This window comes from Epinephelus moara, chromosome 5, assembly GCF_006386435.1.
Source record: "Epinephelus moara isolate mb chromosome 5, YSFRI_EMoa_1.0, whole genome shotgun sequence".
Lineage (NCBI taxonomy): Eukaryota > Metazoa > Chordata > Actinopteri > Perciformes > Serranidae > Epinephelus > Epinephelus moara.
In genome coordinates this window covers 21778261-21833727 of record NC_065510.1, presented here as the reverse complement: position 1 = coordinate 21833727, position 55467 = coordinate 21778261, and the positions used below count along the sequence as shown (strand labels likewise).

The 55467-nt window shown below is 40.9% G+C and overlaps 2 protein-coding genes across 3 annotated transcripts; both read left to right on the top strand.

The window, feature by feature from the left end:
* Positions 1-687: 687 nt before the first annotated feature.
* LOC126390292 (nephronectin) lies at positions 688-11406 on the top strand. Of its 2 annotated transcripts, XM_050044529.1 has the most exons (7): positions 692-903; positions 2528-2652; positions 4204-4296; positions 4408-4530; positions 5040-5159; positions 8685-8813; positions 10467-11406. In XM_050044529.1, the coding sequence occupies exons 1-7, from the start codon at positions 827-829 to the stop codon at positions 10673-10675; spliced, it is 876 nt and encodes a 291-aa protein (XP_049900486.1). In that variant the 5' UTR covers positions 692-826; the 3' UTR covers positions 10676-11406. The 2 variants fall into 2 exon arrangements, with proteins under 2 accessions (XP_049900487.1, XP_049900486.1); XM_050044530.1 differs by lacking the exon at positions 8685-8813 and having other exon boundaries at positions 688-903.
* A 21895-nt stretch (positions 11407-33301) lies between these two features.
* On the top strand, positions 33302-55184 carry smad1 (SMAD family member 1). The gene is made up of 7 exons (XM_050045037.1): positions 33302-33415; positions 45093-45677; positions 48705-48977; positions 49082-49198; positions 51722-51943; positions 52178-52434; positions 53556-55184. Exons 2-7 carry the CDS (start codon positions 45278-45280, stop codon positions 53697-53699), a joined length of 1413 nt encoding a protein of 470 aa, XP_049900994.1. The 5' UTR covers positions 33302-33415; positions 45093-45277; the 3' UTR covers positions 53700-55184.
* Positions 55185-55467: the final 283 nt, after the last annotated feature.

Sequence of the window (55467 nt, the reverse complement as noted above, 5' to 3'; positions counted from 1 at the left end):
AACAATGTCAGTGACACAGTGACTTGCTGGAGTTTTGCTGTCAGTGTGAAGTTTTTCGGCAACCAAGCCCCCATTTTCAAAACTTTGAACAGAGCCAGGCTAGCCATGTCCTCTTGCTTGTAATTTTATGATAAGCTAAGTTAAATGATATGTAGCATATGGACATGTGACTGGTGTCAATCTTCTCATCTAATAGCAAATTTTTGTAACAAAAAAATCCTTTAAATTTGAGTTTGATAGTCTTGCCCAGGGAGATGACAAAACAGTCTGCATTACTTTGTCCTGCTGATGACGACCATGTGATAAGGTAGAAGAAAACAGAATAAGTGGACCTTGAGTGGAAGTTGCATAATCAGCTGCTGTTTCTAATGTCAAGACTGAACTGTCAAGCTGACCTGAACGAGAAGTCCTAAAAGTGCTCAGAGTAATGACACCTGAGCATCTAATAATGACGACTGTGTGATATGGCCCAAAACAAGCGAGTAAGTAAACATTGAATGACAATTGTTTTGTCACATTTTTCAGGTCTTTGCATTCCTGTACCTCCATACCTCCTCTTTTCTCCCTGCGTCTTTGTCCCTCTTTCTGCATCTGCACACAGGTGAGCTGTCATACCTGCACCCTATAATTACACCGTGTGACTTCCCCCTCCACTCTTCAAACAAACACACACACACTTAAATGCCTGGAGGACACCTCTAGAATTGCCTTTTAAACACACACACACATCACAAAACGAGTCTCGTTTGACGAAGAGAGGGTTTCTGAGGATAGATGTCGCTAATATGAACTTAAAAAGTTATTATATAAACTCTGGAGGAAGAAAATGATTAGAATAAGCCGACGGATCTTTGTGGTGATGCTGCATTTTATTACACTCTCCGTGGCTCATCATCAGGACAGGTAAGAAAGAGTTAATGAAACTATCAGGACAAAAAGAATCTGTGTAATTTAGTCAGCTCCTTTAAAAAAAGGAAGGGGTGTGGGTCTTTCTCACATAGGCTGTTGGGGGGCTTTTACAGTGTGAGCATGTGAAATGAACCTACTTGGCCTGTGTCTAATCATTTAATAGCCTCTTACTGCAGTGTGGGTGTGAGGAGATTTAACAGCAGCTATGAATGAAGGTTGTTCAGTGGTTCTGTAGGCCATGTAGTTTATTGCACTTTTGTTTATGACAGCAGATTTTAATGAGGGAGGAATTATTACTGCTCAGAATTTAAGGACTTTTCTTGTGAATTCTTGGGAGTGAGGAAGGTGTTTCATAAGTAGTTACGGTATACAGCTGCAGTAAACAGTGCTCAAAAGATCTGGTAAGCTGTAAAATGTATGAGATATTTATCTGAATATGGGACTGTAACTTGGTGACATTTCGTTGTAGACATTTGCTGCGTTCAATGCTCCTTGGATGGTCATATTTCCCAAAGTGATAAGTTATTCGTCCAACTTTGGTGTGTTAATGAGCTTTAAGTTGTATTCTGGAAATAACATGGACGCTACAAAAAAAAAAATTGTTGTATCTTATTGCCCAGGGCATTTGAACAACCCATTAATAACAGTTTAAAGCTTAATATTGCTAAGTGATTTTGTCCTAGACAGCTACTACAAATTACATGTGAGCAAAAAATTGACATGCAAAATGTGAATTAATAAACGTTTATTGGCATCAACCTAACATTTACTTCCATCTGCCATGTTTCTGCATATATGACGTCAAATTTGACTTGAGGGGGCATTGACGTGAATTTTCCCAGTCGTGAACTAATTTTCCGATTATTACCACACCACATGAATGCAGGGTAGACACATTATTTTCCTAATCCCATTTTCTACCTCTCATATGTTTTGCCTATTAGTACCTTTATTATTTCCTTAAAAAGTTGTGTCCATGGCTTGTACTTTAAGCTAACACTCCCACAGTGCATCATATTGTATAGTTGTGAAAATGACCATTGTGTGACTATGGACATATTTTAAGAACCTATCGGTAATGACGCAAAATGATGGTGACTGATATTGTTCTCAATTTTCACTGCTCACTACAGAGTAAACTTCTAAGTGTTGGTTATATGGGAGGTGGTGAATGAGTACATGAGGGAGTAATTTGGGGCTTTAGGTGTATCTATGCTAGATTAGTCTGCATTGTACTTCCTTCCTTTGTTAATCTCTCTGGCACGAGGGACAATTCAAGAAGCTTGACAGTCTCTACTGTTGGGATATCGTTGGTCTAACTATTGTTTACGGTGTTTCTGTTGTTTGTTTTTACTGTCATTGAATTTTTTTGTCCAATACAGTTTTCAGTTTCAGTAAAAATGAAGGTTGCTGTCTTCAACCTTAATCGAAGTGTGTTCATTTAGCTCGCTACATACTTACATGCACAGTGAGGTCAGACAAACAGCCTAACTCTGTGCTGTTCTAATACCGGAGTGTTTCACTTTCTTTCAGGGCATCAGTCTGTGTGAGATCTGTGCTGAAACTGAAGCCCCGAGGGCTGGACGCCGCTTAATGATCTGATAACCTTTTGTCCCAGCCTCCGCAGGTCAGCGGAGGATGCGCTGGAGCACACTGGGGGTCAAGCACGGCCAGGACTCTGCAGCTATGGTCAAACTACTTCCTGTTGTTTGGGATGGAGGAATGTTAATGGCATTTGTCAGCGTAAGTCATTCTGCGATTCAGTGACAGCACAAGTACAATGACACATTACCCACAGTTCACAGGTTATCTGTTCAGCATCTCAGCAAAACAACAAATACTGGGACATAAGTGTGAGGAAGAGTCTTGCATTTCTGCTTCTTTTCTTTTTATTTGTCCTCATGTTTTTATGATAACATAATAATATGTCTTTTACTTTTAATACTCAAGTACATTGTGCTGTTTCTACTTCATGTAACTCTGCATAAGTACTATAAATGCAAGATTTTTAAAGCTGCAGTAATCACTATACTTCATAGGCACTGTATCAAATGACCACATGTAATGTGAAAGGTGTCGCTCGTATGTATTAAGTAAGAAAGTAAAATTCATTTAAACAGCACTTATCGCAGACATAGGTCACAAAGTGTTTCACAAGGGCAATGTAAAACAAGACAGAAAACACAGAAGACAAAGCCACGTAGTTAAAAGTGCAAAATTATTTGGACAACACACTAAAATAAATAAATAAATAAATTAACATAGACAACAAGAATACAGAAAATACAGAGCTACTCAAGTTACCCAAATGTCTGTCTCAACAGGTGCAACTTTAGCAGGCTTTTAAAAGAAACTACAGGGTCGGTAGACCGTACGTGAGCAGGCATTATAGCTTCAAAAGCTCAATCATTGCGAGTTTTAACATGAGTGCAAGGGACAGACAACAAATTTACCATATTTGATTGAAGAGAGCGAGCTGAAGAATACGGGTGAAGTAATTCAGCTACATAAGAGGAAGTCAGACGGTGTAATGCTCTGTAAATGAAATTGAGAATTTTGAACTGGATCCTATTATTAGCAGGGAGCCAGTGAAGGGATCTCGTAGTGTTAATAAACACAGAGAATCAACATGCAACTCTGTAGTTCCTCTCAGCTCTACAGAGCGTTTTAGCATCTTTAAGCTCATTGTTTTGATTCTTTGACCCACAACTTGTTTTCCTTCACTCTTGCCGCTCTCATCGACATCATTTCAAACACCAGCAGTGGAAAATGCTCTGATAAACCCACTGTGCGCTACCTGATCAGCAACGAACGACAGATAAGGTTAGCTGGTGAACATAGTAGAGCATTTAGCAGTTACACTCAGGAGCTGGTGGAGACCAAAACAGAGGTAAAAGGAGAGTTAATACGGGACTTAAATTGTATGGTAAAGCGGAGAAAATATTCCAAATATAGCATAAACTTCAACTGATATTGAGTGGGGTGAGGTTGTGTTTAACTATAAATCTTTAAACGTTACAGTTTCAACTGAAACTTGACGACAGAAATAAACAAGTTTGCTGTTTTCACATGTCTCCAAAATTCGAATCATTTGCCAGTTGCCTATCCAAAAGTGACATGATTCAGTCTACGGCTTTTTCTGTCGCCTTCAAGCTGACAAAAAGTTCTGTAGTGCTGTTTTAATTTTCATGGATAATCATGGATAATCATGGATCTTATCATATAGCCTACCAGTGTACAGAAGTTAATGATGTTAGCATGATTCGTTTTATATTATGTCTACATCCTCTGCAGCTGTGTGCAAGAAGCCCTGTGTTAATGGAAAATGTGTGGGACCAGACAAGTGTTTATGCTCCACGGGGTATAAAGGCCCTCAGTGTGATGAAGGTAGAGTATAATGCACAAAATCATTGTCAGTCTTATGTTTCTAATTTCTTAACCCATTCTCCTGCTTCATTTACCGCAAGGACTTCGAATAATGTTTCATATTGACTCCAGATGTAAACGAGTGCGGTTTCCTGGAGAGACCATGTTCCCAGCGCTGCATGAATACACACGGTAGCTATCGCTGTTACTGTGAACCTGGATACACACTCAGTGCAGATGGATACACCTGCACCAGTGAGTAATTTTCTGTTTAAATGAAAAATTTGAAACTTCTGTATCTAAAAACCCAAATGATGAAAATCTGTTTATTCGCAGATTATATTTCCGATGTTGGATCAGTTTTACACAAAAAGCCATCTGCCATCTTTAAACCATAATGGGAGGTTAAGGTAGCCGAGTACCTGGTGCTCAGTTTACGCACCTTTTTTGGCTAATGTAAATGTTTATGACAGAAATTCACAGTTTATATTAAAGAAAGTGATATCATAAGAAAGTTTATGTGATAGGGGATTTAACAGGAACAACATATAAGTATGTGATACATGTAAGATACTGATTTTAGTTTTTAAGCAGTGTTTGGTCACCATTTTTTGTTTATGATTTCATTACCAGTCCCAGTTTTGAAGAGACTGTACTGTACTGTGTGTATGTGTGTGTATGAGAGTGTGTGTGTTCTCTCGGTGGTGATCCAGTGGCCCATTTCTCTGACCGATCCTCAGCCAGTTTCCCTGTCTGTCTTCCAGGAGAGGCCGCATGTTTCTCCCTGCGCTGCCAGTTTGGTTGCCAGATGGAGAGAGGGGGAGCGGTGCGCTGTCTGTGTCCCCCCGGCCTCCACCTGGCCGCTGACAACAAGACCTGTGAAGGTAATGCTCCCTCAGAAACACCCCTCAGCCTATCGCTGCGGTGAATCACCGCACAAACACACCTTGTTTATATTTAGTGCTTTTCATGGTTCTCGTTAGCCTGAGCTGCCATTTCTGCTCACTTCATTACTCAGTCTGACATCATCTTCGTCTTTAGGAGGGGTTGTTGTTTAGTCCTAACTAATCTTTGGTGTATCTGCTGACATCATTTTCAGCTTGTCGTGATGAACCCACAGAGAATTATCACCCCTCAGCTCCAGGGGCATTTCAGCTTGTTGTTGTGGTTTTGTAGACCGCAACTTTACTGTTTTGGTTCACTCTCACCAGCAATGAGCTCCAAAAAACCCTCTGTGTACTTCCTACCCCTGACTGAATGGCAGGACGGACAAAGTTAGCAAATGGCTTGTGAACATAGTGGAGCATTTAGCAGCTAAATAGTCAGATATAATCAGGAGTTGGGAACACACAACAATACACAGCAATTTAGGTCACTGAAAACAGAGTTTTTGTAACACTATGCACAAGGTGAAGATGCTCAGAGACTCCATTTTTATTTTTTTCCCTTGTAACATCAGAGTGTGTGCCGTTTGATCTGGTCAAAATATCAGAATCAGAAATACTTTATTGATCCCCGAGGGGAAATTGTTTGCGTTACAAAATAGTGCTGCTGGCTCTAACCTTGCTAACAAGACTTTTTACATGTTTACACATAAGCATTACTAATAATGTAACTCCACTATATTAAGAAACATTCATTCATTCATTTTCTGTAAAAGCTTATCCTGTTAGGGGTCGCGGGGGGCTGGAGCCTATCCCAGCTGACACTGGGCGAGAGGCGGGGTACACCCTGGACAGGTCACCAGACTATCACAGGAGCTGACACATAGAGACAGATTCATGCTCTACAGCCAATTTAGAGTCAACAGTTGACCTAGCCTGCGTGTCTTTGGACTGTGGGAGGAAGCCGGAGTACCCAGGAAAAACATGCAAACTCTGCACAGAAGGGCTGGCCCGTACTGGGTTCAAACCAGGCACCCTCTTGCTGGGAGGCAACAATGCTAACCACTGCCCCACTGGCTGCTCCATTTGGGCTACAAAATGTGCTACGACAGTCATTGCTTAAGGTAGTCTGTCTTTAATAGCTTTTTCCAGCATTTGATTGGCTAATATCTTCTTCTTCTTTGCATAGCTTTAGGGTTAGGGTTTGGCATGCTGTTTACAGCACTTCAGTTGTGTTCTGCATTTTCATTTGGATGGGGACGTATTTTATTGCAGTGCTTGTGTGGAAAACCCTGTTTTCAAACATATCCATGTCCCTGTGGACCAGGCCTGAATTACACCCATCAGGGGAAATGAATGGTAAAGTTGCTACTAGGTCTGCCCCCGACTAAGAATTTTCCTAGTCGACCAATAGTCGTCATTTAGGGCCATTAGTCGACTAATCACCCACATGTAATTATCAAATTACATATTGTGGGCGGGGCAACACAAGGGTTTGAGTTGAAGGTGTGAGAAAGAATAGTATCAGTAACATTGTTAACACTGTGCTACATTACAGAGAAATACCAAACCGTACTAATGAACCGTCATTAATATAGGTCTATATTTTATCTACAAGTGCACGTCACACACTGAGCGAGCCGCCTGTTAATGACGCTGTCGGCAAAGCAGTAATGATTGTGCTAAGTGGCTAATGGGCATGTAGCTACTTCCATGTTTCAGATGATACGTCATGTTTGTAGTCGACCAATGAAGATGAGTTTACATATCACCTTGGGTTCGTCCTTCACCTTCTCAAAATGAACCCACACTTTGGATTTCCTGCCCGACATGTTATTAACTAGCCTGTGGAATAACCGCAGGTACCAGCCCTGGAAATTAACGTGACTCCTGTCTGACTGCTGAGCATGGCCACTTCCTGTGTCTGTCCTTTCAAATTAAATTCCCACATGGTCCAGTCATATAGGTTTTGATTTATTTTGAAAGGGCACAGCTCCTGATAGGGTTTCTTGTTTGTTTTTTGTTTTGTTTTTTTCCTCTGCGACTAACCAACCAATGAAATCTTGCTGACTAATGACCTTTCTGGTCGACTATTAGAGGGCTGCCTTACTACATGCAGTATCTTTGGGTCTGCCATTTTAGTGAATGAGCAAGTGTTTGCTCACAAGTTCGTCATATTTTCAGCAGGTGATAATATGTAAATACTGAGTTTAATATGGTTACAAGTGGCCAAAAACATAATTTAATGCAGGATAAACAAAGTCTGAACTTCACTGCCTCATCATAAAATCTCCTCTGTGACTACATAATGGTTAATCTTGAACATATTAAAGCAAAGAGCTGTTAAACAAGACTTTTTTAATGGCTGAATTTAAACACTGTTTTAAAAAAGGACAGGTACTCGACCTTGATGAGTGTCATACAACAGTGTAAGAACTAATTCTGTCCACAATTCATCAAAATGCAGATTTCGTTCCTGAGTTTCTAAAAGCTTCCTGTTGCCCAGGGAAAGTTCCTCGATGTTCCTACAGTGACTCACTGTAGCTGCACATTCATTTGAAAACTGTCATTCAGTTATTCTTTTCTTTTTTTCAATTTGTGTGCTGTTGCCACCATCAAGCTTTGCCAGATCGTTTCCATTTGGCTTTATTTGTGGAGCAGGTGATGCACACAGCTTCCCATGCTCAATATGTTAACTACCTGCAGTGAACTTACCAGTGGCACCTCTCCACTGGGTCTGTCCACCTAATGGTGAAAAGCCTTTAATTACCTGATGTAAAGGAAAACATACCCTGGACTCTCTCCTCACTGCCCAACCGCTTTATGACTGAAGTCCCCCCTCAATAGTTCAGCAACAGACACCTCCTGTCCTGTAATGAAGCCGCCCTTCAACAGCCTCTCTCACGGCTGTTAAGGCATTTTCACACTGTGGGAGAGCTTTGGGTGGGAACGATTCAACGTCCGAGACAGAGAAATCATAGCTTATGTCACACCAATGCACAACTGTGTTTAAAGTAGTGTGGGACAAGGGACTGTCGATGGGGCAGTGAAGTTCACATTCCTCTCATATTTATTGTCTGACATTTTGGAAGGATTTGTTAAAAAAGAAAAGGTGTGATAAAAGACTTTACTGGTAAAAATAGATATAGCTGTGTGTTTCCTGACTTACTGCCTTGTCATAAATTTAGAGAACTATTTGTGTGTCATTAGTAAATGCAGTCCAGAAGACACCATAAAGAAGCTTTCTCTGCGCACCGTAAGTCAAACATTTGTGTTTTGGGGTCATTCCTTGTTTTCCACCCAGAGCGCACCTTTGAAAGCTTCAGTACAAAGAGGTGGTTGCAAGGTCAAGGTACTCATTTGTGCCTCTCATGCCTCTCTTTTGAAGGTAATTACTGTTTTGAGCAAAGACGAGAAACATTTGAGCTGTGTCGTGTGGACGAGAAGGCCAACAATGTGGACTGTTGTGCAATGAAATTAGCTAAATGTGTTGCTGCTGGCATTTGACACATGTTTGTGTTGCAGATGTCGATGAGTGTCGGCGGGATGTGTGTCCACAGCGGCAGACCTGCAGGAACACTTTTGGCAGTTTTGTCTGTGTGTGTCGAGATGGCTACGTGATGGGGACAGTCCAGGGCTCGGTGCAGTGTCGAGGTGTGGTCTTTATTTTGTTATTAAACAAAGTTGATGAGTTAAAGGTCCAGTGTGCAGGATTTAGGAGGATATATTGATAAAAATAGAGTATAATATGATCAGTATGTTTTCTTTGGTGTAAAATCACCTGAAAATAAGAGTTGTTGTGTTTTTGTTACCTTAGAATGACATGTTTATATCTACATAGGGGGCACCTCCATGTTTCTACAGTAGCCTGGAACAGACAAACCAAACACTGGCTCTAAATAGGGTCATTAACATTTTTGCGTTTTTGCATCAGTCACTGTAGTTTGCAAAAAGAGCATCAGGAAAACACAGAATTTTTAAGTTTGAAACTGCTTTATTCAGTGTTTTTACCAGTTCAAATCATCGGGTCAGTTTGTTTTGGATAGAATGAGACCTCTACAGATAACTTGGCTCACGCTAAAACCCCTTGAATGTCTTGAAAGTTGAGCACACATTAGCAGGTGCTGGGCTAGAGGCCCATCTGCGACTTGCCAAACGGCATCAGAGAAACACAGATTTGTAATGTGAAACTGCTTTATTCAGTGTTCTAATCGCAGGCTTTAATCACCTGGAGTCTCATTTATAAAACAATGTGTAGGATCCATACTAAAAATGTATGCACGAATAAGAGCAAAAATTGTGTGCCCAAAAAAATATTTGACAATTTCTACAATCAGGCTTCCACCTCACCATCTGCGTCGCCAATTTCCTGTCTCTAAAATGTTCATAAGCATGGGTCAAAGTTTCTCCCATCAAGTCGGTATTTTTACATCACATCTTTTGCGTGGGAAGTCGCTTACGCCTTTTTTGGCCCTTGTTTTGTGCATATGCAATGTTTATAAATGAGACCCCTGGTTAGATAATTCAGCTCCCAATCAAAACCTCCTGAACAATAAACAGTGAAGGAATTCTAACCGGGAGAAGTTTTAGCTGGTTGCAATCTGCAATCTTCACCACTAGATGTCACTTAATCCCCCCTAAATCTTACACACTGTTCCTTTAATGTGATTTTTGAGCACTTATATTGAGTAGTTCCCCATTGCTGTTAAGCAGATGGTCACATGTTTCCCATGAAATCTCAAAAAATTATCTTTGTGTGAAGATGTGCTTGAATATTAAGGTAAGTGTGAGGTGTTTTTGTTTTACATGAAGATTGGGGAGAGAGTAAAGGGGAAAACATGCATCAGGAGACCTTCACGAGAATCGAACCAGCGGTGTAAAACGATGTCTGGTGCGTTTTAGACCAACAGGCCACAGTGTATGACATTTTTCTAAGCCACATTCAGATCTGTTCCATGTCCAATCCTGTAAATGACTAAATGGATCACAGCACAGCTCCACATGTTCTCCTCATCTGCGTTAATTGGCAGAGAGAGGGATCATGTGAAGATGTGCTTTGGCAGCAGAGGATCCACAGACCATGTTTATTTGATGAGCACTCATAGCTCACCCACTCAGCTGTGGGCTCACCCACGAGCTGTTTTTGTTTTTATCCATGTGATGAGCATTGCAAAATTATCTCTCGAGCAGGTTTGAAACAGACACCCTTTGCTCTCTCCATACTGATCTCATATGACTTAGCTATGAAGCAGCCTCGCTCTGATACATTCGTCATTTATAAACATCTCCCTCTCCTCCGCTTCGCAGATAAGGACGAATGTTTAACGGGGTCTCACCGGTGCAGCCGCCATGCTCAGTGTGTCAACACAGATGGTTCCTACACCTGTCAGTGTTTGGAGGACTACTTCGGCAACGGACACACCTGCTGGCCCAGGAGAGCCCCACAGTCCAAGGCTGCCATGTACTTCAGCTACAAACTCTCCAAAAGAACCAAACCCATACAACCTTCATCTTAGAGCTACTTCTTACAAACCAAAGGGGAAAACCAACATTAGAGGTTAACTTAAGAGGTGCTCAAGTTAAAACGATGGTTTACAGACATGAGGACGTTTTCAACACTCACAGAACAAAGTATTTACTTAAGTAATGTTAATAATTTTCAACTCAACTGGAAGCCCGTTTCTGTTTAAGGCTGTTATTTCTCTTCCCCGTCAGCAAGGCAAAACCTGGAATAACCCCCTCAGCACCATTAGTTGTCTGTTTGATGTCTGTTGAAGGAACCCTTCATTTAACAAATGCACCGCAACAGGACCACGCTCTGTACTTTGCCTGTGTGCGCTTCAGCCCAAATGGACTGTGATGACAGGAGGGTTTTCCTTGCGCTGGCATCACCAGTGTCACAGGAACACCAGCCCTGTTATTGCACTAATTTGTCCGACAAAATGCTGCACACAGGTGCAAACACTGCTAATGAATCACTGGTAATTTATTAAATATTCAATTAGGTGTAAGTTTTCTTCATGAAAAAAAAGCAGTTTTGTGAGACTTCATCAGAATTTGTTAATAAAAGGCTGACCTCTGGTGGATAGATAAGGGAAGCTACTGTATCAGCTGCATTCATACAAAACTAAAAGCATGTGGGTGACACAACACACTGTGAAATATTTACTGTTGTTTGCCGTATGATGTCACTGTAAAAGGTTGTTGTGATACTATTTTTCTGACTTTCAAATTAAAAAGAAATCAAAAAAAGATGACAAATGTAACATAAATTTGAAACCCTGCTAAAAAGGCAGACTGATGTTTTCATACCTCGCTGTTTATCTTCCTCTGTTATGCCACAGGGAATGTTTTCAGACCTACTAAGTCACACGCAGGGCAGACTACCACACAGCAAGAGAGCATAGACAGGTCAGACCCACCAAATACCAAGAATCTTTGTCTGTCAGCAGCTGTCTGGAAACCTCTTCCTGCGTTCAGAGGGCGCAAGAATGGAAATTGAAGTTCGTTTTTGATGTTGCTCCTCGAGTCAATTTCACGTTTCCGTCCGAACGATTAAGATCGTGACCCTGGGAGAGAGAGAGGGGGGAATTGCAATACTTGGAGATAATAACTGTAATGATAGTAGATGGTGGTAGGGGGCACTACGTGTTGTGTCAGGGCCTCAGTTGTAGTCCTGGAGGCTTTGGAGCGCTGAGAGAGTTGAGCTTGCAGTGAGAACAAGCAGCTGCTGCCTGCTGAAGGGCCCTGCCACTGACCCTATTCATCCCAACAGCAGGTGTCACATCAAGTCCCCGCCTCAGCCTCGCGCACACACATTCACACATGTGCTCCACACACACACACACACATACATGCATGTGTGAAATCACAGAGCCTCATGCACGTTTACACACACACAGATGAGTGTGTGTGTGTGTGAGGGGGGACCTGGAACTACTTACAGAGAACAAAGAGGGAAATCAGGAAAAAATGCAGCCTCTTCGAATAAATCTCACCACAATGCTGAGAAAAATCCCCAACCTCACCCCCAGAAACGCAAGAAAAACCTTGTTTCTCTCTTTCAAAGCAGTCAAAAGTGTCTTACAAAAGCAGAAATAGAAAACATTTTAGATAAAAGGATCCAGGCCCCTTTCTGAAAAGGACCTCACACCAAGTTGTGTGTAATTCCTACCAGAAACTGGTTTATTTACCAAAAAATAATAAGATTTAATGCCAAAGCACTTAGGCCACAAATAAAGGACAACAAGTGGTGGGTACACTGAAAGGGGGCGAGGGAGGAAAAAGGAGGACGACGCCGGGGTGGAAATTTTCCCTTTTCTTGTGCTTGTTATTTTCTGGTTCTCTGTTTACACGACACACAAGATTTCGCATGGAGGAGTAGCTACGGGAACAGTGGCGCTAGAGCCGTGCAGATTGGCCTCTGCAAAATAAAAGAAAACAATAAACATGTCAGAGGAATTTGGACATCTGCAGTGACACAAGCTCTCACACCGAGGCCATGGCAATTTCACGAATCAAAGCGCTGCTGCCTCGGCTTTCCTTATATAAAGCAAAATCAACATTTATCCTGAGAAAGTGAGCAATGATGCTGACAAGTGCATAGAGCCAATGACAATACAATAGCGGAGATGCTAGGAACAACCCTGCCACCCACGTTGCTGAAAGCCCGTGCTTTCAAACACCACCACTGAACTGTAAAACCACTAAAACCCCTGTCCTGCCCATACTGTCCTTTTCACTTTAGCTTGAAATAAGCCAGTCTTTTCTCCCCGTGCTCCATCAGAGGAGGCTTTTCCACGGCTAATTCTTGTATTATGTTCCTATTGGAGCCACATCTCCTCCGACACACAGTCACTATAAGGAGAAACACAGTGCAGTGTTTCCATGAATGAATTAAAATTATAAATGCTGACCAATCCCACTCAGGGGGAATGAGCCAAAGCTTGAACCCTTGGCGTAAAATTATAAATCTTGTTAGGGAGCCATTTTCTCTTGCTTGCCTTTGCCTACAAAATCTGCAGTAGAGTAGAGAGAGTGTGACAGCTCACTGCCTACAGCAATCCTCCAAGATTTCTTTTATACACTATTGAATTTGACTAAAATGAGCTGAACTAAATAAAGCTGAGCTTACTGGTTCTGTTGCCAAATCGTTCCCCGTATTCATGAATCCGTGCCAAAAAGAAATGAACTAGGTTCATTTGTTTCAGTGTAGAAATGAAAATAGAATCACATCAGAGCAGCTTAACTAACCCACTATACCCAATTTTGCCACGGGGATAATTAAAGCTTCCTGTTATCTTAAAGGCAGCACTGTCCTCTCAGTCACTTTTAAATCACATTATGTGGAGTAAATACATGTGAGTCACTCTCTTCTGTGTGACGCCGGGAGGGGAAAAAAAAAGCCCATGTGCGCCCGCGCTTCCTTGTAATTCTCATTCATACTAATACACTCCCGATGAATGTTCTGCTATGCGGTGGGTAGTGTGTGTGTGTGTGTGTGTGTGTGTGTGTGTGTGTGTGTGTGAGGCTGAAGGAAAACCTGATGTGGAAATATCCGAAAGACCTCAAACGTCTTAAAAAGTTAACTCCCAGACACCCTTGTTCAAGCTACACACACACTTTCTTTCCAATGGACTGAGCTGTCGTGTATCAGTGACCTTAATTCATGTTTCAAATCCACATGATGACTTTGAACTCTGTTTGAACAGTTAAACAAAAAAGGAAAAACTCGCCCTCCTTTCCTCTCCTTTCTTCTGTCTGCTCCTATTCTCTCCACAAGGTATGTATAACAACTGGAACAGCCACATCATAACATGAAAGTGGAGCTTTGACCTGACCGGAATTCACTGTGCCTAAATCATTCTTAATATGAGAGCCAAGCAGCCTTGTTCGGGAGATTATCCTCGATAGAGCAGGAAAGATTTCCCGCTAATCTATATAGGAATGCCCACTCTGGAGAAGGTGAAGGGAAGTGGCTGGGACCAAAGGTTTCTCTTGGAAGCCAACGCACTTCATTATTCTTTTGTGCAGCAATTAGGGCCCGACCACTGAGAAATGCAATTTATTTCTGTTCTTTTACAACATGTGTGTCCTAAAAGGTACGGAGAGAAGAGTTTGCTATGTACAAAAGTGAGTAGTCGTAATTAGGCAATAATTTTGAGTCATTGTTTGTTATTTATCAAACAAAAATTCCAGGTTCCAGCTTATCAAATGTGAGGATTCCTTGCTTTTCTTTTTATAATTGTAAACAGTATATCTTTGGGTTTATGTAACAGGGTCAATTATACAGCAGTAGTATGTGTAACAAAGTATTCTAATTACACAACATTTGTTTCACTTATCACCACTTGACATGCTCAGGCCTCCATAGTCAATATGTAGAACGGTTGAGACTCGTTTTCTGTATCCCTACGTTCACCTTTGGGGGCACCTCACCTGTAAAGGGCCGTCACCTGCCTTACCTCTCCCCTTTTGCTGTTGCACTCCATGCGAGAGGTAAGTGACATTGCTCTCGTAGTAATTTCCGTGTTTTAGCGCTGTTAAGCTATGCTCATTTTATGCTAACATATTCATTTAGTCATTTAATTTGTGCTGAGTTTATATGGTCGTAATTGACGGAGGATTTTATTTTTACCTCTTGTTGTCAGGTATGTTTTCTGTGTTTTATTGTATTGAATTGGACGTAACATGGCCGCTCTTTGGCTGTTGTACTCCATGGGAAAGGGGTTTGATTTTATATGGTCATATTAGACAGAGGATTTGTTTTAACCTCTTGTTGTCAGGAATAAACAGAGATCGACTCCGAAGATATCCACAGTCTGGGCCTCTTCATATCAACACAATGCAGACAGCACTAGAGTCCACCAGTTACTTTTAGGTTGTTGGTCAGACAAAGCAGACAATTTGAAGATGTCCCCATGGGTTCAGGGAAAATTTGATGGGCATTTTCACGATTTTATAACATTTTATAGACCATAAAATCAAATGTAATAATCAGATTAATCAATAATGAAGCAAGTGAAGTTATTGTGGTTAGGTAACGTCAAGAAACATGGTGACAGCGTACCTTTATATGACTCAAAGTTCACTTGGTTTTACATGGTCCTGAACGCTGGTCTCGTGGGGAAAAGTCCTGTCTTTTGTGAGCTTGGTTAGTGCTGTGTATACAGCTTGTTCTGCTGCCACCAAGTGGCCAAAATATCTAACTTGCAGCTTTAAATCAGTGAGGGTAAAAGGGTAAAAGTGGTAAACTGTATTCACAACAAAGGGTGGTCAGTAGCTGGAGTTGTGGTCAGGGGTTGGAGGGCTGGGATGTGTATATATCTGAGACAACATGTGTCTGAATGCATGTGTGCATATATGCAGGTGTGTAAGGAAAGTTCTGGCAAGAAGAAGGATGGGCACAGTTTTAATTAGTGCTGAACTGGAAGCTGGAACAGTGGAATCGTTGTGGAAAAGGCCATAACAGCTGCAGAGGCTGTTTGCTGGCTATTTAAAATAGCTCTCACTCCCACCGTGCACCCTTCCAGCTATCCCTGTTTCTCTCTCTGTCTCCTCCACTCCTGTGCTAGTTCAGGTGTCTGGGGCAGCTAAGGAAGCACTGGGTGGCACCCACCCAGACTCGCCGAGCTGGCAGCGGACACTCTGTTGAGGAATGTATGAGAGGGTTGCTGGCAAGCTCGGCGCTTGGCAGGTTGTCCCGCTGGGGAATCACTCAGTGAGAGCAGACCGCAGCCAATTCCCTGTCAGTGGCCGGTGAGCTCACAAGGGCAGTAGTCGGGGAACATAGACGTAGACACAGAGAGGGACTGTAGTCATGCTGTGTAATACCTTCCCATTCACTCTGCCTAGCCGCCACCCCACCCTGCCCGTGGGGACACACTCTAAATTTTCAGAGTGGAGCTGAGAAATGAAAACAGTGTGTTCCACTAAAATCTTCAATGAGTGGAAACCGTTTTATTACTGTACTGCTATAATTTCATGTTCATATGCTTGATTTGATGTCTTAACTGCTCTGACAGTGCAGAACAGAACGTACAAGACGTTTTATACATTTACACTATTTAGACTCAAACACATTTCCATGTTCTGTTCTGACGATGTAAAGGAACAGCGTGTTGCTCAAGAAGCTCGCCCCATTTCCCGCTCCATTTCTAAGCCCACACGAGCCGCGCCAAACCGAACCTCAATTTCCACTTAAGCTAAACTTGAGGAGGAACCGACAACCCCAAAACCTCACCTCAACCTGACCGCACTGCAACCGCTGCTGGCAGCCTGTCCCATCGCTGAGATGTTATGAACCATTGGTTGAGATATTGTTTTACTTTAGGCTTTACTCTGTCTATTTTGGCACCATAGAAATCAACACTGGCCTCCTCCACGTTAGCTCCATGAATTACTGGCAAACCGTTTCAGTTTAAAAAGGGTCTCGAAAAAATTTGGTCTATTTTGACGGAAAAGTTTAAATAATTTGACATGGAATGTTTCTTGAAGCCGGAGTGAGAGTCTGATTTTCCATCCAAATGTACCAGTGTTTAGCTCCGAGTCAGGTGCTGCCAAGAGACTTTCAATGGCTCCTTTCACACAACGTCTTGGGGGACGATGAGGGTCTGCAGTACAACACTGACATCTTATGGAAAAGCAGAAGATGTGCAAACAAAACACATTAGACCGAAATGCAACAGAGCGCATGTTTCCAGTGCTGTAAAATGTATATTTTGTCATAAGGTACAGATGACCCCAGCCCAAGGCCAAGGGACTCATGCAAAGGTCTGTGATTGACACTTAAACTGGATAAAGTACAACAATTTTGTGGCTTAAATCAGTGACAATACAAGTTCTATGTATTTGCATGATAAATACATGTATATTTATAATTAAAACACATTTCAAAGTGCCATCAACTAAGAATGCCTCACCAAAAATCAGGAGCTCCTTAATAAAAAGCCAGAAAACAAAAGGAGCAGAGAGGTAATGGCCAAATGTCTGGAAAAGAAATGTGAAGAAGCAGCAGGCGGGACATGTGTAGGTAAGAAATGAGGCAGATTATTGTCAGGGAATAAAACCTGCTGTATCAGGCACAGTCTTAAAGCTACAGTGAAGACACAGGTATCAATCAAACTGGAGGACCTAAAGGCATCCACTGGTACCAACCGTGTTATGCTATCATGTCAGAAAGAAATAATGCTCCAAAGTTATGCAAAATTTTGTTTAAATGGTGTATTTAAATATTTCTGCAAACTGGGGCCGCTGAACAGTCTTTAAATTACATAAATTGGGTTTGACTGGAAAGCTGAAAGTTGAAAGCCATATACTCTTTACACTGTTTCTGTTCTGCACGCAATTTGAACAATATTCAATTAAAGCAGCCTGAATGAATAAATTGAGAAAAACAAATGTGTCTCTTCACGAATGATTTGATCTTATGGTTTAATATCTTGCAGTAATTTCTTCAATGTTTGATTTTACTTTTCTCTAATCATTCTTAGGAGAGCATTTTTTTCACACACATGTGGCTTTCTTTGCTTTTCAAGATAAGGTCTTATCATAGAGTTGATACAATATACATGTGGAAATATGATTAATTGGATTATGTTTACAGGAAGTGTTAAATAACCCCGACACCCAGATGCTGCAGACCAACAAACATCAACACTGGCTGTTTTATATGGCGCCACCACAACCAGATGTATTTAAGCAAGAATTCTCTGGCATTTCCAGCTGTGACTGTGTTACCAAGTGCGCTTGTTTTCTACTGAGACATTGCTGTGTCACCTGCAGGACAGTGGCATGAAAAGCACTTGTTTTTCTTTACCAAGCCATCACTGTGTTTCCTACCAGGTATGTCAAGCCAAACCATGATCTTTTCCACACCATAACCAAGTGTTTTTGTGCCTAAACATAACCACACGTCACATTTGTTGGAATGTAAAGTGTCAATATATTTGCTTCATGATAACATACAAATTCATGGTTTGCAGAAACACACAGTGCTGACATTTAATCTGGCGACTCGGTCAGGGAAAATATGCTGTAAGTGAACAAGACAACCAAGTTTGTCTTAAAATATTGTCTCTATTTTTTGACACTAACATTTGTAACTTATAAAGATAAATACGGATACTAGTGGACAAAGACACACTAATTTACTTCCAGATAGGAGAGTAGGCGACAAAGAGTTGAGGAGGATGTTTTACATTCAAAGTTTCTTCAGGATTTTCACACCTGATGTCATCTTATATATTCCAGAACTCTCTAGAGTGACACGAGATGATCACCTATTATTGTGATACAGAGATTCAAAACTATTGTACCAAGATCCTGGTGGATGACCTCAAAACTCTTGTGGAGCCTCAGTAATGTGGAGAAAGTCCCCAAAACATCAAGAGTCAGTTCATCTGGATGACTGAATGATGAAAAGGTCTTGCTAGTTATATGTTAGTAGATAAATAATTCAATATTTGTACAACAATTGTGATAGCAATTGTACACTTTCTCAGACTTGGTGTCAAATGGAAATATCAAAGTTCCTCTTTATTTTGCCAAACGTAAATGACAGAAAGACATGAGGGTTGACTTTCTGATTCACTTTTGATGAAAGGGATGGAAAAAAAATCATTCTCCTGCTACAATTTATAATAATCCATCAGCTCTACCAGACCACAGCTTGCTTATTACAAATGGCCCTGTGACATGGATTCAAACAAAGCACAGACAGTGTAGCAGATACAACACAGCCTTGAGCAACACAAGCACAATTCAGGGCCATCAAATATACGTTTATCATACAAATATGTTTTATTCATGATTACTGTCAGCTTCTCCATCTTTCCTTTTAAACTGGCTCTTTTCAACAAATATTGCTGGTCCTTGCAGTGGTGTCTACAAATCACACATTCACCAAATAAACCGGTCATAGAATTCAAATGGACAACATTAATCTATAATTTTTAAATGGAAATATTTTCACATCATACAGGGATTCCATTTCAGTGAGCATACTGTTACAAATATTCTAAATATTGTGATTATATTTTATCTTCATCTGTGTCACAGCAGCACATTTTCTCAATGGACATACAGACAGAGGCAAAGGGCCATTTGGGGAAAGTGGGACAGAGCCCCACCTGCTGGCGGCAGAAAAAAGTGTGATATTAGTGCTACTGTGTGTTAGAGATGAAACTAGAAATAATTCTGGATTACTGGATGACATAAACACATTATCTATCATTATTTTACAACGTAAGGGCAGTGGCTTGGTCGAACAGTTTTAAGAAGGTGTTTGGCTCGGCTGAAGAGGCGCTGCAGCTCACAAAGTCAAGTGCTCCAGTGTGGGAAAACAACGTGCATGCTCAGAGCTGCTGGCAGTGAAAGTGGATGAATCTGAGCTAGTGCTGAAACAACAGGATGAATGTGAGATATCACTGAGAACACTAGTTTTAAGACCTTGCATTTATGTACTAGCTCATGCACAAACACATTAGGGTACTATCTGTTCCTCTAAGGAAAATATCAAATTAGTTAAAAAGAAGTTGATGCATTAAAGTTGTCTCATTATGTCTGTTACAGATATAGACTTTTTTTTTTCATTTGAATTCTACTTAATCAGGCACTCGGCCTCTTTGTGTATCCCCTTTCATACACACACCACACACATGCATTAAACAAAGGGGTAGAGCAGGGTCAGCCATAGTGCAGCCTCCCTGGAGCAGTTTGGGAGTTCGGTTCAAGGCCACCAGTGCCCAGGAGGCAAACTGGCACTCCTCCAGCTGCCAGTCCACACTCCATACTTGGTCCTTACAGGGACTTCAACCGGCCAAGTCCCCACAGACTGAGCTCCTGCCGCCCCCATGAAGTTTATGAAGTTGCAGATGGATAATGTAGACATTATGAGCAGTGGATATATCATGTGCCATTTAATAAACCTACTCAGTATACACATGGTGGAATGTAACTCAGTACATTTATTTAAATATTGTACTTGAGCATAATCTTGTACTTTACTTGAATATTCTTATTTTATGACACTTTACACTTCCACTCCATTTCAGAGGCAACTACTGTACTTTTCAAGCCACTACATTTATCTTAAAGCTTTAGTCACTTTACAGATTCAGATTATCAATACAAAATACATATCAACTAAAAAACTCATGATATATTCTAATCTATAATCTAACATTAACTTCAAATACAAATGACAGACAAATACCTGTTTTAAAGAAATGTATACAGTATATATTAGTATTTTATCTCTATTTTCACCAAAAGAAAATGTGTCTCTTGTGGTTCATGTAATTTCCATCACACAATTTAAAATGTAAATTCATCCAATTAATTTAATTCGTTCAATTTATTTATTCATTTATTTGTTGTAGGGTTTGTATATTGGGGACTACAGCAATAGTCATGTGACAGGAGAACACATGCCTGCAGGACAGTTAGCTTCAGGGAAATAAGAGGAAATTAACCTACAGTTTTGTGAACTCAAGAATATATTTTATCTATTAGCTGTCATTCCTAAATAGCTCATGCTTCCTTTGAATGTGCAAATGATTAGAACAACAACATTTTATATTGTGCGTTTTGTGTATGTTGGGGCCATTTATGTTTATATAATATAGGCAACCATGTATATGCAGTTTTTGTGTTCAAACACTGGGTGGAGCATTAGCACAGGAAGTGCATGTAGGTAAGCTCCAGGTGAGGAGCAGCAGGTGTGTGAAGGGGAAGCAAACTGTTTTTTGACCGTGTCAGTGTGGCAGCGTGTTAGCTTGGCAGCGTTACCTGTGATGAACTGAAATTGATGAATGGAAACTTACCTGTGATGATACGGACTAAGCTGTTTTTCTACCTGTGCTAAGGTGAGCAAGTGCACCTACTGTGAATAAATGGGTCAAAGTTCTTCCCGTTCGCCCCTCAGAGGCTTAAATTAATGTATGCGTTTTTGATTGAAAGACTCTACAGTGTATAATTATTGCTAAAAGTTTCTAGACCAAAATGGACCACAGCTGAAGAATGATCCATAGATAAAGTTATTAAAAAGAGCTTACCTTTTGCTAACTGCAACACCAAAGCGATGAACACATCAATGCATCAATAATTATAGTTCAATAATATAACACAGGCCTAAGTTGTTCAGAAATTGATACTCTGAGCATATTTGTGATTTGCAAAATCCTTCACTGACCACTTTGTACCACTAGATGGCGCCTAGTGTCCACTTTAAGATGAGCGGCTGTTCTGTATGGATGGACACTTCTAACTGGTCACATGATATTTTTTGATTCATGCAAAAGAAATGCAAATAAAAGCTTTATTATAATTATTTTTGTTTTGTATTTGTTGTTTGATTATTGTTCAAGGACAGTCAGTCATGCAGTCAATGATGGACATGGTAAAATAATCATGGACCCTTAATGTTAGTATTTTAAAATTTTGTCCGCACAAAAATATCACCTCATTGTCCAGATTATCAGGAATCTCAAGCTTTTAAATTTAGATTTATTTACATTTCCTGTGTTTACTGATGCTCGATGTAGATTTTTTTAAATGACCAAGGGAAATGTGTCTACTTTCTAGCAATGGCAAATTTACTCACATAGCTTTGTTTCCATTATGATCTCATGTTTTGTGCTTTTACTCATCCTTGGGATTTTATATGTGAACTTTAAATGGGGCTCTAGTTAGGTGGCTCAGGAAAATCAATTTCCTTTTCTATCTGATAGATTAAACGTGGTGTTGTGCCTCTATCAGAACACAATGTATAACTGCTGTTTATGTTGGGGACTGGGTGACTTGATAAGCTTTCCTCTGGTACTCCTTCTTTGCATTTGGCGTCCTACACACCTCACAAAGTGGAAAAAATCGAATCTTCAGAACTCATAAAAAGCAGGTCAAAAGAAGGTGGAGTATCTAACTGGGCCGAGACGGCTGTTGCTCTGATGTCCTGAGAGGAGGGACTGTTGTAAATGGTCATGATCGATGGGCCCCCACCCCAAGGGCCAGGTCTTTAAACTGAGGGTGGATGGGGGGTTGGGAGACGAGACGGGTGGTGCACTTATCTGGCTGGGAGCAACACATGACACCATGCTCACATATGAGCAAAGCCTTGGTTAGTTTACTCAGGAATGAAGTGAATGGGAGTTTAGATGGAGGATTATCTAATAAGGCTGAACAGTTAAGTGAGTTTTTCTATAAATGTCTAATCCTGTTCAAGTCCCTATAAAACATATTGACCCCCTGCCGTACCTGTTAGACACACACATCTGTCCTGGTCACATGACAGCTGTAACCACAGGGATCAATTAAAGATTGGTGACATCATCGCAGTGTCTGGGTACAGTTTCTGTCCCTGAGTGCATGTGAGGAGGGAATTCCCAGGTTGCCTTTACTTCATTTACAGCTCTGTGACCTGCTTTTGTTCTGGGCTCAAATGAGCATTGGCTCAGAAACTTCATATTACAGTTTTAGCACGTGATTTGCAGACACATCTGCAATACTGAGGCAACATTCATTTCATATGGTGTCATGATAGCACAGTAGAGAACATGCCAGCTCACCACTCATGTTAGACAAACTCAGTGTCTTTTTGTTGCGTATGTATGAGTGCTGTTTTACAAAACATTTTCATCCATGTCTTCTACATATAGAATCCAGGCTCTTCTCCTTTTATAAAAAATCCAAAAAAAGAAAAGTCTCAGAAATAGAGAAATCAGTAAGTGTGTGGACAGGTTTGTTTGCTTTTAGCACCAATGCTTCAAAGTTTAAGTACCTAATAATGATGAATAACCCACTGCAGTCACTTCATCTTAATATTAATAAATGCTCATTTAGACCCATGAGTAAAGTTGATAGGCTAATTTAGACTTATTAGGCTGTGTTCATGAGTGCTATATCGTAGGCAACTGGACTTGCTCATGTTTCGCCTCTCATCCAAGACGCTTCTTCAGTTCTAAATGCAGGATTTAAACTCTGTGTGGGTGTGAACCCTTACAGAATCGTTGAGGTCAAATGTGAGCTCTTAGTTTCAGAGTCGTTAAGATCACATGTGAGTCCTTGACCCACCTGGCCATCATGTGTGGCGTTAGGGTCAGATGGGACCAGGTGTGAATGAGGCACCAGTCATTTAGAACTGAAGAAGCTTCTTGGATGAGAGGTGAATCGTCTTCAAGAGACGCAAGCAAATCCAGTTGCCTACGATATAGCACTATAACCATGATCTGGATGACTGAGAATCTTCAACAACATCTTATCAGGCTGTGCTACCTTCATTATAAGGCTGACATATGTTTTGCAGCTCCTGATAGATTTTTTTTTCTTTAATTTTTTGTTTTTGGCCAAAAATGGCTCTTTTGATAGTAAAGGTTACTGACCCCAACAGCAATGCTCCATGAGGCTGCACATACAACACAGCACTGCTTTGAGCAGCAACATGCTCGCAGTTATAATGCTACAATGTGAATGGTTGGTAGGTATAATATTTACCATGTTTACAATCTTAATTTTATGTGTTTGGACTAATCAGCTGAAAAATAAGGCAAACGCACAAGTGCCAAAAACTGCAGTTCCACTAATGGCCATTTGAGGCTGGATCCAAAAGTGAGTCAATCCCAATAGACCCCCATGTTCAAATGCCCAACTGTACAGGAGAAATAAACATGTTTACAGTCTCGTACAAAAAGACTGTTTTCGTCTCTATAAGTAATTTCCCCAATCATGACAACTGTACGGGGGGTGAATTTTTATATGTCGCACATTTACATTTTATTAAGGCTTAAAGTTATGCATAATTCGGGGCGTGACAGGCTGTCTACCTAGGCCTCACTACAGTCTTTAAGTCAGATCCACCCCTTGCTCATCCACAGCTCTACCCTCTCATTCATAAATGGTCACTTCTGGGTCCAAAAAACCAAGATGGCAATGGCTAAAATGGTAAGCTTGAGGCTTCAAAACAGCAGTCCACAAACCAATAGGTGACGTCATGGGAGCTACATCCATTATTTTATAAAGTCTATGGTTTGGATGCTACAGAACCAGAACATTCGAAGAATACCACTAAACACAAAGTGGAGCTGTAGCTAGCAGGAATGTTTGTTTTGAAGCTATCTGGTCACAAGGTTAAGTATTGGACGACTTTGAAAGTTTGACCCAATGACAGCACTGAATGAAAAGTTATGGGATCACCAGAGTTACAACAATTCATCCTCTTGGGCACACAAATGTCTGTACAGAATTTCATGGTAATCCATCAAATAGTTGTTGAGACACTTCAGTCTGGACCAGACTGCCATTGCCTTCCCAAGAACCATGTGACTAGCTTCAGTTACATTCTGGGGTATACAGGATACATGTGTAATGCAAATAAAATATCCAAAACCTCTGTCCAGAAATATTCAACAATTAATCAGTCCCACATAGACAATTAAATAATACCAGACATTTGATAAATATCTGGGATATTGGCATTAAATCAGTTTAATAGAGTTAAGTAGAATCTCATCATCCATTCACGGCTCTTCTCTGTACTCTATGACATTTGACCTCAGATGTCCTTGCGGTTCATCCACCAGCGTAATCATTTTCACTGCAAACAATCAGTCATCAGCTTTGTTTGAGGAGCGGTCTATTTTTGCCCTGCAGATCTGTCTTTGGAGGCCAAACCAGGAAGAGGTGATGTCATGATAGCTATCGCTTACAATGCCTCAGCCAGCTGCAGATGTACAGACCCCCTTCTCTCCTGAGGTATGACCTCAGCCTGGGTGTACAGAGGGAACATCTGCTTGATGATCTGGTTAGCAGGATGCAGGTTTGATGATGCAAGACATTACACTGGAGAGAGGTATCTTGCATGATGTCGGGAAAACATTTGCGATCAGTCCTCATCTACTGTAGCTGTGAGTGGTGTCTTGAAGTAGGTCACAAACAAGAAGACTAGTTACATGTTTTGGTGTCTGCTTGTAAAATAAAATGTGCTAATTTATGCACCTTGATTGATGGGGTTATTTAAGAGACCATTTGCCCGGTAAATGTTTAGTTTTTGTTTCACATGACATGGAAATACCTTTGGCAAGAAGATCCAGCAAAATACTGAATGTACTGCTTGAAACTGTGACCCTGACATTCTTCAGCGCTTCATCAGAGGACTCAACATAGCTGCTCACTCCAGTAATGATCTCTCACAAATTGTCCAGTCCACTGTATAATCTGCTATGAATTAAACCTTTTTATTAAGTGTGTTAGGTCTATTTCTGGCCAGTAGCAGTAACTTTTGTGCAGGATAAACAAACAAGATATAAGGTGTTATTCAAAGAGCTCTAGAGGTGCTGGTAGGTGTAGTTTGCTCACTTTAGACAGAGCAAGGCTAATAGAAGTCCTCCAGGTCTCTAGGTGGAGCACTATGTGGAGCAGCTTGATGTTTGACAAGAGACAGATAAACATTGAAATGTGTATTCTTTTTTACATTTAGCTTTAGTCTTTTACAAAATTATAAAAGAGCTGTTGGACCACATTTGCCCTCATCAGCCACCGTACATGAAGGCAAAACCGACAACAAGTCTGTTAAAAAATGTGACGACTCACCTGGCAGGTATCAGCAAGCCTCTGCTCAGCAGCTGAGGTCAAAAGGATCTTCAAAGGTATAACATGTCAAGCACAAATTCATTAATCAAAGGGAAACGCTCTGGACTGAACGCCAATCCTTTGCAGGTCTGGAGCAGTGTGCCCCTGGGCAATCTGGAGTCTCAAAATTCACTTAACTATGTCTTTGCAAAATGAGAGGAAATTCAAAAAAGTAACACCATAAAATGCAACATGTATTATTAGGACAAAAAGACTCGAAAATTCTTCTGAGAGTGCACCTGTATAGTGAGGGACAGCTGGCCGACATACAGGTGCACTGCCATGTGTCCACAAGTGGCGGCAGTTGGTTGAAGTTCACCGTGTCACCACCCCCTTGTCCAAAATGTGCCCTGACCGCTTTGACTGACAGCTGTGCTATCTAGGGTTAACTGTCCCATCTAACAAGTGACTGTGACAGCTGCTGTCAGACGCTTCCCCTCCCCAAGACTACAACACTTCTACTCACTAAAGCAGCACAGACCACCCTCCATACTGAGCCCAGGGGATCTCTTTGCTGGGGGTGAAATGTGTGTGTGCATGTGTGAGGGTGGGGGGTTGCAGACACAGTCCACAGGAGAAGGCTCATTTTACACAGTGGGTTTAGTTGGAAATACGGCATTGTCTAGTAATAGGACCAGTGATCAAACTTCTAAAAGACGTGTGAGAACCATCAATCAAGTGTGTTTGAGAGGCCCTGAATGTCTGCCCATCATGCACGTAACCTAACAATGAATGTCACTGCATCTATGTGGACATATAGTGCGCACAAAATGATCCAGTAGGACTTAAGGTAGTGCCCACCTCTGATTGGTGCATCCTCTGTCTCTGTGCAATGAAGGTAGAAGAGGTAAACCGAGAGCCCCTGGAGACAGCATTCAAATATTACCACCCCAGACATTATTTCTAGAAGGACTTGCAAAAAGCCGCGCCAAATGAGCCACCCGTTTGAAATGTGAGCTGGCCTGATGCACTGCTGCCATGCCTCGCATTGCTGCAAAAAATCTGACGGGCCTGCCAAGAGCCCCCTCGGATGGCAAAATGAATTGCATGTGTGAAGGAGTGTCATCTAAACACTTGTGTCAGTCATCGTTAAGCATTTCAGCCCCCGTGCTAATTCATGGAAGTCTATGGAGTTAATGTTGTAATCAATCCGAACCCGTGAGTCCGGTCTTCCTCCGTCTGGTTAGAGACAGGCAGCGCTCCAAAGTTTCTAAATGGCTCCCCCTCTTCATGAACCCTGACCTAATAGAGCCTACTACTAAGTGGTTTAAGTGTTAATGTCCTCTCTACGTGTTTCACAGGCAACATGTTGGCCTTACAGTTCTTGTCCTGTTTTGGGTCGAGGGACTATATCAAAAGCCGAAGCTCTTCTCTGAGATGAAGCTATCTGACCTTCCACTATGATTGTGATTTGTGCATTAGACAGTAGAACAGGACTTACTGTCACAGAAATGAGGGGACAGGATGAGAAATGTTAGCATGAAGTTTTATCCCCGAGCTTTGGGAATAACCAAAGCTCAAAGGTACACTTACTAGCTTTTGGAGCTTTCAGCCACACTTAAAAAGGCAATTAAATGCCCCAGGTAAGACGCCTTGCTGCTTACAAATGTGCACCAAAAGAAATTCACGCTTGAAACACACTTTAAATCAGAGGTGTCAAACATACGGCCCACCAAAGCGTCCAATTTGGCCCACTGGATGTCTTTCCACACCTGATATTGATGCACTCATGACGGCTAAGAGGTGTCATGTTTAAACAGTAAGTAGATACTTCATGTAAAATGCTGCCTCAGAGGCTTTTTCACCCTGACCAGAATACAGCTGTCTGAAACAACAATGAATACTGACTGTGGTCAGATTTAAAGATACTGAATACTGTGCAAAATATAATCAGCCAGCAGCTTCAGTACAAAAGAATCTGTATCAGACTTCTCTCTTCAAACAATATGGCAGGGGATGACTTCACCTGCTGCTTCAACAGCTGCCACTTTAGTGGAAAATTATGAAATAAAATGCACATGTAATGAAAGTGAGTAGTAGACTGACTGAGTGGAAAAACTGAGACATACTGTTGAATTTGCACATATTTTTCATAGGATATCGTCTGTTCTGGTGCTTTCTATCATCAGTTTTAGAAATGGATGAACATTTTCAGACTTCTTTACACTACAAAAAAGGGAACAATCTGAAGGGGTTGTTATTTATAGATTATTACGTGATGGTTTTACTGGTCCAGCCCACTGGAGATCAAACTGGGGTGTATGTGGCCTCTGAACTGAAATGAGTTTGACACCTGTGCTTTAAATGGTCATATTTAATATCTATGTTTATATATTTGTAGTTAATGTACCTTAGTTTACTTCTATTGTAATTCCTTCTCTTCAAATATAGTTTTACTACAACTAATTTAGGCAATTCTGAATGTACAACATCTACTTTTTCTGAGGTGTCTCCCCTTTTTTCTCTGTAAGTTATGACTTGGTGTGTGTAGAATTTTTGTCCCAGTCTGAATCAAAGGATACAGGAAGCTTCATTTTGTACAGAAAGTAGATCCCTCTGTGGCAAATGTGTGATTTGTGAGTTTGGGCTTTATAAATTTAAAAATGAAATCCGTTATTGCATCAGGATAATGATTAAAAGGCGTTCCACAAATCTGTTGCTATTAACCAGCATAGTGACAGCAATGTTAAATTCGTTATGATCTGATTGTGGCTTCCTGGAATTACCACTAATCTAGTACATAAATGTACTAGATTAGTGGTTTAAACTCTTACTGTGTTTTCAACCTGTAGTTGTAGTTTGGTTCCTTTGTTCTGGACAAACGAAAAAAAAAAATATAAACTCTGTTGTCTTTTTAGTTCTGGTTAAGTTCATGTCCATACAGGCTTTTTTTAAAAAAAGACAATAAGATAAGATAAGACAATCCTGTTCGTCCCACAATGGGGAAATTTGCAATATTACAGCAGCAAAGGGATGATGCAAACAGGAAGCAACAGTATATATAAGTACGTAAACTGTGAGTGAGTAAACTGTACAAAAACAAAGAGCAGTAAGGAAGCATCAAACAGAAGCAGACTATAATAAAGAGACAGACCGAATGGCTGATGTTACTTTATTGACCGATAGAAGCATAGACAATGCACAAACCAAGAGCTGCAAACATACATGCAAAGTAAGACAAACTGATGAGTAATTTGTTTATTGGACAGTTTTGGTGACAGTCACATGTGGGGATGCATGTAAGATTTTATGTTAAAAACCAGAGATCAGAATTAAGAGGCAACTATTTTTATTGGTTTAGAACAAATAAATCAGACTACAGGTGAGAAAGGGACCTCAGATCCTCTTCGGTTTGGATTTTATCTCATTTCTCAGTCACTGTTTTATCACTGACATTGACCAGGTTAGTCAAAATGTGCTGCAGTTTTTATCATAACGCTAGTGACCATTCAGGATTTTGTGTCAGGGTTCAGGTGGACAGAGCTTCATTTCCAAGCTGCAGCAGGACCATACTGCACCCTGACGCCACTCAGTTTGATTAATTTGAAGATAGGCTGACGTCTGCCACATCCTTAAATAGTGTTTGCAGTTTAATGTTGAAATCACATGATCGTGATGAACTTATCTCACAGCCTGAGCGTCGTTTCATGTCCACATGTCTTGCCTTTAGTTTCTCACTCTGTCTCTTTGAGCTGCAGGTGACCTATTTTGGCTCACATGTACCACAGCTAGAGAACTTACAGAGACGGGAAGGAGCTGACCCCTCTGTTGGCCTTTTCTCTTCTCCATCAGTGGTTGGTGTCCTGCTGTGTGAGGACGGCTCAACAATGGGGACTGTCACCTAATTGCCTCCACATTCAGCTTTTACTGCTGCAGTGTCTGTAGCCAGTCTAAGGATGGGAAATAAAAGCAGCCTCTCTTTGTTCAGAACATGTAAGAAACACATCATTTGTTTTTCTGTTTACCAGCAGAACAATATTCAGTCTTCAGCGTGAATAATAAGTGAGACATAAAGCCATTACAGTGTCAGCTGTCAAAGCCATTACTGCTGCGAGGGAGAAGGTCTCTCTTTGTGATTGTTTGGGCGGCATCCTTGCCTCTAACACAACAATAACATAAGTAAAGCGCATAAGCAACGGTAATTGATTTTCATTTTTAGTGCTCACATAATCCCATCCCAGCCACTGTATAAGTGATTTTTTGTGATGTAAAATATAATTTACTTCATGTTAGCCACTTTTAAAATGCAAATATTTGCATTGTGGGTGTTTTATGCAGCATAAAGACAGGATGGCCGACACTCCTAAGCCAAGTAATTAAATTTACACACACATTCTTAAAGCATCTGTAAGATTTTATTTGTGCCACTTGCAATGGTTCCCAAACTATGTATAAAAACTACATCTAGTGTATATGATAGGCTGATTCCAGTATTTAAAGGCCAACAAATACATAAAATAAAGTACTTATTAAATTTCCCAACAAAAATGTTATACCTGGCAGCGTGGAGATGGATTTCAAACAATATGTAAACTAGGCTTTAGATCAGATTTACAGATGTGAACCTCACTGCAAAATGTCTTATTCTTACATTAGTTTTAATTTTAATATGACATACCATTTGCGTATTACATCCAGTGTGCACTTATCCCATACATATATTCATTCTTTTTTCCATATGTGCATAAGTGGAAGGTGTATATAGTGTATATAGAACTGAGTGTACAGTTGTGTCTAAATCTATTTTTATTATTATATTTTCTATATTTTTCTAAACCTAATATATATCTTCTTTGTTTTTCATCTTTATTATATAAGTATTCTATTGCCATTCAACTTGCTTTTCTATCTGTGCTATTTGAGCTGCTGTAACGTGAATTTCCCTGGTGTGGGATCAATAAAGTTTTATGTTATCTCATATATTAATATACTTTAACAGTTAATTCATTAAATATATTGTTTAAAATAATAATACATATGTACATAAAATGTTTTGGAGTCCTGCATTTTAAACACTGGGGTCGGACACATATGAAACAGGGCTTGGACTTCCTCCCCCGAGACATTTTGAACATCAAACACTTTGTTACATTTCCTGCCATCTGGAGAATTTTTATGAATCAATATGTGCCGTTTCTGCATCAATTTCAGATGGAAATGTCTTTCATTTGTCTGTCAAAATATGAGTCCGCTACTACTTTCATGTTTTAATCGGAAAGGGAGGACAAATGCTCGTTCTAAATATTGAGGGGAACGTGTCCCCCAAGTCCCACCTCCAAAATATACACCTGTATGCGAATAGAAGTAGCAATGCAATGTAAAAACATCCAATTGGGCTCAGCAGATTAATTTCACATGTAATCCAGTAGTTTTACATTGTTGTATTACTACTTTTACTCAGTGTTGTAGATGGTGGAGCCTGAGATAAATTTTCTTTGTAAACTGTTGAGTAGCTTAAGATGTAATAATGAATTGTATTTTATGAGCTGTTTATATGTGGTGTATGTAATATAATCTGCAAAATAACTATGGTAATTCTAGCTGTACTGTTAGATAAATTAAGTGGCATAAAAAGTACAAAGTTCCATCTGAAATTATAAAGCAGCATAAAATAGAAATATCCCAAGTACCTAGAAAGTGTTCCTAGAAGTGCATGTGCTTTTCACCACTGGTAGAAAATACTACGCTTGTGTAATCCAGTGCTACAGTGAAGCTGGGCGCTGTACACATATCAAAGTAAAACTATATCTTTATGGGAATATTACCCTGTGTTATAATGAGATTAAACGCCATAAAGCCTGATAGTGTCTGAATAAACTCAGTAGCCTCTTCTTTACAAGCATTAGGCCTGTAAATGTCTGTGGTGTGGTGGATGTGCAGTTGTCTGCAGCGTGTGTGCGTGTGTGTGTCTGAGGGAATCCTTCAACTAAAAAAGTTTGGGGAGCCTTCTCTCTATTCCTACTTATAATCATCATCACCATCATCATCATCATCCGTGCCCCTCCCTCCCTCCCCCCTCCTCGCACTGTTTTCCCAGATTTATTCACGTGCAGCTCGCTCCCGCCTCACTCAGACATTCTGTCGCCAGCGCCGTGACGTCACCTACGCCAGGAGCCTCCTCCGCTCTGAACGTTTCCCTCCGCCTGTCTTCGAGATAATCTAGTCCCTCCTCTCCGCGGCGACCCTGAACTTGACTAAAGAAACTGGCATAAAAACGGGAAAATACTTCGTTTGTGTTTTTGTAGTAGTGTTTCCATAATTTGACTCTGTTTGTTTTTAATAACTAAAACATGCCTGAGTGAATTAATACTGGAATAATCCCACAATATTCACTCAAATTCCTGTAGTATATAGTTTTTTAATATTGTAAGCTACTTTTCAGGCATTTTAACTGTTTTTTGAAGAAGTGCACTTTTTATCTCTAAAATAAATTGTGTGACAGGAAGTTCACCTTTTTAACTCTGCTTTGATCAGATAAATCATTATCTGATCAAAACTTACTCTGAACTCTATAAATATGACGCACTATTACTGATGCATGTTCAGCTAGCTCACTTCTGAGAAAATGACACTTCATGCCCTCTGCTGCTTCCCCGGCTGAAGGCTATTTTCATGCATTATCATGCAATATTAATGAGATGGTTTGGAGAACTGTTGGAAGTTTAACTCTTGACATTGCAAAATTATCCCTCTACATACCCACCGGTGGTAAAGCCTGCATCAGGGCTGGGTCGCATGTGTGTGTGTGTATATGTCTCCTGAGGTGAGAAGTTGAAATGATGGCATGTGTAAGCATGCTCCTGTGCTTACCCTGCTCTTGGACACTTTTGTTCTCCTGACAACATAAATAGTGCTTATCATATCGCAATCAAAGCAAGAGGGGAACAGAGAGGCAGGCTTAACGTGGTGCAGTTCAGGAGTTCACTACAGATAAACCACAGAGTTGACTGTCTATCAGCTGAAACTGCTGCAGGAGATTACTGGACGACTTTGGAGAAGAGAAGCTGTGTTGTGTAGTAAGAACAGAGAGGGAAGAATGAATGAATGTGTGCACATGGCTCCATCATAGCCTGGAGTTGCAGCGTGGCCTCTGTTTGGAGCTGATAGTCTAGTTTCGTCCCCATATAAGATGATTTTTGTTGCATTTTGGAGGGTAGGTTGGGAGAAGAGATGTGCAATTATTAGTAAGACATGCACAAAAAAGTAAAAACAAACAACTCTCCCACATTTTGCAGGAATGTCCAGGGAGCCCCTCAAGTGAAGAGACTTTCAAATCACTTTATCTCCAATAAACTGCATCAAGCAATCATCATATCACCACATGTGCAACAGCATACTCAGACATTTAAATAGAAACTCTTCAGTGGGGTGAAGCTCTTCATATTTAGCGAGAAACCTGCACTGTTCTCCAGTTACATAATCCATTTCCACCCAGTGAATGAAGATGTTAGATGTGTGAAAAGTAGGTCTTGTTATTGTCGGGGCTGCATCCCCGCGGCGTGATACTGGCGCTCAGCGGAGGGTGAGGCGGCTCCGCGACTCACTGACGCCAGGCCGAGCAGACCCAAGACAGGCAGAGAGCACACAGGAGGAGACACAGAGAGAGACTGAGAGAGCTGCAGAGAAAGAAAAAGGTACTGTAAACTTTTTGTTTTCTCTTTCAACATGCTAAATGAAAAGTTTCTGTATCCGTAGTTTCGCCCGTTACAGTGTGCATGGCTGTGTTTGTGAGGAAGTAGATCCCAACGGTCATCAACTCAACAGTGTGTCAGTTGGCAGCTTCAAACTTTTTTTTTTTCCTCCTTTTACTCACAGTTTCAGACTGAAGCTGCAGGTTTAACCACAGTTTAATGAAGGTTTAAGCTAATTATTCAGACTATATGTCAAAAAAACATCAGTGTTTTAATTTTAAAAAGTAGTAATCCTGTAATATGTTACTGTACATTACAGTAAAAGTAGGTTTTTGTGGAAATATTGCAGCTAAAGTTCTGCTTTTGGACACTAAAAGCACCACATATAGGGGTTAAATCACTCTTGAGGTAAAGAGGTAAATGTGTAGCCATGCTGCTGTATTCAGTGATAAATCAGCACTGAATTAAGATTAAACTGCAGCTATTGAACACATGGTATGAGGCAGTTTGGGATATGAACCTACAGGATGTGTCATACACAAGAAATTGCATGTTTAAAATGGCTGAAAATTGTGCACATGCTACCTGGAACCCAAGAAGATGTCTTCAAACTGCTAAAACACAAAGATAAACAGAGATAAGCCGCAAATCTAGGGCTGGGCGATATGGAGAAAATCAGATATCACAACAATTTTGACTGCCATGATGCTGTGAGGTTGACTATTGGTGCTCTCAGACTATTTACACAGTTTCAGTTTCGATAAATAATCATGAGTAATGTGGATATAATGACTAATTGGGTAAAGGCAAATAATAGAACAGCAAAAACAGTCTGGTAAGTTCAGAAAATTCCATCACGTCACTGTAATGCAGCCTTTAAAACCAGGAAAAGACAACACTTATGATACTGTGATATCTAAAATCTCAGACTATATCTAATCTTATATCACAATATCGATATACTATCATGATTTTGCCCAGCCTTAAGCCAAATCCTCACATTTCCAGGAGCAGGAAACTATTATTTAGCAGTTTTCCCAGACAAATTACCCAAATAATGGTCCCTTCAGCGATACACTGTGTAGTGATACGGTGGTAAACTCATGGTATAGTGCTTTTTGGTTTATTAACCTACAGGATGTGGATGATCTGTGGTCTTTTTGTATCATACACTTGTTCACTGATCAGTGTACAATGAATGAGGAAGTATGCCTGCAGTATTTTCCAACACTCTGGTTACAGATCCATACATGCCATCCCTTTACAACTTGCCTTTATTTAAAAGTTTTCATAATTTTACTATCTTCTGGCTGATGCAAACTTGCTGAGGCAACCGGTGCAGTGGTGTGCCACACAGGACATGTGTGTGGCTTTTAGTTATGTCAGTGTGTTTCTGCATTTGAAAGTGTGTGAGAGGGACAGAGAAGGAGGGAGGGAGGGAGGGAGAAGGCAGGGAGAGGGAGAGAGACCTACAGCAGCTAAGGCTAGATCTCCTGACATTATTGAAGATGACATATCAGATTACCCAAAGGACAGGAATTTGTCCTTGTCCGTGATTTACTTCCAATTGTTTAATCGTTCCTGTGTTCTCAGGGTATGCGGCTTCGAATTCAGTTTGAAAATTAAACAAATAGTGTTTTTGTAGGATTGAAATGACAGGGTTAGTTTCACGTCAGAGTGAAGCCTCTGTAATAAATGCCAATGCAGATGTGATTGTGATCTATCTATCTATCTATCTGTCTATCTGTCTATCTATCTATCTATCTATCTATCTATCTATCTGCCTGTCTGTCTGTCTGTCTGTGATCGTAGCCAAGGCAAAAAGCTACTCAACAACAAGGTGTAAATATAGGTTAGCAGCATTCCTCTATCCAGAGAGTCAGTCACAACAGTAGTGAACAAAAGTCAAAACCCTCCCATGTGTCTGCACTGCCCGAACAACATAGCCTGCCATGTGTCGGGGTGAGGTGTCCACCCTAACACAACACTAACCCAACACTGAGTGCCAAGCATGGTTGAGATAGCTGCCTGAAACCCCATGTGTTTGCTAGTTATGTCTGCAGTCGTGTGTGGGACTGCTGGTGTGTCTGGGACATAAAGAATCTGATCCCAGTTCAGCCCTTTTAAAGTCAGGACAATACTGACTGCAGTTTTAGTGTCAGTAGGTTTTCTAGTGTTTTCCATGTCATGCTGGAAGAAGTGTGACTAGCTGGATTTGTCTCACTTGCACAGCAGTGTAATGTTTACTACGTCAGAGCCGTGCATATGTGTTGGTGTTAGTGAGGAAAAGTGACCCCAGCGAGTTTAAGCGGCCTCCCAGGTCAAAGCCATGTCTGGTCACTAAGGGCAGTACCTCATGTCTGGCTGTGGTTATTTCAAGCTTTGCTCTTCGACTTTTTCAGAAGACACAAGTGGTTGTGGTGAATATCTACATTTGCTGGCTACTACGGCTGGCTATTGAGTCTCAACATTTTTTGTTTGAGCCAATTGAAGTAGTAATAACTGAGCCTTACAGCTCAAACTGGATGGGCTGATATATCAGTGAACATTAGGTTATTGCAGATATATTACCACACTAGTTCACATAGCCTATGCTACCAAACCTTGTGTAACTGCATTATCGCTCTGACACAGTTAGCTGGCACGCTACTAAACGCCACAAAGACATAATCCGTGTAAAAGGTAAAAAATCCATTCTCCATGCTGCCTATGTGATGCATCGCCGTGCCCCATGTATTTCAGCTGTAAGAATATTTTCTTTGCTTTTGTGATGTGTTGTGTTATTTTGTTTATTTATTACAGATATAGAAAGGTTTTAAGGACTGTGCTTGAACACATCTGACATCGGCTGAAACTTCAGGGAAAATGCAGTAGTATAAGTAGTAAGTAGTAGTATAAAAGTACTCCAACAAGTTACGCTTCGCCATGCTTTGTACTATAACTCCACTGCCCATTTGGATGTTACTGCAAAACCTCATCTGACCTCAGTGAGTTTGGGACTTGTTGCAAGTCTGTTTGATAATACCAAAGTTTACAAAGAAAAATGTCCGCCACTCTAACATATGTGTGGTTTCACATCAGCTGCAGCCATCTAGGTTGTTTTCAAAAATCGCTCAGTGGCATTTAGCTTTACTAAACTAGGTTTATGCTTGCCGTTGTGCCTCCTTTGCGAGGGCGCTCGCCATGAACATGATATCATCATGTTCATGTATCATGTATTTCTAAGTGTGAAGGCTCCGCAAGTTGTCAGTCATTGTATCAAACCCGTCCCAGTATTAGATGAACGGTTGTGATTTGCCCAAGGCGGGCCGGGTTGGCTTTAAATTTGTTTGAACGGGAGGAAGCCCAGACACATCTGCCAAAGTATATAAAACATGAGCTCGCAGAGTAGCTTTATATATTGGCCATTAACTTGCAAGAAAATGCAGTACAGAACTTCCAAAGATATGCTGGTCACAATTCTTCAATAACAAAATTTAAGAGATCCTATTCAAAAATGGGCCCTAAGCGGACACCAAATGTCAGGTCACATTCTTTTGTGTTCATGTTTTTGATGAGATCCTGGTTTAAATCTAAATTCTGTCAATTTTAGAACATTTTACTTTGGCATAGTCCTTCGACAGCTGCTCTTGTCATTTTTTAACATTTGAGAAGTTTAACTTGCTTTTTAAATTAATGAAAGGGTTTGTGGACATGGACTACCACTAACTTTTATTTTCATTGTCGATGTCATTTTGCTGATAATTTGTTGGATGAGTCATTTACTCAATAATGTATCAGAAAATAGAGAAACATGCTCGTCACCAATGCCTTTGAATTGCTATTTTTGTCTATCAGTCCAAACCCCAAACATTTTTTCAGTTTACAAAGATGTTTAGCAGAGACGAAGCCCATAAGCTGCTACTCTTTCATGCGTCATTGCTGCATCACTATGATTTGTATTTGTGAAAAAGCACATATTGCATCCTTGTGGTGTTACTCTTTACTCAGTAATGACCCTTGAAGGCACTTAATCGAGAAGTGCTCAGTGAAGAGACCAGATATACGAGTGTTTTCCATCTCTCGCTCTCCAAAACAATCACCATGTCTCGTGTCTCTGGCTTTGCCGTCACTCTCACTTTCTTCCTCTCTTTCTCTTTCTGCATCATTCCCTCTCCTCTTCCTCTCTCTCTGTCTCTCTTTATCTACCTCTCTCTCTCTTCCTGCACTCCTCTGTTTATAGCTAGTGACTCCATTGAGCGGGGGCTAATGGAGGCCCCATCCAGGACCCTGCTGATAAATAATGTAGCTTCTTTATAATGCCCCATCCCTGGGGAGGGTCCAGAGAGCATCATTACTGCCTCCTCATCCTACACAGCCCAGGCCTAAATTGATTAACAGACACTGGAGCGGTGCAAAATGATCCATGGGGCTAGTGTAGTGGCTAACAGCTTGCACCAGGTGGGTCAAAGCCTCCGCCTGTCAGTGTCGCATGATCCCATTCTGTGCTCCCATTAGCCTCAGTCTCTGTCCGCTGGGCTAACTGATGGCCATAACAAGCTACCGCTAACACAATAGCGAGAGAGCATTGCCTGGACTCAACTGTAGGAAATGTCAGAGTGGTTTTTATGGAGCTGTTGTGTAAATGATGGTGTGTGTTTCAGCTTTTATGGGGAGGAGCGCGGCGGCCAAGGCCACTGCAGGCATCTGTATGACTCTGCATTGACTGTGTGAGACACGGGTGTGATGAGTCTCAAAGACTGACGACTTCATATAGATATTTGACGTAAAGAATAGATGTTAATAAGTCAATCTACAGAACATTTATCTACAATAAATGCAGTTAATCATATAATTTATCCATCACCTACACTTTCCTCTGTTTTGTATTTTTGTAAATTTAATTCATTTGTGTTGTGGGCTGTAAAAGGAAATATTTGATAAACTGATAATGAAAAATAATCCATAGTGACAGACCTTAAAAGAGAATTGTAATAGCAAATCACAGACCACATTTTGGAGTTTTTAGGGATTTTGTCAGCTATTACTATAGTCGGAAAACATTTGAACCAATCAGAGCTCTTTAGGTGGGAATAAGATTGGGGTTGTCATCTCCCTGTGCCACTGCCAGGGAAATAGCTACAACTGTGAAAAATAGTGGCACAAAAAAAGCAACAGGAATGGATGAGATCAACGCAGATGTTCAGGTTCTTGTAGTAAATTAACAGAAATACCTTTTAAATCAGCATCCTGACTGCAAACAAAAAGTCAGCTAAAATGAACACAAGGAAGTAAAATGAAAAAGCATATTAGTATGATTATGAATAAGGAAGTTTTTCAATTCAACTGCATTAAATGTATAAAACATTAATCTAACGTATGTGCTTGACAATTGAAAAGCACTGCAGTGCATTAAGAAAAAAAAACTGCCAGCATCCAAACTGTTCCTTGATTTTATTAAAATACCATTACAAAGTATAAAATAAAAAACCTTCTCAGACTTTGCCCGAGTTACCCGTGTATTCCATGCAGTGTTTATTGTCATTGTCTGTACATCTTTTGCGCAAATTACATTAATAAATTAGTCTACTTTTATTGGCTGTTTGCTCTCAGGGCTTTTGTTGCACTTGCAGTGGCGTCATGAGTGTCCGCGGTGAAACACCATGCACCACAGATGATAAATGCAAAATGCAGGATACTGACACTGAACTGAAATTAACTAAGAGCACATAACTGAGGTAAATAACAGAAATCTGCATTTTGCTGTTGTTTACAGTGTGTGATGTTTCAAGGTGGGAGGGGCGAGCCGAGTGGAGGAAAGACAGACAGCAAAAAGTTGGAGAGTTGACAACGAAGAAAAAACACCTGTGTGACAGAGCCCAATAAGCCAGTCCCGATCACTTTTGTTTTGCACTTATATTCAGATCTGATCTGAGCTTAATTTAATGTATTCAGAATTAGTGTTCACAGACCAGCAGCAAATCTGCCTGCATGTGAACATCAGGTCTATTTAAAGTGAAATTTTCAAGCTGGTGCACAAAATGCCTGTTTATGTCATGCGAACATCCTAGTCTATACATAGGTATAGGAACAGGGAGGTACAATGGCGCCTTTATATTTTGACTGCCTCACAGACAACTCTAAACTAGCATTGTCCAAAGAACCAACACAAAGCCATATCAGACGCTTTAAATAAGCATGCGGTCAGGCCAGCAGTCAGATATTTCTAACTGTCAGCATTGGAAATATCCAAGAGATATGGTCTCCAGCTGCAGCAGGATGACAGCAGAGAGTTGTGAAGCCTGCTCCAGATGTTACAATACAGACTTTACTGGAATCTTCCATCTGAAATGGATTAAAGGTTGTCTTTCTGCAGCTAGTCCTGAACTTGTGCTGATAGTGCCGGCTGTTACCGAGAGGCCATCAAAGCAGCTTTGTGGCTGGAAGTGGATCAAAAAGACTCCCTGTATGTCTGGCTGGTGGTACAAAGATGATATTGCAGTCATCGCCTTTTGAACTTTATGTTGTATTGTTGTGCGCCACACTCAGCGTTCAACTGCAGCTTTGTGTGCAGATGTGCTGAGTCAGTTTTGCATCAGACACCGACAAGGTCATAATGTAGTGCGATACATCAGCTTCATGAGATTTCCAAGTTATAGCCTGTTGTCATTAGAAGTTGTTTGAATTAACTAGAATATGAAGTTTGAGACAACAGTGCAGGAATCTAGAAACTGAGATAGCGCAAGGTGCACAAGGTGCAAGCAGAGGGTGTACCCTTGACATTTGGGATCAGGATTGGACACCTTGGGCTCTAGTTTCGCAGACCGGGCGAGGCGGGGGCGCAGCGCACCTGCGCTTCGCCAACTGGGTGTGGCCAGGTGGATTTTGCAAGTTTGGCACACCGTGCGCCTGGCGCAGCTACTCCTCTTTCCCACCTCCGTCCCTCCTACCTGCGCAAGTCGGAAAGAGGGAGGAGAGAAGGCGTGGAGTGGGTTTTACACACATCACACCAATCAAATGAGCCCCTCTCCTCGCCCTTAAATGCGCCGCGCGAAGGCGTAATGAGAGTTTACTCAATTTGCCATGGCAGAAGAGTGCAGCAGCGTCAGACGGCCAAACTTCTCTCAGGAGGAAACTGATGTCGGGATGCCGGGAGGTCCAAGCTCGCAGTGTCCGAATATACGGAACTGCGAGCAGACCTCCATGGGCTGATGATGCAAAGGTAGCCTGGGAGGAGGTCACCACAATTGTAAATCAATGTTGCGTTTCTCTCGTGCGCGCGCGCTCTCTCTTTCTCTCTCGCAGTCTCACTCTGTTTCTTTTCTTTTGGCTTTTCTAAGATGACAGATGCTGAATATATACTCCCTATCTGATGCTGTGGCTGTTTGTGGCTGGCTGAGAGGGATGTGAACTCAAGATTCAAGATTCATTTATTTAGTCCCGAAGGAAATTGGTGTTGGACATACACAGATTTCCTTCGGGACTAAATAAATGAATCTTGATTAGTTTGCAGCTGTGTTAATCAAATCAGGTTGGGTTTCCATTACGCGTGCCAAACGTGGCAAACGGTGCCAATTCCCTTTGATCTGACATCAGATGTGACGGGACAGTCGGTATAGAGATACATTTATGTGCTGATTGCAGATAGTTGCATTGCATAGTGGTTTTTTGGGTATTTATTGCATTGTTAATGTGCCTGATATTCTGGAAACCTGCCTGTGAGGTTTTTGGCTGCTCGAAACTAGCTCTGCGCGGGGTTCGCCACCCTGCGCTGCGCCGGGAAACTAGAGCCCCTTAAGTTCGTGGCACTGACTGAAATGTGTGCCTCATTGACTCATCAAAAGTAGGCATTAAATGTTTGATCAGGTTTGTAATCCTGCTTAGAAATGAGTAGTCAAATATTTCAATAAACAAAAATTCAATGTTTCTGATAATCTATTAAGTCCCTGTTTCAGAAATTTGATGAATTTAACTCCTCTGATCTTTGGATTTTACAAATTAATTTGGAATTTAGATATATTACTTTGGGTTCTGAGAACTTTTGATGCCTTTTCATTTTTTTGAGATGTTTTATGGACAAAATATTTGTAAATTTATCATTAGCTGTTAGCTGGGCTGCAATTAACAATTACTTTCATTAATCTGTTGATCATTTTTTCAGTTAATCAATTAGTTGTTTGGTCTGTAAAATGTCAGAAAATGTTGAGTAGGAGTTAAAAAAATACACATTTAAGAAGCTGGAATCTACGGAAGTGCATTGCATTCACTGAATAAATAAAAAAATCGACATGATTTCATAATTATGAGATAAGATCTCATTATTACAAGATCCTGATGTCATAATTACGAGATCTTATATTGTAATTATGAGATCTTATCTCGTAATTACGAGAACTTCGTTATTGTCGTTATTGTAATCGTTGACTGGAAGTACATTCTTGTGTTTCTCAGTGGACTCACTTTACAAATCAGCTAACAGCGAAAGGCCTTACTGTAGTACGGCACCAGGATCTCGTAATTATGAGATAAAATCTTATAATTATGCAATCTTATCTCGTAATTACAACATAAAGTCTTGTTATTACGAGATAAGGTGTCTTTTTTTTTTTTTTTTTTTTTATTCAGTGAATACAATGCGCTTCTGTAGGATCCGAGAATTTTGGCTTTTTTCCTTTAAGAATTAAATCAAGAAACTGATTAATAGATCATAAAATTATTCTGCGATTAATTTAACAATCAACTGATTAATTGTTGCAGCTCTGGATGTTAGATTAGTTTCTAATCATATTTACTTATTCTTTGATATTCCATGACTTTTGTTAAGGCAGATTTTCTGTGCGGCTGCCTGTCATTAGACAGCATTTAACATTTTTCCAAGAAGGGTATCAAAAGGAGGTATAAAAATAATTGCTATTAGTACTGGATTCAGGTATTGTATTGCCCTTAGAAACCAAATATTCAAAATAATATCCAGCCCTGATGGCGAGAATAGTTTGACATTTTTGAAGTTTGAGGCAAAATTACTGCTTCAATGACTGAACAGGCGGTGACATAGGCCACACCCATGACATTCCTGACCCATCCTCCTCCACTATGAACAACCTCACTGAATATGAAGCTGGTGAGAGATAGCGGGAATGGATAATAAAAGTCAGCGGTGGCCAGTTTAGAAAACAACCTCTTTCTCTCCCACCCTGCACCTGTGGAAAAACCTGCAGCTCTCAGCAAGAGGAAGTGAGGTCGCTGCTGTTAGGGCGATGACAGATATGAAGACACACCCTGTTTCCTGTTTGACGGTGGAGAGTTGTTCGCATAGGATGCTAGTAGTTTGTGATAATCATAGCAGGGTCACAAGTGAAGTCAGTGTCGAGATATGACACATACACAGTTCCATACAACTCCAGTGTCCCCTCCCTCGTATGGTAGTAGTTAAGCGTCACTTTCGATGAGCCAGTGTCATACTAAGCTAAGTATAGGTACAACTTGCTGCTTTCCTGTTAGTGTGGTTAGCCGAGTCCATGACCCCCCCTACACACACTACACACAAACACACACACATGTTGTAAACAGCACCTGTTCTCATCAAACTTCCCTGCCCGTTTGTCAGTATGATGCATCCTACACATGCAGTAGCTGACAAAGATAGAAATCGCTATTCATCCCATAATCTGAAGGGCCAAGAATAACTACAGAGCGGTCTTAATGATGTATTTGTTCCTGCTCGTAGGAAATCCAATATACTGCAGGCTTTACTGTCAGAGAGTGATGCATCCTCGCCCATGAGTCAGTGCAGATAAAAGGTGGAGGATTTCTGACAAGCCGTTTATTTGATTCTGAGATTGCATTTGAACATTTGTGCAAAGCCAAACCTCAACCATAACTACATTTTTATCTTCTCTAATTGCATTTAGAAAAAAAAAAACTTAAAAAGAAAGTGGAACTGGGAGAGCTCAATGCCCTCTTGTTTTCCCTCTTAAAAGCTAGAATGTGTGTACGTTCTGGCTACTGAATTGCTCCTGGGGGACCTGAGTGAATGGGCACATTTATCCTGGGGTCCACATGTACTTCCTTTTTATTGTCTTGCACATTGCCAGATTCCTGCCTAACCTAGTGTTTGTTGGTTGGTGGTGTTGAAACTTAATAGAACATTTGCCTCAGCAGGCGGCTCCTTGAAAATCTCCTTCCTCTGAAAGACCTTTTCAAATTTCACGTATATGCAGAGTCGGCTTGTTAACACTTTTTTGCTTTTGCTGATACTGAGACGTGTTTGTTAGGGAGAGCAACATAAAGGATTTTAAAATGGTTGAGCTACAGTCATATCAAGTTGAACTATGAGTTGGTATTAGAAATAAATCCATCTTTTACTGTATGCTCTGTCTGCATTGTCAATATATTGGTAATTTAATTAGAGCTAAAACAATGAGTCAATTTATCAATAAGTATCAGCAATTTTAGCAACGATTTTCACAATTAATTAATTTGTTTAAGTCATTTTTTAAGCAGAAATGCCATAAAAACGACATGTTTTACCTTCTTTAATGTAAACATTTGCTAGTTTTCCTTGTCCTCTATGATAGTAATCTAAATATCTTTGGGTCTTTGACTTTTGGTTGCACCAAAGCAATTCAAGATGTCAACTGGGGCTCTAGAAAATTGTGGCTGTACTTAGTCGGACAATGAACAGTACAATTGCCAGTTGCCAGATTTTACTTATCAGATGATAAGAATAAGGAGAGGTGACCGACAAGACAATGGTAGAGCATTTGGTGTCGAAGCAAAAAGCAAAAGCGCCTCTTTGGCAATATTTTGGATTTAACCTGTAGGGAACCTGATATCGCTAATGAGGAAAAGGAGTTGATTACATCACTAAACACTTGGAGGCGTGCAGCCTGTCGCCTTCAGCTCTTTGCAGAATTTCAAACGGATCCCCTGTCCACAGATGCTGAACATGACTGTTGTCTTGTTTTCTAGATGCATTTTTGATCAAAGATAGTGGTAGTGCTAATCTCTCAGACCAACACATTGCATTTTCTGTGACTTCATAATAAAAGTCAACTTCTGTTTCGCCAGATAAATGCTTTTAACATGAAGCTGCAGTAGTTGGAAATGTTCGCTTTGCATTAGCAGCAACTTAAAACAGCGCTGTACACATATTGATCATCAATCACAAATATTTTTTCTTACAAAAGACACAAGTGTTGTCACAAGTTTATTAACTGCTGGGAAAATTTGCTCATCATGGCATACCTAACTTGCAGGCTGAATTCCTATAGGTTGTGCTGGCTTCATACTGTATGTGAGGTCCTTAACTGTAAATGACATTAGTGAGTGGTGGTAATGTGACAAGCCATACAGACAGGAAGCTATCTGGAGAATGCCTGTTTGGGGCGGACATTCGCAGGAGGGTGCCCGTTGTGACTCCTCTGCCAGTTTCCCAGAAGCCATGACTGACATGGCCATAACAGCCATAATGGTGACATCATCACCTCATCAAGGGTTGTTCTGGCAGTCTCCTGATGAGACCTCAGTGCTGCTAGAGGAGCAGAAGGGGGAAGGGGTTAATGTGTGCCGTAGTTTGTACTGCTCAGTTAGAGAAAAGATGCAGCAAGCAGGGCTGATCGGCAAAAGTGTGTTTAAAAGCTCTGAAAGAAATAAAATTTTTTTTACTTCAGATGCTAACCTACCTCTCCTTGTCTTCCAGTTACTGTCAAGAGGACCTGATCTTTCTTCTTAGAAGCTGAGGATAATCCGAAAAGGACAATAAAAGGACTTCAAAAGGACACGCACTCATAGCATTTCACTCTCTTCTAACACTGGACTGTCTCCCACCACTGCTCACTCTACTTTTGGACAGAAAGGAGAGGGGAGGAGGGCGGCTCGTCCAACATGAACGTCACCTCGCTCTTCTCCTTCACCAGCCCAGCCGTCAAGCGCCTGCTGGGTTGGAAGCAGGGAGACGAGGAAGAGAAATGGGCGGAAAAGGCTGTGGATGCTCTGGTTAAGAAACTGAAAAAGAAGAAGGGAGCCATGGAGGAGCTGGAGAGGGCTCTCAGCTGCCCGGGTCAGCCCAGTAACTGTGTGACAATCCCCCGCTCCCTGGATGGACGGCTGCAGGTGTCCCATAGGAAAGGCCTGCCGCATGTAATCTACTGTCGGGTGTGGCGCTGGCCCGACCTGCAGTCCCACCATGAGCTGAAGGCCCTGGAGTGCTGCGAGTACCCCTTTGGCTCCAAACAGAAGGATGTGTGTATCAACCCCTACCACTACAAACGAGTGGACAGTCCAGGTGAGTGATGATCCTGTGAGGCCAGTACTGACCTTATTAAGTGAATCAGCCATGACGTGACTGAGCCACATTGTCAGTGTTATTATAAAACCACAATCAGTTACAGTTATTTATTACATGGCTCAGGTTACCTTACATAGGACTGAATCTTGTGAGTTTCAGATACATGTTAGATTTGGATAATGAATTTATGTTAAAGTGGAATTTCCTGGTAAACTTATGGTAAGGACACGTTCAATTTACTGTGATTTGAAACTCCCCGTTTAGATATTTTTCCTCATAGAAAGAATGCCGTGCCAAAAAATTAGAGACTAAACTGATTTTAATTTCCTGTGTGGGTTCATGTGTTTTCTCTCCAGTTATGACTTATGCAGATGTTCTCTTATTTTACTGCATCTCTTATCTGCAGTATGGATTTTTTTATCTGTTCAAAACGACAAGAAAAACCCCCACACACTTTTTATTTACCTTATTAGGAGAGGACGTTAAAACCAGGTCCAGGAGATCTAGCTTGAACATGTATTACCTCACACAAGGCAGCAAACTAACATCATGACATCACGATTACATGAAAACTTAATCCAATGGGTTATATTTGTAAATAAAATAAAAACAACTCCATTAATGTAAGATATTTAAAAAAAACCAAGTAAGATCTGGATTAGCTCTCAGATAAAACTATGGTAGGAGAGATTTAAAAAAGATTTCAGAGCCTCAGAGCCGTCACTTTAAAGGTAGTGAAGAAACGAGACAAATTAAACACTACTTGGCCTCTTACTAAACAGAAAATGAGGGTCAGCTGACAAGATAGAAACAGCTGTGTGCAGGGTGCTAAAGGGCCAAGTGTGTGTGTGTTTGTGTGTGTGTGATTGTGTGTGTTCGTTCATGTGTGTGTGGAGCAGGAAATTCCATCTGGGGGAGAATGAGGGCTTTGTTTTGGGCATGCTCTGTGCTGCTGGCCTTTTTTTAACATTTATGCACACATGTAGATACACACAGGCACACACTCTCGCACTTGCACGCGTGCTAGAAAAACCAGGATATACGCACGCACGCACGCACACACGACTACACGCACGACTGCACGCACAGTTTCTCTGAGGATGGCTGGAACAGGAAACCAGTCACCCACACACAATGGGAGGAAAGAGTTGTTGCCTGCCTTGCACACTTTTTGTTTTAGTAGCGGGTGGAAGACAGAGGGCTAAGGTGATTAAACCCCACAGCACCTGTCTGTCCGCACCCCCCCCCCCTTCTCCCCTAACACCACCCGCGTACACACACATCCTGTCAATCTCCCGTCACTATTCAACCAAACACCTGCTCCACATATAACCTTTGAAATAAACTGCTACATTGATGCATTGGCCCGCCGCAACACACAGGGGCTACCTGCAGGAACACTGACAGCAGCATGGGCCCCATCTAAAATTTCAGCACCAGCTTTATTTATCTGCGCAGGTATTTATAGACACAAGTGGAGCGTATCTCTGGTTTGTATGTACTGCACCTGAATAGCCTTAACATCAGCCAGGATATTTATCCCAAGTGATGAATTCCTCAAGAATGGCTCGCCTCAAAATGTCTTTTCAGAGCAGAAACCTGAGAGTCTGGGCCAAATACTGCTGGCTAAGACCAACAGGCTGAAAGCTGACATTTAAAAATGCAGGGACATCTGCGCTCAGGACATAAAAACATGGAGAGTGCCAGAACGATATTTCTTTATTATGTTGGAATCAAATCACTCAATTCTTGTTGAATTTGTATGGATAGGTTTTCACATGTGTGACTGTGCACAATGACTACAGTGCTGAAACAATTAGTAGATTAATCGTTAGACAAAATAGAGAAAACAAGTTCTTTGTTAATTGTTATGCAACTAAGTCACATAACTCGCCGAACAATAAGATAAAATAGATTTAATTATGCAAAAATCAAGTGCTGCCATAAATCCCCCATAAGTCTTGGTCATTGATTAACAACATTGTGCACAATGGCCTCTTACACACAGAGATACTAAGGGAATACTTCATCCACAGAATGACCATTTGTGTAACAATTACTCACTGTATGTTACCGGGAATTCATGATGAAAACTTTAATTTCTTGCATGCCTCCGTGTTGAACAGAGACTTAAAGTAAACAGAGAATGTGTCAAAAAACAGCAAAACTATATCAAAATATCAGTTTACAAACATAAAAACAATGCCTGCAATATAATCCAGGTCTCTTTTATCCACTCATATGCTCTGTACTTCCCAAATTCATGCATTTTCACTAAAACATTGCAATTTAAAACACGTCAGTACAAACTCTTCCCAAGTGGCGTTCATACATACATATGTGCCAGGCATGCTCAGGGTGCACTACTCGAAGGTGAAGTGTTTTATAATGTAGCCTAACATTTTAACGAGACTGCATGTGTTTGGGACGCACTGAGCATATGACTCCATACACGAGACGTGAAATATACTGTTGTGTGAGAATTTGTAACTAGATGTTTTGATTAAGTTTTGTCGTTGTTAACCCTGTTAAATTCAATTCATGAAGAATGTTTGCCTTTTTGGATTCTCCGTTAACTGTGGTGAAATGCGAGAAAAGCAAAGTTTTCTTTACAAATTTAACGTAACACAGGGTGAGTAATTGAAATACAAATGATCATCTTGCTTATAAAGTAATCTTTTAAAGGGAGAGCTATTATGGTATGATGGTTGACAAATTTAGATAGACAGTTTTAGCAAAGTATCACCTGCCCCTTATCAAACCAGAAAGAAAAAAAACCTTGCTACATGTTTGTTATAGTCATAATGATAGGGTGTAGTGGATAAACTGTTGTAAAAATTTTTTAGAAGAAGCTAGTTTGCTATCAAGTCAGTTTTTTTTGTTTGACCTTTTTCTAGAGGGCAGGTTTAGTCAAATCAGAGGATGTTTACACACTTGAAAAACAGACAGTGATTGGCTGAAGAGCTGCAAATGCGTCAGATCACTTCCTGATTTAATCATTTTTATGTCTCTCTCCCTCTTCAGTGTTGCCCCCTGTGTTGGTACCGAGGAACAGCGAGTTCAATGCCAAGCATACAATGTTGCCTCGCTTCCGCAACCCTCTACAACAGAATGAGCCGCACATGCCGCAGAATGCCACCTTCCCAGAATCCTTTGCTCAGGCCAACACGATGCCCCCCAATTTCCCCCACTCGCCGGGAAACAGCTACCCAAACTCGCCGGGAAGCGGCAGCAGCAGTGCCACCTTCCCTCATTCACCATCCAGCTCTGACCCCGGCAGTCCATTCCAGATGCCAGGTGAGATACAACTGTGAACTTTTATTGCACTTGTCTTCCTTTTCCTCTGTACTCAACAACAATTCACCTCTCTGCTCTTTGTTTTTGCCTCCTTCCTGATGCAGAGACTCCCCCTCCTGCCTACATGCCCCCAGAGGAGCAGATGACTCAGGATTGCCCCCAGCCAATGGACACCAACCTCCTGGCTCCACCCTTGCCTCTAGAGAGTAACAACCGGCCAGGTAACCATGGCACTTACTATGTCTCTCACACACACACTCACAGAGATATAAATCCGTCCTGGTGATATCATCCACATAAACCTGTCTGCACCTGCTCGCCTTGATCTGCAGGTGCAAAGATTTCTGGGAAGTCCAGTTGTTTTAAAAATGTTGTTTTCTCTTGTGGTCAACCTCCAAATAAAAATACAGAAAGACAAACTTCGGCCAGGTTGGTGTGCCAGCCATATCCTTTCAGATAAACCTGGAGAGTGTGTGGAAAGGATCTGCTAGTTTACAGTGAGGCGCTGTCTGTGGGTGCGAGCCCATGGGAAGCTCAAAGCCTCAGCAAATTAAGCCAGGCCTCAGAGCAGTTTTACGAGGTCTATAAAAGTTGGGGCTTATGTCATCTCTGCTGGTGGTAATGACTTGAAACTCGTTAACGATAAGATTCACTAATTACCTCCAACTTTCAGATCTGAAATGTGGTGTAGTAATTGTATCTTGACTTTGTGGTTTGGGCTTTATTTTGCTAGAGACACATCTGAACCCTGCACTCATGAATACGCAATAGACCATACAATGGACATGTACTGGTCTCCAGTGCCATCTTAGTTAAAGGGCAATTCCATAGGTTTTGTTGTGTTGGTCTTAATTTCTATCAGTAATGGAAAGAATTATATTTGCTAACTTAATGGCTGGAATCTGGGAATGCAGAAACATAACTAAAATGTGATGGAGTTAGGTTTAAATCAAACCCTCAGCTCATATAACTTACTCGGAAAAGGCGAATTGTAAAATAATTACCCAAACTATCCATTGTAATCTTTCATCACAGTTTAAAGACTGGGTTCCTGGTAAAACTGTTACCTGCTGTACTTTGATTGACAGTCCATCTCAGAATCAAACATGCATATTTTTCCACAGACCTTGTTGTGACCTTGTTTCTACTGAACTACATGCACCAACCATATCACTGTGCAGCAGGAAGCATGCATCTACTCATGGATGAGAGCCTCGAGATGTTAACATCAATGTCGTTTTCCTCGGCTTAACTGTAATGTTAGTTAGCTCAGTAGTGTCAGGTGAGCTAGCAGTAGATGCATGCTTCCTTCTGCGCAGTGATACAGTTGGCAGGTGTGGTTCGGTAGAAAGAAAGTAGTTCCTGCATGAAACCGCTCACAACAAGATCTGTGGATTATCTTGAGTAACCAGGTCATGATTTCTGGACTGCTGTTGAGTGTTTCGAATTTATTTTTGTGCCACTTTGAGCACCACAAGCCAAGTGCCATCTAGTTTCATTACACTGGAGAGAAGGCAGACATCCCTATTTCCAAAATCTGGTCTTCCAAAAGACATGTAATAAATAGCATTACATGTAAGATGAATCAAAGAGGGACAACGAGGCACAACGAGGCAATTTTGTGAAAGAGAATGTAGTTTTTTCCTATCTAATATCCTGGTAATCACCTTTTAGATTAATGTTGTGTCTGCCTGTTGGAGTTTAGACCCCTGGCTGCATGCCACTGGCTAATCTACTGACTTATTTACAACCTATTTGATTGCTTTACTTGCTCCTGTTTCCTGCTGTCACACTTGGTTGAAGCAATGTCACCATGTGCTCAGATCTCGGCAATTACTTGGGTGAGCATGATGTTATCACGAACAACTGAAACGATGGCGAAAACAATGGAAACTTGTAGCAAACCAAAACTTTTTTGGTTCAGTTTTAATATTTTTTATTTTAAATTTCTTCCCTAACACACCGTTTTCAGTTAAATTATTCTCACCTTACATTGTAATAACAGCTGCTGTACTTCGGTCTGAACTTTAGTTTTTCCACACCTGACCAGCAAAATATTTGTATTTCTTTACGATCATGCACTCAAGGCCCAAAAAATTCTGCCCACACATGGTGACAGCAGTAGCGGGAAGAGCTGTTGAAATGTTTGCTGGAAGTGGGAGTTTTTTACTTCTTTTCCACAAGCTGCATCCTGTACAGGCAAGCGGGCTTCTATTGTAGGCCAGCTCTGGGAAGGGGACAGACAAAACACACCTGCTAGCCAGTGCCACGCTACAGAGGAAGTTTGGGAAAAGTATGTGCTTAGATAAACATGATTTATTCATCTCTGTCGGAGTGGGTGAGGCCAGCTGGCACTGGCTCAGAGAGCATGGCCAGGCACCTTCTATTGACTGTTTTTCTGCTCAATAAAGACGGGCACACAGACCTCAGACAGTAGACTTACTTTCGGATGCGTCTGCATTGATTTTGGTCAGCTTAAATGTACACAAATGTAGCCAGTGGGTCCGATATATTTATTCAAATCATTGTTATGGGCTATGGGGGACAATTTGGAAGGAATAATTGTGCGGATGAGTAAGATTTACAGCTGAGCCTGTGCTGGCATCAGTGGCTCCTGGCAGCTTGTCTGCACAGGAGTCCGCTCAGAGGAGTCTTAAATGTGCATTAAATGTGTCTGCGTCTGTCTGTGTGTGCACAGTGTGCTCAGCTCACTCCTGTGACCTGTTAATGTGTTTCCTGTGCAGATGTGCAGCCTGTGGCCTACGAGGAACCCAAGCACTGGTGCTCTATTGTTTACTACGAGCTCAACAATCGAGTGGGCGAGGCGTTCCAGGCATCCTCCACCAGCGTGCTTGTCGATGGCTTCACAGATCCCTCCAACAACCGCAACCGATTCTGCCTCGGCCTGCTCTCCAACGTCAACCGCAACTCCACCATTGAGAACACCCGGCGGCACATCGGCAAAGGTGCAGCATGGGAAGCCTGTCAATGACTGTAATGCACCGACTGTCAGCAGACGAGACCAAATCAATTCATGTTGTCAATAGATGTTAGAACAGAACAATAACAACAAATTGAGTAAACATTGTAGCGTATTGATTTTAAGATGACCACACTGATGTTTTGGGGCTTTTGTTTGTGCTGATCAAAGTGACTCAGCAGCTGTGACCAACACTTTATTCTGTCCGGCTTCCTCCCAGGTGTCCATCTGTACTACGTCGGTGGGGAGGTGTACGCAGAGTGTCTGAGCGATAGCAGTATCTTCGTCCAGAGTCGTAACTGTAACTACCACCACGGCTTCCATCCCACGACTGTGTGTAAGATTCCCAGCGGCTGCAGCCTGAAAATCTTCAACAACCAGGAGTTTGCTGAGCTGCTGGCTCAGTCTGTCAACCACGGCTTTGAGGCTGTTTATGAGCTCACCAAGATGTGTACCATCCGCATGAGCTTTGTAAAGGTAAAGGAATATTCTACAGTGGTACTTTTGAACTGTTAAATGTTAAAATTGATCCTCCTATATTCAGTATGAATTGACTTGATTTGAGTTTTACAGTTGAGTCACTGTTTATACTCTGTGTAAATATTTCCATTGTTTTTGTTTTATAAGAAATCTTGGATTTTATAAATATTTATTTTAGTGAAAATTGGATTTGAAAAGGCACCAACACAAAAATTTGAATGGTAAATAACATCTGCAGTGCAGGCACTTTGTAGTTACAGTGCTATTTTTCGGTGCACAGTAAAATGAGAAGTTGATATTTGCTTTTCTTTGCTTTACTCTATTAGTTCTGTACATTAACTGTGCTATTTTAAGTCGATGCTTTTCTCTGCCAAGTGCAACAAACAGTGCATTTAGGCAGCTACAGCTTTGGATGCTTGGGGACATGAAGTCATAAAGTTATTTGAGTTGTAAAAAACAGTCTTGACCTTTTTTAAAAAGTAGTTTTATCTACAGTAGAAATATATAAAAACAAAAATGAAACCATCAGATATCCTAATATTTTTCTGAATTGGGAATCAGAACTGCAGCGATTAGTTGATTAATCGATTAGTCAATTGATAAAAAAAAAACAAATTGGCAATTATTTTGATCATCTAATTGTCATTTTAGTATTTTTTTAAGCAAATAAGCCAAACATTTGCTAGTTTTATACTTCTTTAATATAAGAATTTGGTGCTTTTTTTTTATCATATATGATGATAAACTGAATTGTTTTGGATTTTTTGGACTCTTGGTCAAATAAAACACAGAATTTAAAGGTGTCACCTTGTTCTCTGGAACGTTAGGGCATGTCTCACTATTTACCGACATTTTAGTCATTGTAGTTAATCAATTAATCTTGAAAATAATCATCAGCTGGAGCCCTGTCGGGACAAACATCAGTGTTAACATGCGATATCGTAATACTAACTAGAATATTAACATGGAGTCAGGCAGAACTCAACACTTACACTGGAAAGTCAAAATAAAATTTGAATGTGTCTTACTAAAATTTAAATTAAATTGGAACAAATACATAAAAAAACATAAACAATCTTGTAGCCTAATTCATAAGGATGTGTTTTCCTGTGTTGCAGGGCTGGGGAGCAGAGTACCATCGCCAGGATGTGACCAGCACACCCTGCTGGATTGAAATTCACCTGCACGGTCCCCTGCAGTGGTTAGATAAGGTGCTAACCCAGATGGGCTCCCCTCACAACCCTATATCCTCTGTCTCCTAGGCTTCACTGTCCTCAGCCCTGTGGCTGTCCATACCCCAGCATTTTGGTCTAAGTAGCAAGAATAGGGTCACAGATTGGCTCGTGCTTCAGCCAGTTCATCTTTTTCCCGATAACTGATGGACGTTTTGACTGAAACACAAGCTGATCTGGGACCAGTAGGGCTGGGCTGGTTGTTTATTGGGTCGGTTTGTTCTCTACTTGAAGGATGTCTGAATTGGGCACATTTACAGTCTGGGAGAGGAGTAAGCAAAGTGAGCGTGATGCAACTGGAAGATACTTGATCTTTGTGACCAACTGTAATAATTAGACCATCACACTCATCATGACGCAAGTATCCTCCCTGATCTTGCTCCAACAACGTCTCTTTTTCATTGTTCTATTATTCTGACTCATTACTAGTTTTCATCTAAATATTCCCTCTGAAATCAAAATATACGTGTGTAGTTACGATAATTATGGGACATTCCAGGTCACCAAAATTGCAGTCGGCTGCTGTCTACCGCCTGACTGCAACGAGGTTGGCATGAAATGTACTTATGACATGTAAAAAAGTTAGCAGGGACTTGGAGGGTGACCAGTGTGACTGAAAATGTTTAATCATCTCCAGGTTCTTAAAAAAAGTATGCCATTTCCTCAAAGTATTCTTTTTTAGGAGAATAAATTAAAGCAGTACAAAGTCCATATCACAGATCATGAAAATAATAAGAGGGCAAAATTAGGGGGAGTTTGAGAGTTTAGAGGGGTTTAGTGTGGGCATGGCACTAAAAGGGCATTTCAGACTATTCAGAAAAAAATGTTTAAATGTTGCTCATCTTGTGTTACACTCGTGTTTCAAATGAATTTTAAGAAAAAAAAAAGAATAGTGTTTAGATATATTCACTATTAGAATATGTGCTGTGCAGTCTGGTTTTTGCAAAGCATAGTTTGGTTAGTGTAGTGTTACACATTTAAGACTGGTAGCTGAACACCACATGACGCAGAGGCAAATGACAAGTGCAGTTTAGTTGCTGTGAACTCTGCAGCAAAATCAAATGTGTCAAATACAGAGTCACGTCGAGGACAAATATTTGAGTGACTGTTCTTCATTCTCGTATTACATCAACTGAGCAAACCTTGTTAAATGACTTATGGGAAAATGTTGAGCATTCAAATTTTAATTGTTGACTGAGAAAAGGGTATCAGTTACTGGTGTCCCAGTATGATTTTTTTTTTTTTTTTTATAAAATGCAGATTTTGCCATTCAATTCTTTTATGCTTTGAGCAATCCTCTTTGCTATTAAACTGTATTACTCTTTACATTCTTTTTGTATTTTTTGAACATGTTTTTTGTTTTGTCTGCACTTTCACACATTGCCTCTCTGTTTTTTTGTTTTTTTTCCTCCTTCTCTGTGTTTTTTTGCTCAGTAAAACTCCCAGAAAAGCAGTTTTATTCCATGAATATCAAGCCTCTACTGGAAGATTCAATAAATTTGTTTCATTACTTGCAACATATCTGTCTCTTTTTATGAACGCTGTGTCAGAGCTTGTGTTTGTGTGCCTCTCTGTTTAATTACAGGCCACCCATGCTAAGAAAATATGCATCATGGTATTGTCAGGGACTTTCGAAAACATCAACCACTCTGTGTGTGTGTGTGTGTGTGTGTGTGTGTGTGTGTGTGTGTGTGTGTGTGTGTGTATGGACATAGACCTTCAATTAGGGAGGCACAACAATTACAAGTGCATCTGAGAGCCAACTGCACTAATGTTAAGCGTAATTGCATTTTCCAGT

Bases quoted from the DNA above. Each gene is read 5' to 3' on its own strand.
- LOC126390292 (XM_050044529.1), top strand. From the start codon at position 827: ATGATTAGAATAAGCCGACGGATCTTTGTGGTGATGCTGCATTTTATT. The intron at 904-2,527 runs GTAAGAAAGAGT...CTTTTGTCCCAG, and splicing joins GTGGCTCATCATCAGGACAG to CCTCCGCAGGTCAGCGGAGG. The intron at 2,653-4,203 runs GTAAGTCATTCT...CATCCTCTGCAG, and splicing joins TGTTAATGGCATTTGTCAGC to CTGTGTGCAAGAAGCCCTGT.
- smad1 (XM_050045037.1), top strand. From the start codon at position 45,278: ATGAACGTCACCTCGCTCTTCTCCTTCACCAGCCCAGCCGTCAAGCGC. The intron at 48,978-49,081 runs GTGAGATACAAC...TTCCTGATGCAG, and splicing joins CAGTCCATTCCAGATGCCAG to AGACTCCCCCTCCTGCCTAC. The intron at 51,944-52,177 runs GTGCAGCATGGG...GCTTCCTCCCAG, and splicing joins CCGGCGGCACATCGGCAAAG to GTGTCCATCTGTACTACGTC.